General features: G+C 32.2%; 3 protein-coding genes across 7 annotated transcripts; all 3 read right to left on the bottom strand.

Moving 5' to 3' along the window:
• Positions 1-676: 676 nt before the first annotated feature.
• On the bottom strand, positions 677-5,627 carry LOC148628765 (uncharacterized). 3 transcript variants are annotated; one of them, XM_088594018.1, is made up of 3 exons: positions 5,581-5,627; positions 2,877-3,066; positions 677-1,343 (listed from the first exon to the last, which is right to left on the bottom strand). In XM_088594018.1, the coding sequence occupies exons 2-3, from the start codon at positions 3,050-3,052 to the stop codon at positions 1,142-1,144; spliced, it is 378 nt and encodes a 125-aa protein (XP_088450144.1). In that variant the 5' UTR covers positions 3,053-3,066; positions 5,581-5,627; the 3' UTR covers positions 677-1,141. The 3 variants fall into 3 exon arrangements, with proteins under 3 accessions (XP_088450144.1, XP_088450126.1, XP_088450136.1); XM_088594000.1 differs by lacking the exon at positions 5,581-5,627 and adding an exon at positions 4,926-5,016; XM_088594010.1 differs by lacking the exon at positions 5,581-5,627 and adding an exon at positions 4,837-4,913.
• Positions 5,628-23,501: 17,874 nt separating this feature from the next.
• LOC148628764 (uncharacterized) lies at positions 23,502-31,050 on the bottom strand. 2 transcript variants are annotated; one of them, XM_088564738.1, is made up of 3 exons: positions 30,691-31,050; positions 30,056-30,245; positions 23,502-25,824 (listed from the first exon to the last, which is right to left on the bottom strand). In XM_088564738.1, exons 2-3 carry the CDS (start codon positions 30,229-30,231, stop codon positions 25,626-25,628), a joined length of 375 nt encoding a protein of 124 aa, XP_088420864.1. In that variant the 5' UTR covers positions 30,232-30,245; positions 30,691-31,050; the 3' UTR covers positions 23,502-25,625. The 2 variants fall into 2 exon arrangements, with proteins under 2 accessions (XP_088420864.1, XP_088420863.1); XM_088564737.1 differs by lacking the exon at positions 30,691-31,050 and adding an exon at positions 30,464-30,604.
• Positions 31,051-41,195: 10,145 nt separating this feature from the next.
• LOC148628763 (voltage-gated purine nucleotide uniporter SLC17A9-like) lies at positions 41,196-71,185 on the bottom strand. 2 transcript variants are annotated; one of them, XM_088593944.1, is made up of 12 exons: positions 71,064-71,185; positions 68,217-68,343; positions 67,438-67,657; positions 66,697-66,796; positions 62,320-62,393; positions 60,072-60,237; positions 51,944-52,040; positions 49,981-50,068; positions 47,775-47,809; positions 46,267-46,438; positions 45,652-45,681; positions 41,196-44,163 (listed from the first exon to the last, which is right to left on the bottom strand). In XM_088593944.1, exons 1-12 carry the CDS (start codon positions 71,117-71,119, stop codon positions 44,024-44,026), a joined length of 1,305 nt encoding a protein of 434 aa, XP_088450070.1. In that variant the 5' UTR covers positions 71,120-71,185; the 3' UTR covers positions 41,196-44,023. The 2 variants fall into 2 exon arrangements, with proteins under 2 accessions (XP_088450070.1, XP_088450062.1); XM_088593936.1 differs by lacking the exon at positions 66,697-66,796 and adding an exon at positions 64,342-64,441.
• Positions 71,186-72,089: the final 904 nt, after the last annotated feature.

Genomic DNA, 72,089 nt, shown 5'->3' with positions numbered 1-72,089 from the left:
CTAGTAATGACCTTTAACCAGTATTGCAAGGTTACTTCCTGTGGGACGTAAGTCGGCCTCTCAGTGCTTGTTAGGTCATAGGTCAAATTTGTATTAGTTTACAGTTGCGAGGATTTTGTCCACCATAATTTAACAAATTCAAATATATATAATATTTACGAATCATTGTATCCCTTTTTCATTGCATAATAAAAATAAAACTCTTATCGACCTCGGTGATATGAAGTCTCGCAATTTACCCCGTCTTAACACCCACCACACAAACTGGATATATCCCTGACTTTGTTTATATAGTTTATTCGTATCTCAGATTTTAAACTTTCGAGTATTAACAAATTTAAGAAAATCACCTGCCTGCTATAATATTTAGAATCATTTAACATCTTGTCATGAACTCCATCCTACGCCGTGTGATTTGCTTAATCAAATCATGGTCGCTTATAAATCGATTAAGATAATTTAGTAGATTCTGCAAGATTTAATGAAGGGGTGTAACGATGTAATTCTAAATCTTGCTATTTTAAAACTCTTCTTGGTCAACATCTCTTTTATTGTGTAAATCGCTTTTGTTTGTCTTTTGTTTGTTTCATTATTTTTTTTTTTTTTTTTTTTTTTTTTTTTTACAAGTCACTGGGATAAATTTCCATTTTGGAATTATCAAATGAAAAATTCAAGACTAGTTGTATAATTTTATATATTGCAATTATTTAATGATACAGACTAAAACATGCAAAGTGATATAACGGGAATGTTTATAATTAACCAATCGGAATCATTTGGCCTTTTTCGTTACACCTAAGAAAAACCTCGTACTAGGCTGTAGAATCAGTCCGGAATTATTACAAGCAAATTCTTAAATTATAGTTGCACTGGTTGATTTTTTGTTAGCTCTAACAATCTTGAAGGACTTACTGTTCTCTTTTTCAAGTGATATAACTAATATTTTGCGCCATCTGGAGATGAAACTTCTTTGATCTCCGTATCACTACAATTCTTGCAAATAATTCAAACATAATAATTTCTTCTTTCTGCATCCCAGGTTATTTCTACTGTTGCGGAAATGGCCGAGTAGTTCTCATATAACATAATTTGTATATACATGCATATGCACAATGTTAGGGCCGCTCAAAATGTTTTAATATCAACCTAGATATCTAAAAAATATAAGTGCAAATATCATGACAAACATTAAAAGAAACTTGTGAAGAATGTAAAGGAAAAATCTTTCCAAGTCATCCCTGTGGGTCAGACGCCATCTTGGTGCCTCTAAGCATGCAAATATTCCAGTCAGAAATAGCGAAAGCATCATGAAATCTTCCCATCGGCTAATTGACCATACGTGGCTGAAATAAAAAGAAACATGACATTTGTATTTACGACTGATTATCGTTATTCGGTGTCTACAAGTAATATAATGACTAAACCTTTCTTCTTGTAAGATCATACCAGTTAATTTCGTTTATATATTTATATATATGCTTTTGTGGATTATCTTATGTGGGTTACTTGTCTTTTCGCTTTATTGTGTATGCTAGTTCTATATAATATCAAGAGACTCTCCGTGTAGAAGCGGACATACCCTTTATGGTATGGGAGGATCAGAGTAAATTTGAATCCATATTTCTGTTTGTTCCAATTTACTGTTTAACTCATTAATATGCCCGGTATTTTTCTTTATCAAAAGTAGCATCAATTAACTATATAATCAGACAGAAGAGTTACTTCCCTAACTTTTAAGATGTATATTTCTTTTGTTCTTACCATGTCAGTAATCAACAAATCAACCTTCATTTTCTAGAAAACATGACTGATTTATGTTTATTAAAAAATCTGGCATGCGCACTCACGGCCTGGGTCTTCCATGAACACTCTCTTAAACAGAATTGGATATGGGGTATTACCATTCAGTACAAAGAGAATGGATATGGTGAGTGTGTCAAAAAGACAACAACCCCACCGGGATGAAAACTGTCAGCTCAAGGCCACCCATTGGCCTTCGATAAACGACATGGAAACCCTTATACCACCGGGCAGGCTGTAGTTGTCCACAAAACAACACTATACACAGGTATAGCGAAATAATTGATCCTATAGGCTGCAAAACATAAAGTAAACCGGAAGTGCAAACTAAACAACACATACAGAGGCCAGAAATTCCTGACTTGGGTCAGGTGCAAAGAATGTAGTGGGATTTAGGTACTTGGGTATGATCACAACCCCACCCCCTTAGAATCTGGCCACTGTTGAAAAAATATTACACAATAATTGAACATAATTAAAAATCAGTTCAAAAAAATCTGAGTCCCATGTTATAACGGAAATAAGGAAACTGATTATACGTTACACCAATGTACAAACAAAGGACTACAGCAGTTAACTAACATGCCAGCTCCAGACCAGTTTAAACCTACAAAACGTATGCAATATCAATCCCATTTCCTTCCATAAAGGGTTGAGAACCACAGTACATTACAAGTCATACAATTAAGACACAACCTATGTCATATGCACGTCATATCTACTTATGACATATAAATGTTGCATAATTAAAATTGAATATCCTTGAATAGCTTGTAGTAACAGCAACCGACTTCTATATGTATTCGCTCATATTATTGGCCTTTTACTGCAAATGTGTCTCATCCTTTTTACTGTGATTTTTTTTTTCATAATGGAAAATTTGGCATAATAGTACAAACCCTTGAAAGTTAAAATGAAACTGTCATCATATAATTAAATGTAAACAATATCACTAGGGTTACTGAAGTGCATTATAAGGCTTCCTGGCCAGCGAAGGTCGATTCTTCAGTCGGATTTAAAATCTGTTCATCTAAGAACGTTTCTTACCAATAACATTAAACTAAAGATAGACTTACTCAACAATGGACTTGAGAAGAATGGCTAGTACAACGTCACACAAGATTGAGGTGATATGGTACCTATCTCCAATCCGACGACCAAAGGAATTTCGATTAAACCAAATTTCATTTAAAATTTCAGCAAATATAACGGCTATAATCATCGATATACTGAACTGTATTCGTAGTTCCATCTTGTGATCTTACTCTACAAAAAAAGAAGCTTCAAAATTAGTATGAAATCAGTGACAGATCTAGAAATTCAGAAAAAAGGGGGGACTCGTGTGATTTTCATCTTTCACATTAATTGACCAAACATTTCTAGTACAAGATGGGGGTCTTCCTTCCTGGGTTCATCTATATAACATTGGTAGATTGTGTCTTCTAAATCCAACAGTTTAATCACAGGTCTAGGGCAAAATACATATCGTCGCAAGTCTCGGTTTCTAGGTTTCAAATTGGTATCTAAATCAGTCAAAATGCTAAAGCAGTCGTTGTGTACAGAGCTATTCTAATGTCTATTTCATATATGCCCTCGAATCTGGGGTCGGTAACTAGCACCTACGACAGACTTAAATAGATCTTTAATTTATTGCTTTGAACCATTTGTTGAATGATTGACAGCTCTTTTTTTGTATTGTTGTTTTGCTTTGTTTTGTTTTGTTTGTTTTTTATGGTAATCGCACATGATTTCAGAACGACTATTTGCTCTACCCTTAAGCAATCATAATAGTTCCGGTAACATTAGAGAAAGCTAACCTCGCCCATCGGGACCTGTCCAAAATTTTCCCCAAAAAATCTTGTTTGAAATAACGATTTTTTCACAATTTAACTGTGCTTCACCATACACTTAAAATTAAAACTGTATATCCATATATAGATAGTAAAAGGTATAAAGTCGTTAAAATCCTTTTAGTTTATATTTTGTTCTCAATTGAGCTTCGTTGACCCCACCTTAACAGTCTCTTACATAACTCCTTTTATCGAATAAACATGATCCATGTTTACCACCTATGTTTACTCTCGCATACTCACACAAATACTGTTACGGGATAAATATTGTTGAATAACTACATGATTCAGATTTTATTCATTTATCTGTTGTTGCCCGTGCAGGTCCGGGTGTCAAAAGAATAAGCCTGCAGCAGCGCTAAGCTTGTCGTTAAAGGCGACTAAATAGTGCTCAAAACCTAGCCGGGGGCTAGGGCGCTCTGCCCACAGAGCAACTGGGTTTTGTGCCCCAGGTGGTGGAATGGGGTACCCCTGGTATGTTACATGCTGGGGTTGTCAGGCTATAATACGGAAAACCTGACCGCCAACCATAGTTATGCACCGTTTTGGGAAAGATGCCACGTTCCTCGCACGTTTAAGTCCCTGCTGTGGTATTCGATAGGAGTAGGAAGCTTTGCGCTCCGCCACAGGATGCTAAATTACCCGATCCTACCCATCCCTCCCTTTTTCTAGTGACAATCAAAATATTTGACCCTATTGTCCTTGTGTCCCATCCCATTTTTCATTTCATCATCATCATTTCATGTTTATTTTATCATCATTTCATGTTAATCGCCTGAATATAACTGAAATATTGCTGCTCGGGCGCTAAACCCTAACTATCAATCAATCAATCATTTATCTATTGTTTGTACTGAAACTTTATGGATATAGTAGTGTATTAGCGAGTCGCTGAATGCTTCACATAAGGTCGCAAATGGGTTTAAATTCAAGATGTTCATTTGTATACATGTATTTTACATATAGCCTAAATGTATTGTTGTTTGAACTACTTTTATGGTTATAACATTGGAGTGCGAGTAGCGAGTCGCTGAATGCGTTACATAAAGTCGCAAATGGATGTAAATTCAAGACATTTATTTGTATACATGTATTTCACAGAAAGCCTAAATGTATTATTCAGTAAAAGATATTATATTGTACATGTATTATGAGGATGTAAATAGTTGTCTTGTATATTTCATACTTATTCTGCTACTAATGTACATGTAACTTCCGGGAGAACTTCCTTCACAATTATAATGCAGCAATCATTTAGCAATGTAAAATACTTACTTTCACTTTACACGTTGTCCCGTTCCGGCCTCGTGTAATACTGCGAGCATATTAACATTTAACTACACAGCTGTAGCACACTTATAAATATGGGGGTCTAAGGGGGAAATCGATAACACAGAACCAATAAATGAGTTACACTCTTCAATAACCAAGTATGTATACATCTTCATTCAATCATGTATTGTTTTTTTTTCTAATTAGAAACAGAACAAGATATAGTACATTTAGATATCAACATGTATTCTAGCTGCATAAAATAGATAAGAAAAAAGTCATTCAATATGTATCTAGTAGACATTTTTTTAAGTAATACAAAAAAGACAAAAATATATAAATGTTCTACTCTCAATCCCCTTTACTCATTCTTGTACAGTTTGCTTTATTTCCTCGTGTGAAAAGGAAATCACACTATGCCCATGAATAACACAATAAAGTCAGATATATGCACAATGGGTATTAAACATTTAATTTTGTATGCATAATAATTGTTCACATACTCTGAGTTCACATTAAGACATTGATCAGTCAAATATGTTATTAACATTTTGCCGTCATGTCGGTATGAAAAATCTTCTTGTGATAAAATTCGTACCATTCTTAGTTATATACCTGTGGAGAATGATATCATGTATTATCAAATATAATTACTTACTTATAATAAAAAAAAGAAACAAACACATTATACCGTCTACAATCCTGCTACTACATGTACTTATACATGTAAATACAGTGAAATCTGTCCTAACTGAACCCTGAATATTCATAAAACCTGTGTAAACCTGACATATAAAAAGTCCCATCATTTTAGTTTTAATGTATTTTGAACCTTGCCGAATACCTGTCCTAACTAAACCCTGAATATTAATGAAACCTTGTAAACCTGACATATAAAAAGTCCCATCATATTAGTTTTAATGTATTTTGAACCTTGCCGAATACTATCCTAACCGAACCAATTTGAATTCCAAAAGGCGTTGGTTAAGATAGGTTTCACTGCATGTGAATTTTGTTGATATCGCTGCAGTGGAAGATCCATAGGGGATTGGCATCCCCATGTTTAGTGCAAAATTTGTCGAATTGACAAAAACATGGCAGAGAGTTATTAAGGGATCCAAGAGTTCTAGCGGAAATCAAAAGAATGTAACCCAGGGACAAAGGAATCCCTGCTGGCACCTTCCCTTTCAAAGTGTATGGATCCGGCCCTTCGCAATATACCCGATATTCGCCTAATGGAAAAAGAACGGGTATGGTGGAACGTAACAAATGCACTGGTCGGCGTCAATCGGAACTACTCAGCCATTTCGGATACACTAAAAAATAACCTCGGGAGCAGAAAGAAAAAATTCTTCTTGAAAAACTTGCCGGAATTGTAATCATACGCGACTCAAAGTAGTTCTATTCTTCCGATTGACGCTGACCAGTGCATTTGTTACGTTTCACCACACCCGTTCTTTTTTTTCCATTAGCCTAATTTCGGGTTCGTTAATCGAATTTTATTCCTGTTTATTGTCTACATTGTAAATGTCCTCATAAACATTTCAAACATTACGACATTTTTGTACGATTTTGCTTATCTACATTATGGGGAAATAAATTAATCTTTGTATTGAACTATATTTCTTCGAAGTTATGTAATCTATTTTTATCTTGACGTCCAAGTCAAATGTACATGCACACTGGCCGGTGGCGTGATTGAATTATTCAATTCAAAATAGCTTATTATAGGATGTGCTATACAGAATGTGGAAAAAATCACAATGAATGAGCAATACTCAATTACAAATCTGTGAAGCTCTTTCCGGTAAACTCTACTAATTTGCATAAAAGGAGAGGGTTTATCGCACTCGGAACTACTCGGCTATTTCTGCTACCATAAAACAATGTCTTTTGAATGAAGCTTTGAAATAGCGAAAATAACATCTGCGCAGGAGATTGATATTTTAAGAACATGACTCTGTGACTGTTTTTAAGTAGAAAATCTTCAAGGCTCGTAATATGTATTAATTTTAAAAACCTTCGGGGATTGTGATATTGCAGCGAAACTTAGCATATGTGCATGTATTAATAACTTGCAAAATATTGGTGCCTCTTGTCATTCTTTTAATAGTCTTCTATAATTTATTTGAGGCTCCGTTTGAGCTGGTTATAGCGTTATGCTTTTTAATCTGAAGGCTTCATTCATTTCTCTCATTTTCAAAAAAAATATGACACGGGCAATAACGTGGATTTTGTCAAGATGTATATTTCCTCTGAAAAGGCCAAGGATTTAGATGCAAGCACCATCTTTATTGTTGTCTTTAAGCTACCAGAGAGATACAGTTTATAAAAAGATGCTTGTTAGATGCAAAGTGTAATCTACTTTGCTTGATACATATTTTCATCGGGATAAAATACACCAAAACTTACTCTCTAATAAATTTGATAAGGAAATCAGAGAAGACATTACGTGGTAATTAAGTCCAGTAATTTCTGTAACTGAAGATGAAGGACCAAGCACATGGTTTGCAAATATATGTACCATACATAGTTGAGTCCAAACACTGCTGCTATCATAGATTTACTGAAAGGAGTGGCTGCCATTTTTACATGCAGCTTAATCTGAAGAGAGACATTTCTTGTTGATAGCTCTTAGTGAGAAGTGAATTTAAAAACAAATACTTCGTATAAAATGTACGTTGTCTTCTTTTAACTAGATAGTAAAACCCATAGGCTATAAGAGGGATTGTATTAAACATAGCAAATATTGACCTTCCAAGTTAAAATCAACAAACGTGTTCATATATATTTACGGTGGATTTTTTCAATCACTACATCAGATTTCTTGTTACCTTTATAGTTCCTGTGTAATTTTAGATTTTAAACTAAATTACATTTTATTTCAATTTCTAAATTCTTTACTTATCCTAATTAATCACTCCCCCACGATTGCCATTTAAACGTGCGACACTAAATATCTAAATGTAAAAATAGTCACATTTATAATGCTCGGTTGAGTGGCAACAAGTATACTATCGTAAAAAATAAAGATAGTCAACACAGTAAAATTTGTTTTTTTTTACTTAAAATTGTCTACATTTCATTCAGGAAATAACACATTTTTTTAACGCAATTAAGTTATCAGTACATGACCAATCGAGTGAGTTGCGTTTACATGGCAAATTCGGTTGAGGATTTCATCACAGAAGTGGAGATTTTTCCTATTGTACGGAGATTTTGGGTAAAAATGTTCTTATTTCTTTTAGATTTCAGGTCCAATTCACAAATTTCAGGATCATTCGGAAAATTTGTTGAGGAGATTTAAATCATTAAAAGAATGACTAGACTTGGATTGTTCTAGCTAGGTCAGATCTTTCGTCTCCTTGGATAATTTTGGGTAGGGGTTTGAAGATTAAAGACCCTCGTATTTTATAGTTAAGTTAAACCTCCGGAGGTATCAGTATTGATTATCGCATTTTTAATGTCTTTTTATATAAACATTGATAAAATAAAATTTGTACTCGGCCTACATGTATAGTATAACTACTATAAAAGTCTCGTAAAAAGTTAATAAACAACATAAAATAGGCGCTATATTTAAAGAAAGAAATGTAGTCTTGAACCATGTAGTATATGTTCTACTTTCACTTTCGTGTTGATGTCATCAAACATTTTTAAACGAGTGCACATCCCTGAAATGTTGAGATTCGAACAGTGTTTGAGACCTTCAATTTTTTTTTCTAATCATTTCTGTTTTTACTAGCAAGACACAGTCTACATAGTAGGCTAAATTTCCGACGCGGACATATACGTGTGATAAGTGAAAACTGAGAAACTACTGTACACACAGACACCAGGATGTACATACAGTTCTGAAATACATGGAGAAGAAAAAATTATATCCACGCTTCATAAAAACAAAGTGCTGTATTTTGTACAAACGAAACATCTCTGTGGTTTTCGTAGTAGCTACGAGCGTATTTGTATCTAATTTTTTCAGAAAACAATACATGAATCAAAGGCTAACTATTAACTTTAATACAACTTCCATTCGTATTCTGTTTATTTTGAAAATACGAGATATCTTACCACTATTGGTAACGATAGAAACAGCCACATAATGATTGAAACCAATTTGCATTTTGAAAACAAAATGGACGCATCTTTAACAAAGCCACAAATAAAAAGGTCTGTAATTTTCTTTGAATCATTTTGTTGCACAGACGCGTACAAATTTTACTGTATCCGTTTCTAAGTCAGGGTTTAGGGGAGCGAAGGTGGACTCAATACTCTGACTTGGGAGGATGATTTTTCCAGAGTTTCATTTCGTTTTTGCAAATATTATTATCGGTCGAGCTTACACTACCATGTGAACCGGAATTTGATTAATTTTTGCTATGCGTGGCCAAGCGTACATTTGATCTGTTAACTAGTGAGTATAGGTCTCAGTATCGTATTAATTTTCCCATAGACTTCTATAGTGAAGTGCATATTTTTTAGGATTTAAAAAAAAAATATGTAAATTGATTCAATAAAACTTTCACTTATGTAACATTTCTAAGGACATGTGGAAAAAATAATTTCCAGCAAAGAAAATAGGGTGAGTCCAGGAAGATCGGACAGAAAAGTAGTCTTGAACTATAAATAGCCATTTTCCCTACTTTCACTTTCGTTTTGCACTCACCAAACCAACCTTTTCGGTGGAACATTTTTATGATATTATGTTAGATTTTCTTTTAAAAAAAGTTCTTCATCTTACAGTGTGATGTTTGCTCTATTTTATAAGTCATTGTTCATATCTTTAAACATTAGTTTCCAGAGAGACAAAAAGAAAATCCGCTATATTTTTATAGCATCCATGTTTTGACGTACACCCGCTCAGGGATATGCAATACGATACTGGTACCTATATAATGACATCTTTTGGGTAAACTTGATTTGTAACCAAAGATAATGAGTCTGATCCCGGACTCATGAAAGGCAATGACTTTATCTTTTTCTTATGAAACAATTGGTGTTATACAAATCAGCAAAGTTTGTAAATCTCGTGTAAATTATCGCACCATTTTAAGTCTGCGATTTCTGATTTAGTGGGTGGTAGGCTATTTTGAGTAGAATCCTATAGGCTAAAAACCACTAATTCCACTTTCCATAGGCTTCTATGCTAATTTCACAATATTCAATGGCTTCTCTGGACTTTACCTTAACTTTAACCTGCAGAGGACTATATATCAGCATGATTCTACATATGTCAGCTCACAATCCTCAGAATGGCATGTGGGGTTAGCAGACTTGCAGTGCAGTACTGGTCACCGGAAGTGAAGGGTCTATAAATAGCATGGGAAATCCCAGTGTTTTCACAAGATAGGGGTATATTTAAAAATCATTATGGAGATTAGGCTTCACATCACAAGAAGCAAAATGCACCTATAAAATGTACAGAAATGTTTTCCCTTTCAGAAACTGTTTAATTTTTTAAAATAAGATGAGAACTTTTTTCACAGCACTATGAGGAACAGGGGTAATTTCTGCGTAGGACTATTTTTGCGTACGTTCCAAATGCTCATTGGTTGAATTGGTGGTCTGTAACCTATATCTTGCACTTTCATCAAATTCACAATTACAATTACTTATAAGCTATGGTTCTAATTTATGTCTCGTCGCTCCATTTAAACTTTAATTGAAATGAATTACATTGATTTCATGGCTCCCAAAATCTTTAATCTATGCCATGCCTTGTTTAGAAGATTTGGTCATTTTCTATCTTTCTCCTTAATTAACTTACGTCACTGTATAGAGATTTAGATTTTAAAGAAAATCTAGGCTTAATAGATAACTCATCAAATTTTTCAAATTGTTTCAGCATAAATGAGACAAATCACACATAAATATGTTCATGTACGTGTAAAATTATGAATACTTTTAATGGAAAGTACTATATAATGATTAAGGGAGAAGGCGTTTTAAGTTGGATAAGTTGTTCCTGATCCCATATTGTATTGAAAATAAAATATGTTTAAAGTAAACTAATCACACGTTTTGATATAATTAGCGCAAAACCAATTAACAGTACATGTATGAATGCACAACACAATTGTATGTGCTGAAACGTCTTTTTATTCATTACAACAAGAAGTCTCTCGGTTTCGGGTCTTTTCATTAAGACTGCATTGTTTCTTGGGCTCATATGTACTGTTTGCATCGAAACGTTTCAAAAGTTTAGGAACTGTAAATTATCTTTCCTTCGGATAAGACAAAATATTTTTTTTTTAATTTTAGGACACCACTGAATTGAACATTTATTTCTGCTAACCACCTAAACGCTCTGACAAGCGAAAACATAAAAAAAAACTTTTAAGAGAACGATTTGAGTGTAAGTAGGCATCGGTGTTTAAAGTCTGTTATAACTATTTTTGTCCTCAATCCAACTTCTTAAGTGGACCAGTTGTGCTCATCTTGATCTTTTAGTAATATTTATTCAGCTGCTGATCTTGATTTTATAAGGGGTCAATTTATTTTATAAAGGGAGTTTCTGTTTTATTTACCCTCACCTCACCTGAAAGTATTCTCTTCATGCCCACTGTCACATAAAGTCCTGATACACTGTCTCCGCTTGTATCTAGCCTGGCTACCATCCTTGCAAACGCCCGACTACTCCAGCCCAGTTGTGATATTTTCTGCTCAGTAGTCTTCCAAAATGTCGTTTTATTAGTGAATGATAAATCATTGGTGCTATAAGCTACCAATTTTTGCCTAAATTTGCACAAACTTAATAAAATTTTCCAACAAAAGGGACACTCCACCAGGATTAACCCTTGTTTGACGAGCTTCAGATTAACTTTTCTCAATTATGAAGACCCATTCGACCCGACATGTGTGTTGTGTGTTTGTGTGTGTATTGAAACATTTGTTCTTAAATTTTGACACAATAGTAATAGATGGTGTTGTTTTGTGGATATATTGTCGGCGCAAATGTGCCAAAAATAGCCCCCACGCGAACATTTTCATTTTTACAGTGAATTTACCTCTAATAAATCTCGGGATCCGTTCTTGAATAAACATGACCAAAACAACAAGATGATCACAACTGGTCCACTTAAGAAATTAGCAGACTTTGTCTCCTGACAATCAAATGGTTCTTTTCTAAATCTTGTTTTCGCTTTTCAGAACTTCAAGTTCTTCGTTAGATTACAAGCACTATTAATAGTCAATTTAATGGTATTCTAAAATTTAAAAAAGTTTTTCTTTTTCATATCCGAAAGAAAAAATAATTTACATTTCCGAAACTTTTTGATACGTTTCGATGCGAACGTCATTGCACAATTAAGACTAAATGAATAGACCCGAAGCCTTGAGAATTCTTGCTGTAAGGAATATAAAGACAATATTTTAGTCGTGCATTCGTAATTATAACGTGGGGTTTCACTTATGTTTTGACCACTTGATGCGTTAAATCTAATTTCCTTTAAAAAATCTAAATCTAAATCTCTACACCATGGTGTGTAAAAGGAGAAATCAATCAATGTATTAATCTTCTACGCACGTCATGATATAGATTTTTGGAGCAAAGGTATCATTGCTTCTTTACAACCTTAAATTGAGCAATGTAACATAAATTATATACAATGTACATAGCTTATACGTAGCAATTTAGATTTTGATGACAATGGATAAAATTGATAGTTCTCATATTACGCTTCCACCCACTAATTTAGCATCTGAAAAGGTGCGTTAATTATCACGGGATATATAAGTTACTCTGAAGGTATGCAGGGGCGTAGCTGCCTATACGCAAATTCGCAGTTGCGTACTTTCGGAAAAAGTAACAAAAATAAAAACACACATATTAAAGATGAAATAAAGGTTTTATGCAATGACTCACTGATGGCCTTGAGCGACCCCCCCCCCCGCAAGACCCCTCGCCGTAATTTTGCGTACAAATAAAACAGGCCTAGCTACGCCCCTGGTATGAATAACACCGATTATTTCATATTCAAAGTATTAAGTTATTGTCCTTGATGAGTCCGGGATATAAACTAACCTCGGCAGATAATTTGGAGAAAACAAATATACTTTTACAATGTGAAATCTGAACAGGCACTTGAGCAAACCGTCTGTGTAACAAAATCTATCAAAGGAAACTACAAACCTTAGAAATTGCGTATTGTTTAATTGCTAAATTTGACAAGATGTGATACTTTATTTGAACTAAATGTACTAAAATCAAAATAACATTTAACAAAGAAACAAAAACCGAAAAACAAAAAGAAAAAAGAAAACAATATGTTACGCCGTAGGAGTAGTCCCGTTATTAACTGTAACATTATTTTACCTCGCTGTCTTCTATGAGGTGAACGTTTTCTGTTTGAATTGTAATACGTTAAAAATAAGTTTCAGGGAGATTGATAAAACAATAATGCCAAATATTCAATAATTCAAATATCGTGTTGTCGTGGCAACGGTCAGGATCACATGCCTGTAAGTGCCTGCACTTAAATTAAAAAAAAACGGCAAGTGAAAACTAAATGTTGTGGATAATGTAGGATACAATTGTTTACGTGCCAATGACCAACATAATTATAAATATGGTTTAAAAATTATTTGGATCACATTTCATTTTGGATTTTTTATATATACTGTTATTATGACGGGGGTTTTGCTTGTTGGTAGAGTGTTTTATTTTGTTTCCGTGAGAGTGTAAGGCTAAAAACCACTAATTCCACTTTCCATAGGCTTCTATGCTAATTTCACAATATTCAATGGCTTCTCTGGACTTTACCTTAACTTTAACCTGCAGAGGACTATATATCAGCATGATTCTACATATGTCAGCTCACAATCCTCAGAATGGCATGTGGGGTTAGCAGACTTGCAGTGCAGTACTGGTCACCGGAAGTGAAGGGTCTATAAATAGCATGGGAAATCCCAGTGTTTTCACAAGATAGGGGTATACTTAAAAATCATTATGGAGATTAGGCTTCACATCACAAGAAGCAAAATGCACCTATAAAATGTACAGAAATGTTTTTCCTTTCAGAAACCGTTTAAATTTTTTAAATAAGATGAGAACTTTTTTCACAGCACTATGAGGAACAGGGGTAATTTCTGCGTAGGACTATTTTTGCGTACGTTCCAAATGCTCATTGGTTGAATTGGTGGTCTGTAACCTGTAGGGGAATGCTCACGCAGTCACAATATGAACTGGTACCTGTTAATTCTAGACAGCTGTTAATCCTAGGCAACTAAAATAATACGTTAGTGTAGTTGGTACCAGACTTTATTTTTAAATTCATGAATATATGTGAAATTCAATTGTAATTAATTGAAAGAGTTCATATTTAAACATAGCAATTGTTAAATTAAAAATAGCATAATTTATACATATAAGATATAAATTCAATAATATAATATCATAGAATAAATCAAGTATTTAAATTGACAAGTTTTTTTTCCTCAAGATAAAATATCTTAATTCAAAATTAATAACAAAAATAATATTTTACCTAAAATAACAATACGTTAGTGTAGTTGGTACCAGACGCCCAAATCGGGAAACGTCGCCCATTATATAGGGGCTTAATGTTGAACCTGCCGTTCGATTCGTCCAGTAAGACCAACCCACTGTTCATACATAATGAGCAGCATAAAATAAAGAGGCATCCATAAACAATCAGAGTTCAATAAAAGAAAAGTTTCTTTAAATTTCACATATATCTAATCTTCGTTTGAAAAGTAAACATAAACATTTGCCAAAATATAAAACAGTTAACCAATTAATTAGTTTTTAAATTCCGAAACAAGTAATTTTAAATCAACTTTATTAATCAATTCCCTTATGCAAGCCTTAAGTTCAAAGACATTAATAAAACTATGGCACAGTTACGCTTAACTCGGTCACTGACTTATCTAGGTCGTAATTGTCGTCATTCTTCTTCTTTTTTTTTTTTCTTTTTTTTTTTGATTTTATTTTTTTTTTTTTATTTTTTTTTTTTTTTTTTGTTTATCAAAATTGCATCAGACAACTTATCAATTCTGAATGAAGAGTGATTAGACCCATCTCTTAAGTTATCTAAACATATTCCCAATATCAAAAGAAAAAGGAATAAACTTAGATGGAAATATCATTAATGCCATCATTTGAATTCTGAAATAACTTTTATCTGAATCTATTTCGAAAGAATGGCTAGTAGGATTAATCAAATAATGAAATTGCTCGATCTTGTTTTTCTGACCTAGTTAAAAATTATATTTTTTTGTTAAGTACACGAAAGCTAAATTTTGTATCACAACAACACCCCCGTTTTTAGTTAACAATACAATATCCACTGTCAGCATAAAGTAATCAGTTAAAACAAATCCATAATGGATTTAAAGCAATAATGATACACAACTATATATATATATATATAGATATATATATATATATATATATATATATATCTATATATATATATATATATATTTACAATTGTTTTGTATTTTCTTTCAATTTTATACTTGTTCCCCTGCTAACATTCTCTTGTTTAATATTTCGTCTGCCCTTTTTCTTTCATGGCTATTTAGTTTTCTGTACTTTCTTGATTTTACATTTAACTCGGATAGTTAACTTATGATAGGTTAAATTGGTCAGTAATCATATATATATAAAATAGTTGTGTATCATTATTGCTTTAAATCCATTATGGATTTGTTTTAACTGATTACTTTATGCTGACAGTGGATATTTGTATTGATGACTTATTTTTTGCATTAATTAAACAGAATTTAAATGATCGCATTAATGATATCTCCAGCTAAAGGGAATATTTTTGATAACTTAAGAGATACGTTTAATCACTCTTTATTCAGAATTGATAAGTTGCCTGATGCAATTTTGATAAACAAAAAAAAAGGAGAAGAAGAATGACGACAATTGCGACCTAGATAAGTCAGTGACCGAGTTAAGCGTAACTGTGCCATAGTTTTATTAATGTCTTTGAACTTAAGGCTTGCATAAGGGAATTGATTAATAAAGATGATCCAAAATTACTTGTTTCGGAATTTAAAAACTAATTAATTGGGTTAACTGTTTTGTATTTAGGCAAATGTTTATGTTTACTTTTCAAACGAAGATTAGATATATGTGAAATTTAAAGAAACTTTTCTTTTATTGAACTCTGATTGTTTATAGATGCCTCTTTATTTTGTGCTGCTCATTATGTATGAACAGTGGGTTGGTCTTACTGGACGAATCGAACGGCAGGTTCAACATTAAGCCTCTATATAATGGGCGACGTTGGCCGTTTCGAGCGTCTGGTACCAACTACACTAACGTATTGTTATTTTAGATAAAGTATTATTTTTGTTATTAATTTAGTATTAAGATATTTTATTTAAAAAAACTTGTTAGTTTAAATACTTGATTCATTCTATGATATTATATTATTTAATTTATATCTTATATCTATAAATTATGATATTTCTAATTTAATAATTAAATATGAATTCTTTCAACTAATTACTATTGAATTTCAAATATTTATGAATTTAAAATAAAGTCTGGTACCAACTACACTAACGTATTATTATTTTAGTAGCCTAGGATTAACAGCTGCCTAGAATTAACAGGTACCAGTCCATATTGTGACGGCGTGAGCATTCCCCTACACTCTCACGGAAACAAAACAAAACACTCTACCAACCAGCAAAAAAAACCGTCATAATACTGTTCGTTGCTCAATGTTTAGTAAAGTGATTTCTTACTTTCAAAATAAAACCAGTGGTATTTGCCTCTTTGATGTTTAATTTATTATCCTGAGCATACATTGGATTAATTCTACGTATTATTGAAAATATATTTTGATATTTGTACTATTCGAAATTACCAATGCAAAAGGAATAATATCCCAAAAATTCAGTAGAATCAATCTGTTATAAAAATTAACTCTTTGGTTTGAAAAACGAAATGGTTTTTCTTACAGTAAATTCGAGAAGTAGATGCACTAAACATCGCGTGTTATTTCTTAGCTTTAATAATTCATCATGACTTTAGAAATTATTTAAGGAGATAGACCTAAGGTAAGGGACAAACTCTTAAAAGTCATTGGAACGTTTGTATTCAGCATTTTACATCAATCTTATGTAAGCAACTAATTAACTTGGATTCACTTTATTCTGCTTCTAACGAAAGCTTGAGAGGCTTTGGTAAAATTGAATATAATACAAACATATCACTGATTTCATGAGTTATGTCCCTTACCCTAGGTCTACCTCCTTAAGTTAAAGATGAAAAAACATCGATAAGTTCAGTTTCCAATTATGCACGTGAGTTACTTTACAAAAAGGAAACAAATGATTTCTTGAAGATACGTACTCAAAACATTCATGAATAATTAAGTCAAACAGATTGATCATCGTTCAATGAAGAATCTGTCTTCGAATTCTGTATTGTTTAGAATTGTTGATTATTTTGCACACTCGTCGTCTTTATTTTATATTGCAATTTTGAAGTTATTTTATTTCCAATTGAGAATACGTAACAAAGATATTTCATTGTTCTTATTCGGGATACTTTTACTTTTTATATAATTGATATGTTAAAATTTATACTGTCGTTTGCTTCTACCTGTTAGCAACTAGGCGAGTTTAAGGGGACGACAATTTGGTTATGACAGGGGGCTGGCAAATTTTCTTGGGGTCTGAAAATTTATTTTCAACCACATCGAGGTGAGATTATATATATATCCATTTCACTATACTGATAATGCATGAAGAATAGTAAGTAATTTCGAATAATTTCGTACTTTGAAACCTTAACGTCCTCTAAACATACATTTGACAATGTTGTCTTTATTTCTGATTTTGAAATAGCAAGTTGCGTTTATCAATGAAAACAAACAAAAACAAAAAACAAACAAAAAACAAAAACAAACAAAAAAGGGGATGTTTCAAAATTGCGTATCGGGTTTTGAACATTTAAAGAATCTATCACCGCCAAGATTGCAAGACAGAGAAATCACAGGCACTAAAGGAAAATAACTAGGCTCCGTCGAGTTAGAGAACATTGATATCTCACCCAGTTATATGAGATTTTCTAGTCTTGCGTTTGTTGGTGGTGTCGTAATAAGCGCCTTGCTTGCCGAAATTCCATTGTATTTGAAAGACCATTCTTTAGATAAGAAAATGTGTAGCTATAAATGTGAATAACTTTGTCTAAAAGTGAGATGTAAAAACCCATGAATAAGCCTTTGGTATCGCTATATGCTTAATAATCTCGCCAAGAACTCCTTTATACTATCTACAATAAATGAAACAACTTGGGAATGAAAATCATTCTACTAAAAAATTGAAGAATAAAACACATATCATCCTTTCGACCATACACACTCACCTAGTGATGTACAACATTGAACGTTTTAAACAGTGGGGGATCTTGTTACACAATTATTCTATTTTTTAAACGAGGTAGACCTAGGGTAAGCGACATAACTCTTGAAATTAGTGATATGTTTGTTTCATATTTAATTTCGCCAAAAGCTATCAAGTTTTCATTTGAAACAGAATGAAATCAATTCAAGTTACTTTGATGCTTACATGAAATTGATGTAAAATGCTGAATACAAACGTTCCAATGACTTGTTAGAGTTGTATCCCTTAAATTAGGTCTACCTTTTTTTTACCATTTAGGTGATAGTTTGATTTCTACACACAATGGCATGAAATTTACAACAATAGACTACGATAATGACGAGATCAATGACGTTAATTGTACAGTCACATATAGCGGAGGATGGTGGTTCAAAGTTGTTATATGAGAAACCTGAATGGCCTCTATGTTCATTCCCCAAACTGTAGCATTATGGGGTTCATGGAAGAATCTGTGTCCACTGAAAGTCACTTCCATGATGATGAAGAGGAACTAGACACTATTTTCGTTATATTTCATAACAGGAAAATAGGTACAAAATGTTCACTTGATTTACTGTAGCTATTAGATAATCACACCAATGTACATTATGTTGGTCAAAATTCCTATCTAAATGAGGCAGTGAAAACTGAGTTATGAGGTAATTATGAGTAGTAAGTGCATGGGTAGGGTTTGTTTGGGTATGGAAATAATGGGAATAAAGGCTTAGAAAACTTGAGTTGGGGTCGGAATTGATAAAATGCACATTTTTATTTACAGATATTTGCTTCATGTATGAATGTTAAATATTGGAATAAGAATCTTTGTTAGAATCAGGCATATTATGAATTATCTGTTCATACGTGTCAAAATCCCATATAGGTCTCCATAATGAACTCCTGTGTCGTTTCTTGTATACAAACTACACCATTTGTTCACCGTGTCAAAGATGGCCTCTCCTCTCTCGTAGACCCTGGGCATGACATATTATGGGCAACTCGGTGTTGGGAGGACGGGTACCCTAAGGGTGGACTTGGTGCATGCTCCCAGGTTTTGGTGGAGTCTTGGTTGCTTGTTAACTTTTCTATTGTTGGCCTCTGTTGGGCTAACGTAGGTATGATGACTCAAAGCACTGAGATCCTGATCTGATTTCAGTCCAACAGGAAGTAATGTCCTGCGAAATCCTTAGGGATATTTGAATTTAGTGGAGCCCAAATACCCAAATAGTTCCGAATCAAAGAAAAAAACAATTGTACCACACGTTGTAAATAGTTTGGTTTCTTTATAAAAAAAAAACAAACCGTTCGTAGAAGTTTTAAATCAAATGTTTATAATAAGAAATGCAGAAATTCATTTCCACTGAAAAAATACCATATTCGTGTCTGTAAGTCTTTACATTATTCATTTTTTACTTTGGTAGCATTGCTGTTTCAGGAATGAACTGCATGGCGGTTCCGTGAATTGTGTTTTATAGAAGTTTGACGTGTAGAACAACTCGATCCACAGATAAATCGACCAAAGTTTACAAGAACCTATGAAATCGTCCAACAAGTAATTAGTTGCATAATTATCGATAAAGCATGAATAGCGTGTAAGTTCGACGTCCTCTTACATTAACCCTTTCAATGTCAATATTTGTGTTTTGTGTGAGTACTAATTCAGCAATATTTTTCCCTACGTCTCACTCCGAATCATATCAGATTGTGTTTATATTTAACATAATTTGAGTATTACAAATTTCAAAATACCAAAATAACTAAAGCTTCATTCCTTGGATTGCATACGGTAGAACCTTTGGAGTGGATTTTATTTCCTATTTCGATAGCTTTGGTTTTGAGTCATTCTTGTCCACAGTTAATCTTTGGATTAAGATCTTCCTTAATATTTGATCGTAATGTTCTAAAGAGAGGCTACTCCTTGAAACACGTATACAGTATACCTAAATTAGCAATATATATGATTGGTATTTTTGTATTCTATGACACAAATGTATATGTCTAGTTGTAAGATATTCCTTAACTGTACAATCTACTCACAGTTCAAGTAGGTAGTTGATAATTTTATTTCATATTATATTATGTCTATATATGTACATGCTTGCCTTACATTTATGTGTTTTAAAATTCCATGTCTGCTGTATTATTTCTGTCATTTCAATGATCAGAGATGCTCTTTGGTATAATAAAGAATAGAATAGAATATTCTGGCATCCACTTCATCAATTATCTTATTGTTCCTGTATAATTCATATTTCATGTTAGTGATTATTAATTCTTTATCCAACTAGGGTTTCTACTATATAAATAAATGGTGTCAAATAACACAAAGCTTTATTCCTCCACTGCGCACTATCGTCTCCTGTTACCTTTTCAGTTATGAACAACGTCAAGAACAGGAAACATTTAACTAGTTTTAAGGTGCCCTTGCCGACCGCCGGACTCAAAAGATTGCTGAAAAAAAACTATTTTGCATAAATCCTTTCGCAAATTTATTTAGAAATTGTGGTTGCAGGATAAAAACAATACATGAACATTGCAGAAAATAACAATTTATTTATTTGCACTCGCTTCGAATCAGTCAGATACGCTCGGGGAATCCTAATGCTCGTCAAATAAATTTGATAACTGGTCAATGTACATGTATGGTATATCTACTATGTGAGTCGTGAGAAAACGAATTATATACACGGGAGATTTTACTTTTCTTTCTTTGTAATTGTAATTTTAAATATTTCATGTTCTTAGTTGTGCGTGTCTATTTTCTATGCCTAGTATTTATCTTAAGAGTTTACTCTCTTGAATTTCGCTCAAATTCCAATTTTGGTTCCCTTGATTTCTTTTTAAATAAACAAAATGTACATGGGCCGAGAATCCCCCTCCCCCAACCCACTCATCAACCAAAATTTGATTTTCAGCTACCCTCGTACCTCTCATTTACAAATCATTTTGTGTGTTTTTACTACTTTTTGTGCTATGTTGAAGCAAAATCTATATTTTTATTATTGTTTGAACTTCCGCTTTCTACAAAATGAAGTACATTGGTATTCATAGATATCAACATGTAGCCTACGGTCTCAGCTTTACAATGGTACAACGAAAGATGCGATAACACTAAGGGTTTTTGGAGTAAAATGAAAAAAATATACACCTGCCCCATTGAAAAATCGTTTAAATTGTCATATTGTTTTAATATCAAAACCCCTTGAGTATATATGCTTCAGTAAAATATGGCTAATTAGGTACTTTCTGATTAGTATAACAGGAGTTCTTTTGTTGACTTGTGGCAATTTTCGTAGTCAAATTTTATCAAAAAATGCCCCAAAAAAATGGGATTTTCAATTTTCCTGTAAAAAGTCACATATATAATATCCAAAATACATCATCAAAAAAGATTTGGAGTAAAGACTTGGGAGAAACTATATACAACTTGTATGGTACCTATTCTCGACTACAACTCATCGGTATGGGATATAAAGACTTCAGCAGCTAGAGCGCTATCCAAAACAAAATAGTTAGATATTTTCTTGGAGTCCTTATGTTCGCACTAAGAACAGTAATAAATGGTGATGTCGGTTGGCTACTGGCAAAAGAACGCCGATGGTGTAACATTCCTTCGACTGTGGAATTAACTGATTAACATGGACAATGATCGTGTCTGCAAACGCGTTTTGGATTGGGATTTTGACTGGTGTGCGAGCAATTGTTCAGTGATGTGAAATTAATAATGTCTTATGCGGGACTAAGCAATCGCTTCAAAAATAAAACTGTTTGTCCGTTATCCTAAGAGATACGCTTCAAGAAAAATACAAAGTTGGAAAAATGAACTGTTAAAATTCCCATAGCTTCCAATTTCGAAGATACTCATTATATCTGATTAATTAAGGCGCTTAGATTTTCTTTTGGGGGTTAACATTACTATAAAATCGTAAAAATGGTAATTTCCAGAATTTCACAATATCTTCTTTATCACCCGTTATTGTCATTATTTCCAAAATACCGTAGTTTTAAAAAGCTTATATGTGATACAGTACATTTAAATAGCATCTAAGCTTTCAAGTGAGCCCAAGTAATAAATATTTGAAGTTTTCCAAATCAAATTAGGTGAAAAAATGGTCAATCGAATCGTCCTGAAATGCATGAAGTGACAGCCATAGGACATTGCACAATAAATAATAAACCAATCAATAAAGGTGTTATCCGGTTTCACCCTAAAAATTCTAAAACAAAAATCCAACTGTTGCGTTTAGAGTGACTCTACAAACCAATTGCTTATACGGGACAATAAATAAGCTTGATTAAGGTGAGGTAACATTAGGAAATATACCACAAGTGGGAGACTTAAACTATATCTGTCAAAATAAACAAGACCAAAATGTAATTTTATAAGAAAATCCAACAAAAACGGGTGTCAAATTAGTAATCAAAACAGTGACTAGATATAAATGCTAAATTTATACGTGGAAATAACACGAAATGTTACAACATTTGTTAGACATACAAGCCAAGTCAAAATGGTTTTCATTCTTTTTAACAAAATATTTTTTTAACGAAATTATATAATTTTACCAAATCCTACAAAATGCCTTTGATTTCGACTCGAAATCTTTATACGTTTTATATTATATAACATTCTACATAACAAAATATGAATTAGGAAGAATTATAGAAGATAATCACATATGTTAAAGAAAAAATTAAGCACAAACATATTGAAAGGCATATTGAAGGATTTCCAATCAATTGTTTGGGGAGATTGAGATATGCATGAACCACTATCATAAGCTTCTGCCTGGTTTTAAGACAGAGCTGTACTTACTATGACAACATTTGTTTTAATAATTGCGCATTCAAATCGGAAGGTACTGAATCATTCTCCTCATCAGAGTGATGTTTATGAGAACGAGGCGTGTTAAGAGTAACAAAACCTTGATGTGTGACTAAATATAAGCGTTGAATGGATGCATTAGACGCTGAAGTTTGTACCTATTAAACATGAAGGGTCGTCACTGAAGGAACCTTCGCAATGTTGCTGACTTGGTACAAGTATTTCCAAAAGGAAACTTGGCTTAAACCAGGTTTTATTAAGCTAAACCTCCCTCTTCTAAAATGGTTCAATTTTCGGTATATTTAAAAAAAACGGGTAGCATGAAATCGCCACCTATCAAAATATGAAAAATCAGTAATCAAAACAGTGTAAAAGATATGACCAATAAATAAGTAAAAATAAATATCAATTTTAATTGAAGTAGGAATATGTACAGTATTCATTGTAACTCTGTTATAGTGAACGGTGAGAAATAACCAAAAAACTAGAGGCTCAAGAGAGCCTGAATCGCTCACCTAGTTAACCATTTGCTTATTTGAAAAACTTGAGGAATGAGACAGTTAAAATCATCTAAATTGTCAAATGCAAGAAATGCTTTTCATAGCATTTTCATGGCCTGAATCACAATTTTGCTAAAGGCAACAATTTTTGATTTTTTTTTCAAAATCCTGTCTTATGACCCTTAAGTTCTATTTTAGTATAGGCAGCCATATCTATTCACGGATTAAAAATCACAACAGTCATTTTGAGCACAATACACTAAAGAACTATTGTGCTTATTTTCATTCAATGATCTTAAATAGTTTTAAAGAAGATTTTCGAAGTTGTACATGTGAAAAAAAAACAACAACAAAAAACTGTTTCAGGGGTCGTAACTCTTACATTAGTCAATGAATAATTTTGAAAATTTCGGCATATGTCCTTCTCATGATGCTGAACAATTTTATTCATGCAAGAAATTTGCTAAAGACAACTGTTTTTGAGTTATTGCAAAAAACTGCCATCTGACCCCTATGTTCTATTTTTAGTAACGGCTGCCATTCTTTTTCATGAATCAACAATCCCAACATTCATTTTGTGTGGGATACCCTAAGAAACATAAATGCCAACTTTCATTGAATTCTGTGCAATGGATTTTGAGCAGAAGATTTTCAAAGTTGCACATGCGAAAAATGCAAAAAAACTGTTTCAGGGGCCGTAACTCCTACATCAGTTAAGCAATCGTTTTGAAAATTTTGGCATATGTCCATCTCTGATGCTGAATAATATTACCTATGCCAGAAATTTGCTAAAGGCAACGGTTTTTGAGTTATTTGCAAAAAACTGCAATCTGACCCCCTATGTTCTATCATTAGTAACAGCGGCCATGTTTTTTCATGGATCAAATTTCCCAACGGTCATTTTGTGCAGAACACCCTAAGGAACAATCATGCCAAGTTTAAACCCTGTCAGTCCAGTAGTTTCAGAGGAGAAGATTTTTAAAATATATCCACGACGACGACGGACGCCAAGTGATGGCATAGGCTGACTTAGCCTTCGGCCAGATGAGCTAAAAAATACAATTAGAATAACATGATACAGACACATCTTGAACAGATTGTATTGTGAAGTCATGGTCATAGTACTATGTAATAAGGGTACAAAGACAAGGTGAGTACTGGCACTATTACATAATCATCACCCGAGATAATTTCTTAGTAGAGTGTGGCGCATTTAGAATATTTACAAATAACAAACAATGATACATTAAAAAGAAAAAAGAAATTCGCTGAGCTCAGCATGATACGACCGCGATGGTCAAAAACCCAATAAAAAGTAGTAAAACAGCTTATTCTTCACTTTTCTGTAGTGAAAAGTGAATAGTGAACTGTACTAGTACCTCCGTCTGGTATCGATTGCATGACAAATAGCAAAAAAAAACAGATATTGAACAAAACATGTTTTCTCAGATGCATGTGTGTTTTTTTAACACTGAAGGAGACTACATTGTGCTCATCACAAACGCAACAAAGTCAGAAATATGACCAAGGGGTATTTTATGTAATAATGTTATGTAATAATTTGCTGTCATGTAGGTAAAAATAACCTTCTTAATATAGTAAAAATCAACGTAATGTTAAATACCTTTAATAAACTGCAACTATATTATATATGGATCATGATATGATGTATTATTATATATAATTACTTTTTTCTAATGAAGAACTATGCTTTATACAACACTGATACTACTTTAACATGTAATAGAGTGAACCCCGTCCAATCCGAACCCTGAACAATATTAAAACCTGTATAAGCAAGACATTTTTTTGAAGTCCCATCATTCTAAGTAAAATGTATTTTGAAACTGTACTTGTACTGGTAAATCGAACATCTGTCTAAACTGGTTCTCGTTTGTAATGTATCAGTCAGCCGGGAACCAGCTTACTGTCTAACCCGAATCAATTCAAAAAAGGGGTTCGGTTCAGAGAGGTTTCACTGTATGTGGATTTCGTGAATTTCGCTGTATACAACTAGTCGTATTTCTTACATATATCCATTACAATGAGAGCTACAAAACTCATAAGAAATTTATGTAGCACTTCGAAAGCAAAGAAACCGCCAGATAAAAGTCCTGAAACGTTGTACGGCGCGGTAAATACGCCATATATCAAAGCAACCCATAAGCTTAGTTTCATAGCTTCTTTCCGAGTCCTTGCAGGCCATTTTGTACTGAAAAAGAAAAAAATAAATACAACGAAATATACAATGTTTTTAGGACTAGAAAGTGTCCTCTTAGTAATGCATTTTCTCTAAGTATTAGAAATATAATTCGTTAAGCCGTAAAAGGAAATCCGATTATGCATAGTCAGCTCGTTTCATAAAACAACCAAAAAAAAACTATACTACTGAGGTTTTCTCATTTCTTTAAGGGGACGACCATTAGATTCTTATGGGGGGAGCTGGCAGATTTTGAAAATATATAATCTATCTCTGATTATGGTGGAAATAAATAATCTGACATGATCATACCAGAAAAAAAAAATACTCTGACTTTACAAATTGTTAGAAAATAAATATAATAAATGAATATTAAAAACAAATTTGTTTACCTCGGCAAAACCTTTCAAAAAAATTGCAATGTGTAGTTGAATATAGCAATTATAGACTTCATTCATATACACAGATATGCGAATTTGTCCCCTAAAAAGTCCCTCACAACATTTCCTGCTAAATTTGAGACATATTTCAGATCAAGGAATGCCACGTGTTGGATAGAGTAGAGACTTTGCCTTGTATTATAGAGAATGAACTTCATTTAATAATGTCTTTACTAATAAACATAAAAAAGTTTTGTTTTGATATAGTCAAGAACGCGAACCACATATTCAGGTAACCCGGATATGCACATTTAAATTTTCGTAGAAAAAAATAGACTCATTTATGAGTATGGAAAACAAATAATCTAGCCAAGGTTATGATAAAATAAATAATCTGGCTTGCACCAGGGTGGAAATAAAATTTCTGACCTGAAAAAAATTGCCAGGCTCCCCTTAAGGATGTAATGGTCGTCCCCTAAATAATCAGTTATTTTAGTAAATTTTGATGGTCACTACATGAACATATGACTAAATATTTTGCAAACCACTCAATTTACTATGTTCTATGAAATGAAAACCTACGCATGTCCAATGCATGCAGTACTTAATCGTGTGACATTTGCATTGTATGGACATGTGTTCAGCCACGTTTCACATGCACATGTATGCTAACTATGAACAGCCAGAATAGAATGTGACATTTAATTTTGAAAGTTTACCGACACAGGTGATGGAACCGGGAAGTTTAAACAGTTTGTTTGTTGGTTGGGGTTTAACGTCCGAGCAGCAATATTTCAGCCATATTCAGACGATGTAAAAGAGACCTATGGCAAGCCAAAGTGGACAAAAATTAGCATTTTCTAATACTACAAATGATTTTTTGATATTACAAAATCATTTTCTAATATTACAAAACACTTTTTTAATAATAAAAAAATCATTTTTTAATATTAAAAATTCAATTGAATTTCTAATATTAAAAAGCTATTTTTGAATATAAGAAATTGATTTTCTAATATTAGAAAATGGATTTGTGATATTCAATGACGATTTTTTAATATTATAAAATCATTTTGTAATATTAAAAAATGTGACTGATTTCCTAATATAACAAATTCATTTTCTAATATTACAAATTCAATTTGTAATATTACAAAATTTGTGATATTTTATAATATCACTAAATCATAAATTTATATTATTAGAAAATGAATTTGTAATATTGGAAAATAAGTGTTTTCTAATATTAAAAATTGATTTTTTAATATTACAAATTCATTTTCTAATATTACAAATTAGATTTCTAATATTACAAATTAGATTTCTAATATCACAAAACACTTTCTCAATATTAAAAATTCAATTGAATTTCTAACATTAAAAAAACGATTTTTTAATATAAGAAATTCACTTTCTAATTTTAGATAATGGATTTGTCGTATTCATGCAGTTGCGATTTTTTAATATTAAAAAATCATTTTGTAATATGAATAAATGTGACTGATTTTGCAATATTGCAAAGGGATTTTTTAATATTACAAATTTATATTCTAATATTAGAAATTTATTTTCCAATATTACAAATTTATTTTCTAATATTACAAATTTATTTTCTAATAATACAAATTCTATTTGTAATATTATAAAATGTGTGATATTTTATAATATTACTATATCAGGAATTTATAATATTAGAAAATGAATTTTTAATATTACAAAATGAATTTCTAATATTAAAAAAAACGATTTGTAATATTAAAAATTCATTTTCTAATGTTACAAAATATTGATTTTTGTCCAATTTGGCTTGCCATAGAGACCATTATTGTCGGGGTCTTTCATAGCTAGCTTAAAGGTGTGTTTAGACTTATTGAAGAACGTGTATTGACCTCTCAAGGTATTTACGTTTTGGATTCAACTGATGCTATTGACCATTACCGTATTTCGGGTTCGTTATCCTATTTGTATTGCCATTCACAGTCTACGTGTCCTCGTAGACATTTTAAACATATAATATTTTTTTAAAAACTTCTCATCTGTCTGGTGATCTCCTGAAGACAGTCGGTCCTATCTTGCGAAAAAGTGGGAGAACATACATTAACATGCATCAAATCGGCATTCCCGAATTGAGATTTCATTAGGTTGGTTATACAATGTATATATTTTTTAAATTTCTTCCGTAGAACTGTAACAGCTTTTTTATTTACTATGTATCACTACGCTAGCTTATATGCTCTTCTGTATAGGTTGTAAAAATCACAGCGCATGTGAGTCCGATGTACTCTACCCATTTGTGAAAAAGGTTGGGGTATAGAGAGTGGCCGTAGTGTAAAGCGTAAAGTGAAATAGCGAATATACCCTCTTGTGCAAGAGATTGATATTTTTATAAACTTGACTATGTGATCTTTAAAAGAAGAAATAACTGTTTGAAGTTTTATCTTAAATACCGTGTACCTTAGCATAAATGCATACACCATATATTTAGATTAAAATAAAACTTTTTTGCATATGTATTATAAGTGTTTGATTAAAGTCCATATCGTCTACCCTATATCGTCTACCCTATATCGCATACCGTGTATCACAACCCTTTACAGACCATACTTAAAGTATGGTTAAAAACTATGATATAATGAACATGACATTTCAAAATCTGTATCGCATGCTGGGTTTATTCCTCGAATGCCAACATCCTTTGATCTACCGGCAATTAACCTGTAAAATTTTGTTGGCCTTCAAGGAATAGGTGTCAGTGGTTATCACAACAAAGGTGCATGCTTATCAAAACATTCATATTAATTAACAGATAGGTAAATTACAGGTGACTTATTTCAGTTCATATTTCAGATAGTTATTCCAGTTGTTATAATCTGTTTTTTTTTTTATTTGTTTGTTTTTTTGCTGTTTCTACTCATGCATTTCTTCATAAAATCATACATGTACATGTACAGCACAATAGACTTTTGAATTATTTTTGTAGTCCAATAACTTGAAGATATTTCAATCGATCATTCAAGTTATGTAGGAATACTAGTACTGGAATAGTTACTAAGTATGAAGTTTTTGTTCAGTTTAATAACACAACGTAGAAGATCCGTTTTTGCTGTAAGTGGTTTAAGGACTATACTCTTATTACTATAAATTGATATCACATGAGGCATAAAATGTAGAAAATAAATGTATTCATATTAATTAGTTAAAACGTTAGAATGATAAAGAATGAAATAAATCATTAATATAAAGTTCCGAGTTTGGAATAATGTTTATTGAATTTCTGAATTTCTTTAATATTTTGGTATATGATTAATACATTTATTTAAATAAAAGTAAAAAAAATGTTAAAATTTTATTATATTTTTACAAATTTTAATAATTTAATTTTATTATATTCTTACACCGCATGCTGTACCAACCTTCGACCTATATCACCCCGCGGGCCGGTGACACTTGGGGTGATATAGGAGTCTGGCGGTTGATAAAGCATGCGATACAGATTTTGACATGTAATATTCAGAATACTATCACATTTGTAATATCGGCAAATATGGGTGCCTCTGATAACTCTTTGAATAGTCTTTTATAACTTGTACTTTAGGATTGGGTTAAATTATTATTTATTTTTCATAATTTCATGCGTCTCTACCATTTTCATAAAAAAAATTGGGCAGGGAAAATAAAATGAATTTTCTCAAGATACAAAATCTGAAAGTGCCTCGGCCTGAGATTCATGCACCCACCTTATTAAGCGAAAGTGACGCGGTTTCAAAGAGACTGATAAGATTCTAAAACTATACGCAATTACTCTGTTTTGTTTGACATATATTTGATGGACAACAGGGGAAAATACACCAAAAAAAACTTACTCTTTAACGAATTTGATAAGGACGACAGAGAAGGCATCACATGCTATTGAAGTCCAGTAATATCTGTAACTAAAGATGAAGAACCACGGCACATAGCTTGCAAATACTACATAGTTGAGTCCAAGCACTGCTGCGATAGCGACTAACATAGATTTACTGAAAGGAATGGCTGCCATTGTGAGCTAAAAATCTGAAAAAAAATGACAGAAAAATATTTCTCGTTAACATTTCTTTGCGAGAATTCGCAAATATTTACGCTTTGTACTTAAACAACAGAATACACATCTATAAAGTTAAAGAACTGTACGCAAATTCTGACATAAATTGACCTCTAGGAAATGTAAATAAACAAATTTACGTGTTCATACACACAGCGGCATTTTAGAAGCACTATTGAATTTTTCATACTTTTGTAATTCCTGCACAAAATCTAGGTTTATGACTGAAAATTATGTAGCTTTATGTCCACAATCTGTGCCTCTCACCAATCGTTGCTAATTAAAAGATAGCACACTAGTAATATCTAGATGTGGCAAATTCTCGGTTGAGTGGCAGTAGACATATTTACAAAAAATAGTGTGGCAAATATTTATGTCGATCGTTAAATGAACTATTTAAATTGACTACGTACATACCTCAATTGTCAATTCAGTATTCGGTTAATCGGTTTTCTATCGATCCAATATTCTATATCTGGTCAAGTTATTTTATCCTTCGGTCAGTTATGAGAATACACTAATAGTGAGGGGTCAGCAGTCGGGACTGTGTATTATTAACAACGGGTCATGAATCATTAAACTATGTACATCTTGTCAACATGAATAAGGTTTGTTTATATCGTTTGTGATGGTTGTTGTACAGCCGTTAAAATATTGACATAGCAGCGGGATTTTGGAATCTGAGGACGTTCAAAATTTGACCATATCGTTCGTAAGCTAAATGTAGAATATGTTTTCTACTTAAAAGGACGTTTGCTGATCATATTCAGCCATTTCTGTCAGATTTTCGGACTTCTCTGTTTCATTCTATTTTTTATATTATTCTGTTTTCCATTTCATAGCATTAATATTTTTTTGCTCAGTGACCCCCATAATTTCGTCAAACACATACACCTTAAAATGTTATTTGGGAATTATTTTTATGAAACACTTGTCATTTCATCAGCGTCTTTAATAGATATAACCTAGTAAGACAAAGCCTATGGAAAATCTAGAGAAATCCTTTCCCGCCAATATTTATCTTAAAACGCTTATATCTCAAAAACAAGCAACCTGACCCATCTATTTGTTCTTATATTGTTCTGGCATCGGCTGTTTTAATCTTAGCCTTCGCTTACGTACCATATCTTTGTTCGGGGTAATAATGTTGTAACTTTATTGATGCTACATTGTAAAGTTCGTCATTTATTGTTTAAAATAGAACTACTTAAGGCTGAAATAAATAAAATTCCCTGCTCCCATCAAGAAAAAACTAGAATTGTGGTAGGTAGGAAAATTATTCTGTTTTGTTTAAATGTACGAATGAGTTACTTGGTGGTATGGGCTTCATAGTACTTGAGTCAAAAATTGATATTAAATGGCATTAAATAACAATAAAGGCACAAAAATACATGTAGTTAAGGTAGAGGGAAAGACATGTTATTTTATTATTATTTGTTTTGTTTGCCTAATTGTTGTACTGTTCAGCCATTACGTGTACATGCATGAATAAGAAAATCTAATTCAAATTGGATTGGCACATAAACTATGCATTTAAAGACAAGTATATTGACCTAAGGCTATATTTAGCTCTCATAATCATGGGGTGTCTTCCTCGAATGCCAACATTTTATATGTTATCTATTCCTTGAATGCCAACAAAAATATTTCAATAGATGTTTATATTATAACAATAGGTGTTTTTATAACAATTAAAATGTTTTATAAGTATTTAACTGTGGAGATTAATATACCTTTTTATATGGAAAACAGCAGATTTTTTAAAATATGTAAGAATATAATAAACTTGAATTATTGAAATTTGTAAAAATATAATAAAATTAACATTTTTTAAACTTTTATTTAAGAAGTGTATAAATTATCTACAGAGATATTAAAGAAATTTAACATTATTCCGAACTCTGAACTTATTTCATTCTAACATTTTAACTAATTAATATGAATACATTTATTTTCTATATTTTATGCCTCATGTGATATCAATTTATAGTAATAAGAGTAAAGTCCTTAAACCACTTACTGCAAAAACGGATTTTCTACATTGTGTTCTTAAACTGAACAAAAACTTCATACTTAGTAACTATTCCAGTACTAGTATTCCTACATAACTTGAAATATCTTCAAGTTATTGGACTACAAAAATAATTCAAAAGTCTATTGTGCTATACATGTACATGTATGATTTTGTGAAAAAATGCTTGAGTAGAAACAGCAAGAAAACAAAACAAAACAAAACAAAACAGATTTTAACAACTGGAATAACTATCTGAAATATGAACTGAAATAAGTCACCTGTAATTTACCTATCTGTTAATTAGTATTAATGTTTTGATAAGCATGCACCTTTGTTGTGATAACCACTGACACCTCTTCCTTGAACACCAACACAATTTTACAGGTAAATTGCCAAGACAAGACAAGTCATTTATTCTCATAAACCAAATATAACAATGGTATAGAGAAAAAAGAAAGGAAAAGGAGAGTGAGAAAAAGGGAGAAAAGTTTATAAAAAGGCAGACAAAGGTTACAAACACACATATACATACACTATTTACAATACATCAGATTATTTAGAGTTCAGCCAAGAGAACAAATTTCTATATTAATTTTACGGATAAATTTACAAACTTTTTCAAAACAATTTTATTTTCTGATTCCAAAAGGTTTTTGAGTTTTAGCGTATTTGGTCTTTGATATATATTTTGGCTAATATATTTCTTCCTATATTCATTGAAAAAATTACACTCCAGTAGATAGTGATATTCATCCCCAATTGAACCGTTATTACATTTAATACATGTTCTGTTTTCTCTTGCAATGTTATTCCATCTGCCGGTTTCAATTGGTAATTTGTGATTTAGTGTTCTAAATTTACAGAGTGTAAATATATCCTTGTCATCCAATATATTTAAGTAAGGCTCTATCTTTAAATTTTGTTTGAACAATCTGTAATTTAGAGATTTCGGTGAATGTTCTACTAAAGAAGACCATTCTTGAATAAATTGGTCACGAAGTCTAGTTTTGATCATATCTGTCAGAAGTTTTGTATCAGTCGGATTTTGGTATAACCAAACATTTGCATAACCTGTAGTTTCAAAAATTGATTTAACATATATCATCCAGCTAAAATTAATGTTTTCTTCTTCTGATAATTTAAATAAAAGTTTATAACAGATACTTGTAAGCTTAATGTCTTTTGCATTTAATAATCTAGACCAGAAAGATATCATTCTGCACTTTATATCAATTTCAAGAGGATATAAGCCAAGTTCCCCATAAACCATAAATGTAGGGGTAGACATATTTAGTTTAAGTAATATTTTGTAAAAACGCAGTTGAATTTTTTCCAGGATATTTGTACATTTACTAAAACCCCATACCTCAGATCCATACAAAAGTATCGGTTTAACCATTTTATTGAAAAGCTCGATATGGCATTCTATTGATAAATTGTGCTTTCTACCTCTTTTTAATAATGCGTACATCGATTTTGTCGCTTTATCTACTTGTTTTTTAATCGCTTTATTAAAGTTTCCGGTTCTATTAAAAAGTATACCCAGGTAATTAAACTCAGTCACTATTTCTACTTCTGACCCGTTTAGTGTAAAATGTAGGTTTTGCAAATGTCTACCTTTTGAGAAAATCATTACTTTTGTTTTTTTCTACATTCACTTTTAGTTGCCAGTTATTACAGTAATCATTGAACTTGTTCAACATATTTTGTAGATGATCGGCTGACTCCGCCATCAACACTGTATCATCAACGTAGAGTAAAACGAATAATTTCAATAATATATCTAATTCCCTTTCTAGAGTATCTGTAATGCTAGCCAAACCGGTAATATTCTCGTTTTCAAAGAAATCTTGTAAATCATTTACAAATATAGAAAAAAGAAAAGGGGAAAGATTTTCCCCTTGTCTGACCCCCATTTCACACTCGAAATAATCTGATTTACAATGGTTATATGATACACATGATTTGAGATTTTGATACAAGTTAAAAATAACATTATACATTTTCCCATTGATATTACATTGTAACATTTTATACCAAAGTGCATCTCTCCAAACTTTATCAAACGCTTTTTCAAAGTCAACGAAGGCACAAAATAGTTTTTTCTTTTTTTGTTTAAGGATTTAGAAAAAGGAATATAGAGTAAATATGCTATCGGTTGTAGAGTAGGACTTACGGAAACCAAATTGATTTTCTTGTATTAGATTTATTTCATCTGCGTAATTGCACAATCTTCTGATCTGCCCTCAATATAAGTTTACATAATAGCTTGAATATAACACAAGAACATGCAACACTTGAACAAATATATCTCATGTACATTTATTCCATAAGTAACTGTAACATTAAGCAAAACAAAACGGCACATGTAGTTCTGACTCGACAGTACAAATCTTTTTAGCAATTGACTTACTATGAGCAATTCGGTAGGTGTTTCTAGAAAAGGAAAGGACGCTTACACTACCGGTGCACCTGGTCCATGCTCCAAGCTTTTAGTGGAGTCCGAGTTGCCCATTTATTTGTGTTTCTTTTTTCGTGTTATTTTGGTTATTGCGTGCTCTTAGTTATGTGTGTCTGTTTTTCCTGTCTATAATCATTATCATTGGACTGTATTCTTTTGATTTATATCCTCTCGAAATTTCTCTTTAATTTACAATTTGTAGATAGGTGGTATATAGGTTCATTTCACATTTTCAGCTGGATGATTTTCTCTTCACAAATTATCGGTCAAGTTTACAATGATCAGAGTGTTAAACGCCTCCATGAGTTGACCAGAGATTGTTAATTTCTGCCATCTGCCGCACAGCAGTTGATTGATCAAAGGCTATTAGATTAGATATTATTGATAATTGTAAAATGATGGCACACTTTTGGAAAACCCATTTTGGGACGTATGGTAACACACTTTCTAAAAATGTTTCATTACAAAACAAGTACTATCTTTAAAAAAAAGATACTCGACGCAGTAAAATTTTGTTTCTTTCACTTCTAAGTTTTTACATTCCTTTCAAGTAAACAACACATGACACGTCATTTCAAATTTAATTTCTATACAGTTTTTTCGTACGCCACTATTTTATCAGTATTTGGCCAATCGGGAAACAGAATTGCGATCAGGTGACTTGCGTTTCCATGGAAGAGTGGCCTTAAGGTCAAAGGGTAAAAAGCGAAACTATACCGACTGCGTCGGAAAAACAAAATGAAAATTAAAAACAAAAAGACAGAAAAAAAAACACTATAATTACGGCATGGTACATGCATGTAGCCAATTCGATAAAAATGATATAGACGACACGACAGTCATCTGTTTTCCATTAAACATAAACATATATTTGTATTGAACGCATAATTGTGTTCAATACCTAACGAACTAGTCTGCAAAATTTGAGTTCATATTTGAAAAGTAAAAAAATAAAGACTTAGGCAATATAACCATCTGATTGTATGGAGGTACATGAGGACAAAAGATTCATCCGATATTTTTTTTTTTTTTTTTTGTAGTAAAGTATGACTGATACCATTTTGCTTATCGAAACGAACAATGACCTAGTATTTGTGATAGCATAGCTAGTGCTTTATAGTAAATATATCGGCAACAAAATACCGAAGCGTCGGCAGCGGGATGATTCAAATACATTAAAATACAACAACGTGACCTAAGCATGAAAACATGAGACGATTTACATACACAATGTAGCGAATTGAATGAATAAGATTACACTTGGGTAAAAAAATGAAGATACTCAGTGAAACATGACGTGAAACAAAAACAAAAAACAAAAACAAAAAACTAAAGCGGTAGCGATATGAACTCTCACAAAACACCGGGACTGACACCAGGTGCTTAGCACGTCCTGCTCCGCCAGCAGCAGTTGCCATACTGCAAGTGAATATAATCCGGTCATAATCTAGCAACGGTAATGCAGAAGTGACATGTATCAAACACTATTCACGCTAGTGCGAAATCATTCATTTCAAATAAGTATCATGATGTAAGGTTAGTAAATAACATGTAAATTTTGGAAGGATATCAGGTTTACATTATAATTATACGCCATTATCATTTTTTTAAACAGCCGGACTTTGATCTTGAACTAGTAACCTATACCTTTGTATGACAAAGTGCAGTTTACCCGACATCTGTTTCGTGACAATTGGAGTGTATCTATATGAACAAAACATTAATGTCCTTAGAAACATTTTTGTACCTACATTTAGCTCATATTTAGTCAAATAATTTCAGGCAATCGGAACTCTACTCGGTCATTTCTGCTACACTAATATAGTACGTGGGGTGAGATAACCTCCAGTACACCCACCCCACTCATCAACCAAAATATGATTTTCAGGAATCTATTTGTCGCCAAGAAAAATAAATTGAAGCATTTTTGTGTTTTATTTCATCATTTTTTATTTATTTATTTATTTATTTATTATTTATTTTGCTTCTTTTTATATCTCGCGTTGAGGCAAAAATTTTTTTTTCAGTTTTTTTTATTGTACGAATTTTTTTCTAAGAATCGAAGTAAACTGACATATGTATGTATCATCATGTAGGCCAATGTCTCGGCTTTACAATGGTACCATGAAAGTAGCGGTAACACTTAGGGTTTGGGGGTAAAATGAAAAAAAAATTACCCCTAACCCGCCGAAAAATCGCTTAAATTGACATATTTTTCAATGTCAAAGCCTTCAGTAAAAAAATAGCTTATTTGGTATTTTGGTATTTCTGTTTAATATTATCACAATTTATACCTCTGGGATTCTTTTGGTGAACTTTGGCGATTTTCTCAGTCATAATTTACCCAAAAAAGCAAAAAATTGGATTTTCGATTTTTCGGTCAAAAGTCAAATAAATTCGACTCTACAAATTATTGCTCAACTAAAACGTCTCAAACTCGATAGATAATTTAATTTTTTTACATAATTAAATCACTAAAAACTAATTTTCAAGAGAGAATTTCAACAAATGTTAAAAATATTACACCTACCCCTAGAAAACTGGTCTCAGTATCAAATTGAATTATCACTCACAGCATACTGACACCGTAAAAAGCTCATATTTTGGGCATTTATAATTAAGATAATGATGCTCCCAACATATCTGATTAATTTAGGATCTTAGATTTTCTACTTTTTATGATTGGGGTTAAAATTTACAAATTATAGCCTATATATTTACACATGGTAATTGACTCGACATCAATTGAATCATCCTTGAAATTATCAAAGTAAATATTGATTAACACTTGACTGATAAGCAGGAAGGGATCCAATTAGCTCGGACATGATGGTACGAGAACACAATTAATTCCCCTTGGTTTTCGTTATATAGTTCCAACTTTGGTAGTAGGTACCTTCCACATTTTTTCATATTTTTACTGGAAACTTGTCGGCTAAAGTTTTGCCTCTAATTGGTAGAAAATAGGTTAAAATTACATGGGATTTTTTTTTCATTAATCAATTCTGACTAAAAGTTGTGATTTGGTTCAGTGGAAGGTTTTAATTTAGGACTTTTAACTCAGCTCATTTGTCTTGTTTACCCCATCTCCGAGTTATATGTATTAATTTCAGAAAATGATGGTAAAATTTTCTACAATTTATATATAAAATCCTGTTTGCACATATCTTTAGGCCAGAGAAGTTTTATTCAGTTTACGCTGGTGGAATTTTTTTTAATCTGCTCAAATGTGTGTATTGAAATGCACTTGAAAATTAATTGTGGTCTCGTGCCTGATAATGTCTTCCGATACATGTCAAATTTTCTGATCAGCATCCTGGTTTGATAGGTAGATACTGATAAACACCATGCATATATATGAATGGGCTACATAAATGCATTACATATATATGAACGGGTGTCTGTTTTTCATTGTCAGAATATATGAATGGGGTGGGTATCAATTTTAGGGGCCGCACACCTGTACCCTTTTACCAGTTAAGTTAACCCCCACCCCCGTGTAAAAAGACAGCAAAACGTCAAAAATGGCAATACTCCAATTTGAATAAACAAATTTTCACAGTTTTTATCACGTATAAATTTTAACTTCAGTTGCTGAACTCATTTATCGATGACAGAATTTGTCTAAATAATGATTGTTTTTAGAAAAACAACAGCGGACGTTAAGAGAGATGATAGCTTATCTGCCCCTGAACTACCAATCGAGTTTTGAGTGATCGGGCGCATGTGCGTGCCAGTATCAACTGTACCAATGTAACCATAATACTTAATGATGGGCGACGTAATTACAGTCGGATAAAAAATGGGTTACTTTTTAGACGTCTACTTTCACCTAAGAGGCGATATTTTCGTGGACAACAAGTAAGGTTGTCGAGAAATTTTCTGTAAGAATCTGTATCAGTTCAGAACTTTTCTTTCTAGTATCACTTTGCTAATCCTGATATGTTAAGGCTTATGTCTTACACCCACTCGTTGCTCAAGATTTCAATAGTAGAAAAAAATTCAATAACTCGGACAGAGAGTGCAACATGAGAATACAAAACAACGAATTGAAAAACATATTTTGCTCTTTGTCCTATTATTCATTCAGATCGAGTTAATAACAGAAATAAAATTAGTCATAAGGCCCCATTAAAAAAAAACAAGACAATGCAAACTATGAAAGCTTTTCACACGTAACATTAATATTATTGGAATAATCATTATCAAGTTTAAGCAAACATTTGTTAAATTTGAATATTTCTTTTGTTTCATTGGTTAATAAGTACGTAGAACAATTTCGTTTCATAATGGTCTTAAAGGAAATACTGACAACAAAATGTGTTGCCATTGGCGGATCTATGCATTCCAAAAAAGATGCCCCAATGATTTTCATTTTATCAAAACATAATCAAGGAACGTTTTCGACCGAAGGGAGAGCTCCCCTCCTTGGATCCGCCTTAATTCTTATATCCTATTGCAAGAGAAGTAAGTGTGGTCGAAGTCCATTAAGTAAATTCAGACGTATAAAAAAGGGCATCGTTTCAGATATAAGTTTATGTAAAACTTAGTTGCACAAGTAAGTCTCGTTAGTTTGTTAAGGATTTACGTGTATGTAAGTCTGACCAGTGTTTGTGAAATGATACCTAGGGTTACTTTTGGAACGCCTGCTTTAAGCTAATAGGCGATGTCTACGTGGGCAACAATCAAGGTTGTTGAGACATTTCTTATAAGAATCTAAATCTGTTAAGAAATCACTTTCCATCTGCACCACGAAACTGAATTGTTCAACATGTCATAGTTTTCCTTTCCTCTTTCGTCTACCCCGGACTTGACATTTTTTTAGCAACTCGGCGGGTGTTTCTAGAAAAGTAGGGGACGCTTACCCTACCGGTGCACCTGATCCATGCTCCCATTTTTAGTGGAGTCCCAGTTGCTCATTTAGTTTTGTTACTTTGTATGTATTATTTTAGTTACTTATGTTTTTGTTGTGTTTGTCTATTTTCCATGTCTGGTCTTCGTCCCTCCCTGGATTACATTCTTTTGATTTCCGCTAGAATCTTGCAATTGGTTCCCGTGATTACTCTCTCTAATCTAGATTTATTTAGATGATAAATTAACAATTATTTCTTGCACTCAATAGTTGCTCTATGTCATATTATTCAGAGTTACTAACAGAAAAAATGGTCATCAGACCCCAATTTAAAGAAAGGCCAATTCAAACTATAAAGGCTATAATCAGGTTATACTTATATGTACAACAGTAAAACTGGTAGTATTATTATCAAGTTAAAGCAAACATTTGTCACACTTTGAATTTCATTTTAAAAGTTGATTTTGCCTACAGTTCTGAAAACATATAAAAATATAGCTTGCATATAAAAGAAAAGTTTATTCAAAATTGTAAGTAATTGAAATCTATATATTTTAAAATAAAACATAGTCGAAGTTGTCAAAATAGAAATTTGAATCTCACAATATGACCAGTCTAACTAAAATTAGCCCCTCCGATTTTAATTTGTTTCGCCGCAAGGTCTAATTTTAATTAGACTGACAATATGACATACTGTCATGATATTCCAGAGGCGGTTACATATTGATTTTTTAAGTAGCTGTCCATGTAAAAATCAGGCAGATCCTATAAAATGGTTGGCACATGGTAAATTTTATCCCACTGAATTTTTGTTCCGATTTAATGTTTATATCATATGTATGCAAAATTGTAAAAAGATTTTTTAAAACGACAATGGATGGTTCGGAAAACGATTTCTCAAACAAAGCAACCAAATTTTGCACAGATCCGTGGATTTTTTAATTACTTTTGTTGTTGGGACCTTTCAAAGCTAACAATGTACTTCAAGGTGTGTTAACACTTGTTGAAGACCTTTTTGTGATCCCTGAAAGTATTTACTATTTCGTAGTTAGGTTATATAATGGTGCATTTGATACCTTTCACCTTTTTTATGGCAGATATTTCATGCATTTGAAGATGAGGACAATTGACCAATCGAACAGACCTTGCTTTGTACTAGATTAATACAATGAGCTAGATCTCCTTATATTTAAATACCGCATGCTTGGTGGAGAAGCAGTGACTTTGAAATATTCTCCGGTGTGACTCGGCCAGGGATTCAATCGAGAACTTTCCATATTGATGTAGAGCATATTACCTGGAGACAACAGGGGTGATTCAGGTTTAAAAAAAATTTTCTAGGGACATTACAGATTGAAAGAATGATGGAATGACATGCATCTCAGCATGGACGCTAGGGTGATAATAATGGGAAGAAGTCAAAACAAGAAATTGTTTACCACAAATAATCAAGTAATAACCATTTGAGGACTAATGACTTAATAAGCTCATAATAAGAAATGTGTCTACTAAATTTCATGATGCAGTGACCTCATTTTCATAGAAAAGTATTTTACTCATAGGCGTGACAAACTAAAAAAAATATAAAATGTAAATCCCATTAATATATTTATTGGATATTAGCAGGTTTATCAAGAACAATAAAACAGAACACATCATAGATTCATTATGACAAAATATATTAAGGTAAATCAATAAGTTTCATGATAATATTTTTAGTATATATTACATGCTTCAATAAGATTGTCATGAGTTTTGCGTAAACCGTGAAATTTTCACAGCAATCTTAATTTTGTTATTTTCATGATAAGATCTGTAATGCAAAAATTAAACTAATTCTAATATTTTCCTTGAAAATTTAAGGAATGACCCTAAATTTAAGAAAGCAGATTAATCACAGATACTGCGAAAAAAAAGACACCACAAAAATTTCCCGGTTTATGGATCAATTTAAGTCACAGTAAAGTTGGATATTTCACAACAGTGAAATCAAAAGTGTTCATTTCAAAGCCAAAAAATACTGAACATAAATAATGCATAGATAAGAAAGGGAAAAAAAATAAATAAGCAATGCCTCTTTACTATACAATTCAGGTATCTGGCAATATTCAACATGGGCAATGGATTAAAATGAAAGGATAAAATGTACCTGTAAAATATATTACAATCTTAATATTCATAACAGCATAAAGCACATGTATTAAAGTGCACACTAAGCTTAACGAAACACAAGTTTTACACTTTCTTTAATAAAAGGCAATATGAAACAAGAACATCATTACACCTGTAGTCCTTTTCACAAAAAAAAATCTTAAGTGTAAAGTTATGACGTCATAACAGATCAAAGTACAGTGATATAACTTACAACTAATTCTACACAAAAGATTTTTTGTGAAATCATATGAAGTCTACAAAGAAAAATACTGGCCTCCTATGAATCAATGTTTGGATATTTTTTCAATTGTTTATTCAAGATAGATTACTGTGAAAGTACATTAATCCGTGGATACCAATTTTCGTGGATCAGGTGGATCAGGAAAGAAATTTAAGTTAGTGGATTTTTGAATTCGTGGATTTGAAGTTTTCAGTATACACATCAATGGCAATCTCCTATTCTTTGGGAACCAAAGTTCATGGTTTAGACAACCCATAAAAACCATGAAAACTGGTACCCAAGGAACAATAATACTTTTACAGTATATCTCCTAAGGTAGTCAAATAGTGAAAGTAACAGATGACAAATCGTTCCTTAAATGCAGCAAAGAATTAAGTAGCAGTCTTTGTAAGAATCATGCAAATTCTTTAACATATGATACACCCCAAAAAAGGCTGCACATTTTTGTTTTTGTTATTAAGTTCCTTTATGGGTCTATATTCATTCATTCCAAAATATGCAGGCTATCACATTTTGCATAATTCTTAGCTGGAGAGCTACCATGAAAAAAGAATTTTATTCCATGAATGAATTAATTACTTTTAAGAACAGGCCCAGAATGAGGCCATTAATTGATGTGGTACTGATGACTCAGCACTTGGCAGTGGAAAACCATGGTATAGAATACATTTTCAAATTAATATCACAATGTGTCCATGTGTAACATTAAAGGGTTAATCCATGAATACTGGGGAATATTATCCATCATAGAATGTATATTGCATTCCTAAACTCGTGCAATAGAAAATTCTACTCAAAATAATATTTCCCAGAATTCATGCAAAAACTCTTTTATTGCATGGCAATATAATTAAGTCTTGTACAAAATGAATTTTGTTACAGATAACATCACAAATTATAACTATAAATGTACTAGTGCAATATGGCAATTTTTTTACACGCTGATGTTGCATTGGTTTCTATGGGGAAATTATACTGCAATACAAAATCCCAATGTGCAACATCAATACAGAAAAAAAACATCAGTTTTTCATGCCTGACAGGTTGAGATGATAATTATGTTCTGTTGTGACACTGAAAGCTGGTGTTATTTTGTTTATTGGCAATGTCACAACTAGTTGGATGTGATGTCATTGGAAATTGTGTTCAAGTATCACAGCAGAAGCCAGAGTAAAATAAAAAAAAAAAAAAAAAAAATAGATAAAGTGATGCCCCCGCATTTAACCTTCATACAGCTATATCATAACTCATAATTGTAAAAAGCACTTTGTCAGATGTGTTATTGTGTCTGTGAGACACAAATGATGCCCCCGCATGTGGTTTTTAGTAAAACTCAGCATAGCTGAACGAAACTTAAACTCAATCTGTAACTAGTCATGGCAGACTCACATACCAAAAACCAGTCAAATATCTTCAAGCATTTACAAAAAAAAAGCGAAAAACTATTATTTCAATACAATTTTTAAAGCGCAGGGCCCATTATTTTGGTAAAACTCAGCGTAGCGGAATGAAACTTTAACTCGATCTGTAACTAATCATGAAAGACTCGCATACAAAAAATCAGTTCAATATCTTCAAGGATTTCCAAAAAAAAGTGCGGAAAACTTATGGGATGGACAGAATTACGGACGGATGGACAGGGGTAAAACAATATGCCCCCCAACTTGTCTTTGCAGGGGCATAAAAACATTAGACAGCAAGAACACTGGAAAATGATATAAAGTTGCCAATAAATCCAAATCTTGGGCTAAAATATTTAACAAGCAAAAATTATCTAACTAAATGAAAGTTCATTCTTAATCAGCATTTTGCCTGGATAAATTACTGAAACAATTTCAAAACCAGTTTGTGATAAAACTCACAAAAACAAAACAACATGACTTCGTCAGTTAAAATCACACATCACAATCTGCAAGGACGGACATATTAACTCTAGTCACAGATGTCACATGGTCCTAAGTAAAACACTGCTATAATTTTGACTTTTAAAAATACTGAACACATTATACTCTTAATTTGTTCAACTCGTCATATGAGTCTTTTCCCAGTGCCAAATGCCAAATACACAATGCATCCAAATATGCACACTCCAGCAGTTTGATTAAAAACAGCAGCCCAACTTTTTGTAGCTTCTAAAATGTGACCAGCCATGTAAACTCCAACAAATCCTGCAATTAAATTTAGTACAAGTCTGTGTAAGAACCTGGCAAAAAGGGAAAATTAAAAAACATATATATAATTCAAGTTTGTTTTTGCCTGAAAAACATAGTCTCCCTCGTCCCGCAAACTGGATCCACTTGCAGAGTCAATCCCGGCCACAGAACAGCTTCATAACATTCTGTTGAGAGGTTGCAGAGATTTGCGCTAACCGTTTCAATAGTTACAGAGATTTTGAACTGACATAACTCCTACAAAAATTAAGGTATCAAAATTCCTGGTAATATACACAACAACATATGAAGTTCTTGGTACAAACCAAGTTTCGGAAAATTTGGTACAGCAGTTTCAGAGGAGTTGCGCTAACACTTTGTAACGGACACATGGACAGACTGACAGACAGATGGAGAAGCCAAAAAAAAAATAAGCCTCCCCACCAAAGTGGGAGGAGACATAAAAACCCAACAATCTGACAATATACTTTTACTCAAGGAAGTCTTCTCTATTTGAAATGACCCCTATTCATTCTCAAAATCGCTGGACACTTTGAGGTTTTTTCCAATTAAAATTTTGGAAAATTAAGGTTTTGAAAGAATTATCTGTCCCTAAAATGTTCATCTGCAGTTCATTTCAATGAATATCAAAACAATAAGGAAGTCTTTGTCCTCATTCCTTGATTCTAATGGTACACATAATAAAATTAAACTGTTGAAGTGGTGGGCTATTTTGTGTACTGTTTCATCCACTGACTGATTCTTTCAGTAACTGACATTTGATAACTTCATTTGAAAATTGTTTATTTCTTCCATATATACGTGTATGATCTCTACATGTCATTTATTGTAGTTATATTATTTTTTTTGTTATTTTAACGTTTCATTTTTAGGGTCACTGTGGTAAAAATACTGAAATATTTCACACAAGAGTTTGAACAAGTATAAGCCCTATTCATTTATGATGAAATTTTGAACAGGAATATATAATATGCTCCACATGGTGCAGCTTGATACAACCACAGAGGTAGAATCATAAACAATTGGGGAGACACCATTCAAACATGATATAGGTTGAACTTTGATTTGGATGAGACATTTGACACAGCATTATAATTTGACCAGAATCAAAGTGGTCCCTTTTTAGGTCTTAATACTTAAATGGTTCCAGTCATAAATCCCAACCTATCTTTTGGGGTATGGCATTTCGTGGTCTAATTTCAAAGATATCTATTCTCTTGCACTCAAGTCAACATACAAACATCAGAAAAAATGATTGTTTTTGGCCCCTATTTCCTAACTGGTGCAAGTTACAACCCTAAAAATTAATCCAGGCCTTCCTTTGATTTATATATGGTGTTTTGTCCTTTTTGTTTTGTTTTTCTGTCTACTCTTAGTCCCTGGATCAACAATTTCCTGTTCCTAGTTAAAATCCTGGTCACTTTACTTTTACATGTCAAGGAAACTATGGGTATAATACTTTCCAAAAATTAAATTACAACTGACCTGGAACAGCACCCGCCATATTCATTATACCTGAAAAAAAATATCACAACTCAATTTTACAACAATATTGAAAACCTACACATGTTTGAAACTATAACTGTTAAACAATACAAGGACATTGCAAAAGTATTTAGGAATTTCATCTCAAATATTATTCTTAATTACACTAGCTGCAAATGCAACATGAAATTAAAACGTGGCTGGGCATACCCCCACTCATAAAATAAGTTAACATCAGACAGCACTCAAAGTCACTTACAATGTATGCTCCATCTATATAAAACCATTCAAGAAATTTGAATCCATCTATTGGCATCTATAGGGAGATGAGATAATGTTTGGATAAAAGGACTGAATGATGCACAGACAAGATGATTTCAATAAACAACCCATTCGTTGAGTGGGGACATAATATAGATACTGAAAGCTATTTTTGTATGCCCTTTTACTGCATAGCAAAGAAAAGACTTTCACTTCAATACCTTTATGAAGTAGAAACATCCTTTTAAAATTTGAAGTTTTATTTGCAATCAAGCAAAATGAGATTTCATTGTACACAAATTTTAGTTTGAACTCAAGTTTGAATACTTACATCCATGTAAAATTTGAACTTACCAAACACAGAACCAGCATGTTTAGGTGCTATATCCTGTGGGTTGACAAGAATACCACTATTGTGAAAGCCGCAGCAGGCCACAGCTAGAGCCATACAGAACAAGGAACCACTAAATGATGTCATGTATGATATAGATATTAACCCAAAAGCTGTACCACCCAATGCTATTGTCTAAAATAAAATATACATATATATTAGTTCCTGAAATTATTGACAGAACGAAACATCTTTATTAATAGTTTTTCTAAGATTCTGGCAAAATTAGTCAATATGAATCACATATGTAAAACATTTAGAATACATAAACTGGTAATGACAAATTTGAATTATAAAAGGTTTGCTCATTTCATATGCCCAATGTTTTCCCAATGTTTTATTAAGTTCTAAACAGCTTTCCAGAAAATGGAATACTAACATTTATGTAAGTGATATGTAACATTTCAGGCAGTGTGATCCACCTTTGTTTTACCTTTAGAATGTCACTTCAATTTTTTTTGGGTCAATCCTTAAATGGTTTCAGTCAAAACCTTTAAAATCAATCCCAAACAAATATGGAACCTTTTGATATAATTTCAAAGCAATCCATTCCTTTTCATTCAAGTTAATGTCCAGAAATCATCCCCTTTGTGGCTCCTTATTCTTACTTGGCTAAAATCACAACTCCATAAATCAATCCCAGTCTTCCTTTTGTGATATGACACCTTGTAGTAAAAGTTAGATGAGATCCATTCACTTTTCATCAAGTTATTATACAGACAAAAGGAAAATGCTTGTTTCAGGCCATTTTTTGGCTACAAAATCCAACAAAGTTCAAGCCTTAATTCCCAAAATCAATCTCAGTTTTCTTTGAATGGTATGGCACCTTGTAATACAATTTCAAAAAGATTCATTCACTAAATGTCAAGTTCTTGTCCAGATATAAGGAGGATGCATGTTTCTGGCCCCTTTGTTACTCCCTAATTTCTGAAAACTTCAAGTCTTTACCCCCAAAAAATTAACCCATGTCTGACAATTGTGGTATAGAACTTTGTGAAATAATATCTTTGACATTCATATGCTTCAAAGGAAATTTATAGTTATATTCTATGAAATGCTTGTTAAAGGTCTCTTTTTCTAAAACTGTTCAGCCATAACCACTATAACCCTCAAAATCAATACCATCCTTCCTTTTGTGGTTTGGAACCTTGTTACGAAATTTTTATAAAGTTCAACAATGAAAATATAATACCTAGATACTACACTTCCATGGTTCCACCATCTAATAATCAAGTTATCAAATGAAAACCAAGAGTCCATGGACGATGACAACATGGATGACAGGGCCACACCCATATACAGTCACAAAATTTTTTGGGGTGGTATAATAATGGTAGCATTTCCCATCTTGAAAAAAAAATAATATTGTTTAAAATCTTGCACTTCACATCAGACAAGTTCCTTTCAGTCCTAAGTTCATTTTGGACAGATTGATAGATATTCTTTTAATTGACAATATTCTATTGCTCACCTCAATAAATTTTCTAACAAATGTCACTGAATAACCTAAAAAACAAAAACAGTAAATCATATTCAAATATCAGTTACGTGACTCTGACAAAGGTCTGTGGACATGAGTTACAAAATTAACAACGATTACTTGAAATAACTGGTCGCATTTCTCATGATCTAGAAATGCCAAATCATCAATGGCAAAAACGATGATCTATTTTAGTTTTAATACGGCAAATCTTGTAGGATGGAATTAACGAGAGCTAAAGTTGAACCTCATTTCTGATTCACTGAAATGCCAACATATTATCACTTTATTTGTTTATGGAATAGTGGTTAGGGTTCTTTAGATTGATAAATGACAAAATGTGTATCAAAACTCAGGACCATAGGCAATTTATAGGGTGTTTTTTTTTTTTGGTATAGAACCCTCCCCTTTTCCCATTTTATTGGAAGATCCTGTATTCTTTATGTACTATTAGGTCACAAATTGATCAATATTACCCGAGTCCCCCTATTTCTTGAACCCCTTTTTTAAAAATATTTGAGGATACTCATATGAATTCAAAAAAAAAATTTACACAGTTTCTACATTATGCTACAAATTTATCCACTTAAAATACTTTATGTTAAAATGTTTAAACACAAGAGTTCAATGGCACCTGTTTATTTTGCATCGAACCATATAATATGCCTCACCTCCTGTAATGAGTCCCATAACTCTAAATTAGAAAAATTTGAACTCATAGAAAAAAGTGAGCTAATGTCTATGAAAAAAAACATTTTCTTCATAAATTTACTAAAGCTCACAAGTAATTTACAGTTGTGGTACAAAATGTGTAGTCATTGATTTACTGAAAGGATATCATAATATCTCAGACAAAGATAAGCTCACAAAAACGGATTACTGTCAACCTAATAAGTTTATGTGTACTAATTTTCAGTTTTTTTTCACGGTGGGCAGATATGCACAAAAGATAGAACCCATAATTTGTTTTTAATTCTACAAACTTTTTTTAGAAACAGCAAAAGTTGATAACTGCCAATTTGTTTTAAAAAAATTATTAACACCAAAAATTAATAAATTTATGGTAATCAGTTTGATTCTAGATTTTATGAGTTTATAAGAACAATAATGTATTTGAAAACCCTTTAACTTTTAATTAAGTTAAAATATAACCATTATATTATCAAACATATACCAGTACTAGGATTTTATTGTTGTAAAGCGGATAATTTTTGCAGGGTGCTTAATTTTAGCGGTCTGTCTAAAAATGCCAAAATAAATTCGGCTATATTTTTACCCTTAGCTTAGGTACTTTGTGCACCACTAAGCATCCACTAAAATAAGAAACACCAATACTTTTTGTATACCTTTTTGCCTAAAGATCTCCAAACTTTACATCTGCCAAAATAATTGTCACCCGCCCCAATGCAGAGCGGGGACATAGAAATGCTGGTGTTATGACATGCTTCCGACGGTCCGAAGCTTGTGGACGCAACTCCTCAGAAACGGCTGAACGGAATTTGACCGGGGACATAGAAATGCTGGTGTCTGTCCATGCGTCCGAAGCTTGTGGACGCAACTCCTCAGAAACAGCTGAACGGAATTTCACCGGGGACATAGAAATGCTGGTGTCTGTCCGTGCATCCGTCCGAAGCTTGTTGATGCAACTCCTCAGAAAGGACTGAACGGAATTTTACCAAATTTTGTTGGATTCTTTGTCACCATATGTCAATCTCCCTACTTCATCGCTATTTTGATTTGACAATTTTTATGGGAGTTATGGGACTTTGTTTATTTTTCACATTATTCGCAATAGGAATACCTTGTGGATGCAACTCCTCAAAAACCACTGAATGGAATTTGACCAAATTGTGTAGGATTGTTTGTTACCATATGTAGTTGACCATACTTAACTGCTATTTTGATTCGACAATTTTTATGAGAGTTATGGGACTTTGCTCATTTTTCACATTCTTTTTTTGCAGATTTTTTGTTGTTGTATGAAGAATTCTTAACCTAACTTAATTTGATTCATTAAGATACATTAACCTTGAATTGCCACATGGACTTATGAAAGCACATAAGTTTTGAATCTGCTATTTATACAAGTGTCAAACATTTGTAATTCAACTCTTTCTACGGCGGCGGGGGACATATGGCTACGCATAGCATTCTTGTGCCATATGGTAACTGTTGATGTTGTCAAATATCAACTTACCTTTTTCTAACAAATAATCTGCTAACCAACCACTAAAAACAGAGCTAAACATAGAGACAATCCAAGGAACAACATTAAATACCCAGCCCTGAAAAATATCAAGTTTTAAAATCAACAAAGAAAAATACGGAATCTAATGGGACATTAAATGATACCCCTTCATGTTGTTAATACTAAATAATAAACAACTGTGCAAAATTTCAAAACAATTCATTGATTCTTTCTTGATCAATCATCTGGAAACATGCATCAGTAAAAAAGGGGGAGGGTAAAGAGAGATAAATGACATTACTTGAAAAGTATTTTTTTGATTTAGCTGAAAATTAATTTTAACCTGTATTTTATAGTACTAAACAACTGTGCAGAGTTTCAAATCAACTGATCTGTTCTAAATTTATCATCTGGAAACTGCTGAAAGACAGACTGACAGACGGAAGGACAGGCAACCTCAAAATTTTTCTTAGGGTATCACATAATACCTAACCACTATGTTAAGCAAGTATAAAAATGATTTCTACACTTAGAACACTAACTTATCAATGTAATATTGAAGTGCAATATTGAAGAATTTTTTTAAAACTATAAATAAAAGTAAGAAAAGGTGATTAATTGGAAACAAAGCTACTTAACAATGGACAGCAATTGTGGCATCACAGAGAAAATTGCAAAATGCATGTATGTTTAGGAACAATATAGAAATATTTGTTTTTGTGCATATTGAAATACATATATTTATTTCCAAAATCATACAAAAACAAAACTAATCATTTTTAAAGTCATATGGAAAACATATAATTACTATATCAGCTTTTAAACTTTTTTTTTCATTAATTAATCCATTACCTCAACATATATTTTTCCTATTTGTTTCAATGAGGTCCTAAACATATGAAAAACAGATGTTTTAAGGTGCTTTCTAAAACCTATGACAAAGAGATGTTTTCAGGTGTTTTCCCAAACATATGGCAACAAATGTTGTCATTTATTCTATGCTTTATCAATGTGCTTCAGCATGTGTATAGACAATAAGCATCTCACAAAATGATACATAAAATCATCAAGCACTACCACAGAGAAACTATTATCAAACAAAATGCACTGTATTTATAAACTGACTATAATCATAGACCTTGTAAAAAACTGTAACAGTACATCTACAATTTATTTGAGCTGGTAAATTTTTTTCGTCTTTTGAAGCTTTGAAGTCAGCTATTTCTGTAAAATGTTATCTCTTAACAAAATAATGTCTGGTTTGATGTCAATAACAGAATGGCGTGACATGTGATATTCAGTCAAGACATTCAAAACTCATGTTACTCTATTAAGAGGCTGTCCCTACAAAATCAGGCAGGTCTTATGATATGACTGGCACAGGGTAAATTTTATTCCACTGATTTTTTTGTTCCAATGTAATGTATACATCAAATGTATATCAAATAGCATAAAGTTGGTTTTACATCAACAATGGATGGCTCAGAAAATGATTTTTAAGTTTCCTACCAAAACAACCAAATTTCGCCCAAATTAAAGAGTTATCTTCCTTTCTTCAATGTGAATTTCAATGATTCCAATGTAATTTAATTGTATTTAATCTTTGAAGTTAATCAAAAACTACCATTCGATTCCATTCCATTACATTGTGACCTAATAATGCATAGAGAAATGGTGTATTTGTGATGTGAAATGGATGGAAGTTTCTTGAAAACAAAATTTGTCATTTGCCACCCACTACCTGGTTTTTGTATGGAATCCCTCTTAGTTGGCAATGTCACAGTTAATTCCATATTATGACATTGTTTGACATTGCCAATATTTTTTAGTATAAAAAACCACAAACAGAATGAGAAAGAAATCATCAGAAAGTAAAAGCAATGAAAAAAGGCTCCCATTGCCAATTGACTGTAGGCAAAACATGCAAACATGATTGTTATTAAAAAAAAAAAACATTTGAAAAAAAAATTACCTTGGCATCTGGGAAATTTTCATGAAAATATGTTGGTAACCATGACAACAGGATATAAAATGCATTATTTTCACAGAAATGACCAACCATTAGAGACCTGTAAAGAAAGTAAGTACAAACATTACCACGCATCATTTTAAGGTCAACAAAAATAAATGATGCAAAGTGAAGTACATGTGCAGTATGTGCACTAATACTGTATATATAGACAATATCAGTGCACTAGTGACTTGACTTAAAACTGATATTCAGATGAGGTTTAGAAGCACAGGAAAATGCAAGGCTATGCCAAACATTTCCACCAGTTTGAGTCAAATTCTTATATCCAAGTTTTTGTCAAGATGTCATAACATCAGGACAGAAAAGTTAAATTCAGTCAGTGACCATATATCACTTGTAAATATAGGGTCAATGCATTTTGACTGCTCAAATAGAACAGTTGCAGTATAAATTAAAACTTATGTGTAACTTCTTTTTGAAAATTATGTTCAATGAATAATAAAGAGATGTTATTCTTTTTTAGTTACTGAAACCAAGAAGAGAATTTGATTTGTATGATATTTTTAATTGTATGAAATTTTACACCCTGGTCCCCCCCTTTTTTTTAAGCACTGTACTATTATTTACACCCTGCTGTGGTTTTTCTATACCTTTTATGATGTAATAACCAACTTGCAATAGTTGAACTCCCACTGTATAGAATCTAACAATCCCTGCTTTGTACAAATTTGTTGTAAATCAGGTTGAAACATTGTGGTGTGAAAAGGTGCAGGAGCAGACCCAAAAATTTCAACTCGGTTGTAATAACATTAAAATTGTTCAAAACATAGTAAAATATATAATTATTAGGAAAATGAATGTTTTTTTGTTTTGTTTTTTTGCCTCACATTTTATTCTGTCCTTAAACATATACACAAAGGTTGTATTTTAGACAGCACCCTTATTTTGTATACATGCACTGCTGGGAGGATACATCTTAGTCATAAATATACCTATGTAAATTGTGATGCAAATGATGTTATATTTGACAAATTAAGAAAATGCCGTATTTTGAATGAACCAAAGAAAACTTAACAATAAAAAAAAATCATGCAATCAAAGCATTTCAAGGTCTCAGTGCTTGCGGACTAAGTTTCATAATGAAAGATTCCTTACATAGAAGTTTATAAAATACCAATCAAAAATCAGTTACCAAGACTAGGAGGACAAAAAGACTGGAAATCTGTTTGCCATACAACTATCCAGATTGGTTGTCAAAGACATAAAAATATTACATCACATGAAATCATAATCAACTTTGATTCAGTACACAGTTAAGTTGATTTTGGACACATAAAATGTAGCACCAAAAATTACATAAATACTATAATGAATTAATGAATAACAAGAATGCTACCCACGTCGCCGTAGAAAGAGTTGAATTACAAATGTTTGACACTTGTATAAATAGCAGATTCAAAACTTAAGTGCTTTCATAAGTCCATGTGGCAAAACAAGGTTAATGTATCTTAATGAATCAAATTAAGTTAGGTTAAGAATTCTTCAAACAACAACAAAAAATCCGCAAAAAAAAGAACGTGAAAAATGAATAAAGTCCCATAACTCCCATAAAAATTGTCGAATCAAAATAACGGTTAAGTATGGTCAACTACATATGGTGACAAACAATCCTACAAAATTTGGTCAAATTCCTTTCAGCGGTTTCTGAGAAGTTGCGTCCACAAGCTTCGGACGCACGAACGGACACCAGGATTTCTATGTCCCCGCTCCGTGTTGCGGTGGGGGACAAAAATGAGAAGTTTATAAGCCCATACATAGCGTTAACTATCTGGTAATAAATTTACACCTTTCAAAGTACGTGTATGTCACAGTTTGAAGAACGGTTTTAAAGTACTATATAGCAGGTTATTTAAGCAGGTGCAAAATTTTGAAATTTTGAAGTGATTGGTTCTGGGCTTAAATCACCTACTTTTTAGGAATAGAGGTAACAAGTACTGTCTTTAAAACAGATAGCTGACACATTTTCTCACTTTGTTAATACCCAAATCTGATTCATATCTTATTTTGTGACATGTGTGATCACTGTACTATGTTTTGTATTTCTATTATTTTATTGCTTCAACAAGTTAACTATTTCCAATTATTAAGTATATGCAAGATAAGTAATTGAAAATATTCCAAACACCAATGCCCCCAATCAAACCTTAAATTATACGATTGTTATCACATTTGTCCAATGAAATGCGAGGTTGTAAACTACATCGGTTAGGTTGCCATGGTAAAGCATCATCGATGTCACATGATGTCCAAGCCAACTCAATACCGACTGCGTCAGGAAAAAAAAGTATACATGTATAAATTGCTATAAAATTTTTTAGTTGGGTTCCATACAACCAAGTTAGACTAGGATTGATTTTAGGGATGGTTAGATTGCCAGACTTGAATGAAATATTTTTTTAATATTTTATGTTTACTGGTGTTGATACATGTATTTATTCGGATCATGGCATAAAATATCTCAATTCATCTAAGCTTGAAGAAATTGCAATTTTTTCAAGAAACTTAATGATAGCTTGCACTGCATAATACATTCAGGAACAGGACTATATGAATTTGAGACTTCAAATCTTGGTTTTGAGAGCTGTAGATTTATCTTAAATTATGTTGTTAAATAATTTTATATAAAAGTTATAGAACATTTTTTTACTAAGTTTGATTTAAGCTTGAGTGTTCAATACATACAAAAATGCATTTAGTAATGGTTCAGCCCCAAAATTTAATGTACCAGTATTATTAAAATTATGAATGAAAACATTTCATTAAGGAATGTCCTAGATATTGACTTTAGCTGAACCTTAAGGAGGAGTTTGGCTTATGAGGTTTAACATGTAAAACCCTAAATTTGGATAATCTCCCTTTTGACATCATCCAATAGTATGCACATCTACATATAATACCAAACCTTCCTACAGAAGGAGTTGCATTTAAAAGGTTTTAACATGATCAACCCTTAATTTCAATAATCTCCCTAACACAGACAGACACACAGACAGAGGAAGTGATTCCCATATACCACCCCAAACTTTGTTTGTGGGTGTTTTAATAATTACTAACTGCATTAAAAACATAATTGTTCATCTTTCAAGGGCAATAACTCTAATCAGGAGTCAACCTAATAAGGGCATTACTACTTCCTGCTAAAAAAAGGAAGGTTGCCATTTATTTTTCTCTATCTCTCATTTGTTTTATGATGTAACTTGAAATGCCTGTGTTCTATTGATACACATGATGGCCATGTTAATTTCCTAATCAATATAATCAACACAATTTTTAAAGTAGAAACCAGAATAATGCTGTTGATCATATTTGCTTACACTCTTTGGACCGATTTAAGTTTATCAGGAGAAATTTTTTTTTAATGTTAACAAGAATGGTAACTACAAATGTCAATGAAAACAAAGTGATAGCATAAGCTCAGATCGACCTTTGGTCCACATGAGCCAAAAAGCTTTGACCAGGAACTTTATACGAGCCATTTTCTGTCTGATTATCATATTGAATGGTATTCAAATTACAGTAAATTAGTTTCTTAAAAGAGTAATCAAGGGAACCAAGGTTATAGCGGTAATCAAAAGAATGTAATCCATGGACAAAGACCAGACATGGAAAACAAACATTCACAACAAAGAACATAAAGTAACTAAAATCATACATACAATTAACAAAAGTAAATGAGCAACTCGGACTCCACTAAAAACTGGGAGCATGGACCAGGTGCACCGGTAGGGTAAGCGTCCTCTGCTTTTCTAGAAACACCCGCCAAGTTGCTCATAAAAAGTCAAGTCCTGGGTAGACAAACGAGGAAAGGAAAACTATGACCCGTTGAATACATCAGTTTTCATGGTGCTGATGGATACACCATAACGATCCACGAGTTCATGATGACGACCATAAAACTTCTGTAGTGATGACTTCAATCTTGTAGCAACATAACCCTGTTCCAGAAGCCTATTTGTTAGAGTTCTAGCACGATACAAAAAGTCTGCGTAGTTTCGGCAAGCTCAGGCATAACGTATGAGTTGTGATATGAACACTCCATACGCAGGAGCCGAATGGATGTTGCCACAGCTGAAAGGAAAGTTAACAATTCTGAATGAAAAGTCATCACGTTTGTCGTAAAGTTTGGTCAATAGTTTTCCTTTACCATCAATTTCTAAGTGTAGGTCAAGATATGAGGCTGACTTCACAGTGTCTGTATTATCCTTTATCTCAAGTTCTTTTGGGTAGATGCGATGTATCAAATCCCCGAAATTAGGATTGTTTAAAGATAATACGTCATCTATATAGCGGAAACTGAGATTGAAGGATCTAGCCAAACGATATTCTTTCTTTCTGATCAGATCAGCTATAAAGTCAGCCTCATAAGAATGAAGGAATAGGTCAGCAAATAAAGGAGCACAATTTGTTCCCATTGGAATGCCGACCGTTTGTTGAAAAACACGTCCACCACACTGGACAAATATGTTGTCGATTAAAAATTCCAGCATTTTGTACACATCTTCCTCTCTATATTTGGAATTATTTCTTACAAAGTATGAGGAATCTCTACCAAGAACTATATATTTGTATCTAGGTGTACCCTCTTTTTTGGAAAAACAACGATGTATAATGTTTTTAAGTCGGGATTTTAACTGAGTATGGGGAATAGAAGTATACAGTGTTGAAAAATCATAGGTTTTAATGCTATTATATTCAGATAATAGTCTTGAACTGATTGTCTCCAAAAGATCTTTCGAATTTTCAGGATCCATATTGAATTAATACCACTACGGGAGTAACAAGTGTTGTGGTAGGAATGCAGACCCTCTTTGACAGTTGTGAGTATAGAAGTTAAAAGTTTTGAAAGAGGTTTGGTGGTACATTTTGCAGATCCAGCTATGAAACGTTGTTTGTATGGATTCTTGTGAAGTTTAGGAATCCAGTACATAGACGGTAAATCACAATCATCGTCCTTGGTAGAGAGACCAAAAGACGTTAGCACAGATTTATGGTTTTCCATAATCTCTTCTTTGGAGAGAGTGGTAGCAGTGAAAATTTATTCTTTTCCAGGAGGCCTGCCTACGAGGTTGTTTAAGAGTAATCAAGGGAACCAAGGTTATAGCGGTAATCAAAAGAATGTAATCCAGTGACTAAGACCAGATATAGAAAACAGACATACACAACTAAGAACATAAAGTAACTTAAATCATACATACAAAGTAACAAAAGCAAATGAGCAACTAGGACTCCACTAAAAACTGGGAGCATGGACCAGGTGTACCGGTAGGGTAAGAGTCCTCTACTTTTCTAGAAAAACCCGCCGAGTTGCTCATAAAAAGTCAAGTCCTGGGTAGATGAAAGAGGACAGGAAAACTATGACACATTGAACAAATCAGTTTTCATGGCGCAGACTTAACAATCTAGTCAAAATTGCTGTAAATCAGTTCCTCAACATTATTCCTTTCTGTGAGGCATACCAACAAGGTTGTTAAACGACTTTGTCAAAACTACTGTAAATTAGTTTCATGAATTTATTACTAAATGCACTAGATCTTCACTTTGGCTATCAATTCATTATTAACATGTAATCCTTTATTCATCACTTTTGACTAAGTAAACAAGTTATAATGAATAACACTTCTGTTTAACTTAACCTTTACAATTACAGTAGATTCCTGTTTATTACAGAGCCTGTTTCTGTGAGAAAATAATGCAATCAAATGAAATTATCTTTTAAAGGAAATACACAGTATATCGATTTTTTAAATGTTTAAGTGGGATACATATTCTTTCTTTATGTCCAAATTAGATTCCTGCATTAGTGGTTGGTCAATGAGTGTCATCCTGGTTTTTTTGTCTATCTCCTTCTCTAAAACTGGGCATAGTATAAACAGCATTAAATAGAAAGCGGACATGTCTGAGAAAACACATAACAACTTAAATAAGAAACAAAATGATTTAACGATATTTTTTGTGATAAAAAAAAAATACTGGTCCCAAGGGCCTGTGATTTAATACTGGAATAAGGGAAGTATGCAGATATCAACAATACACCAATAATAAACTCAATGCTTTTGTTTAAGAAACAAAACTAACACAAAAAAAATACACTTTTTTTTGTTGAGCTTTATAAGCCTCAGGAATCCATATTTTTTCAGTCACCAGAATATCGACTTTTATCCTTGCAGCCTAATTATCTTTTTAGTTTAAATCAATAACATATATCATCAAAGTGAACTGGAGGTTTTTGATTCTAATAAAAACTGTAACATGATGTTACAGCACTTTGCTGGTAGCAAGATAACAAAGTACTGAGGTCGATAGCACAGCGCTCAAACTTGATAGTGCTGTAAAGGGCAGTGCTTTAAGGGCCTGGGAAGAACACTGATGTAAATAAATCTGTACATACATTTGTGTTTCCCATATTATTTAGAACTATTTTTTTTTTCAAAATTGTAAAAACTGAATGTCAATCTTTACAACCAATTTCTGAAGTATCAAGTGTAATCAATAGTTAAACAGTATCCAACTTCACTCACATTTACAAGTATTGTTTCAGTTCGGCTTTTTCCCAAATTTTTAGACCTGTCCAAAAGTTAATTTGCATTTACCTTCAAAAACTATTTTAATTAAGTATTTATCCTACACTGTAATTTTACTCAAATAAAATCAATTTTAGCTTATGAACATAAGATTTAGCAACAAAACTTGACACTTTTGGAATTTTCCTGCCAATTTTACTTGATTAAGATCACTCCTCTTCACTTCCTGTTTATTAACAATAAAATATCAATGATGGTATTACAATTAAATGGATCATTCCTAACATATTTATTATTTCTTGAGACATCACTGCGAGAACTGTATTCAATAAATGCTATTTGATAACTAAACATTTTCAAGGCCAAAAAGGGGTCCCTCAAATAATCATCTGATTTTGATTTACTTTGCAGAAATAATAAAATATCATTGAGCTGAACACTTGCTAGAAAGAAATTCACTGGTTATAAAAGGTATATTGAATGATATAAAAGTAAAAGGGATTACATTTGGACTACATTTTTGTGTAGGGTATTTCCAGACAAAAACGGTGACATAAGGTATTTTGATCCAAAAGGATCAAAAACCCCAAAATGGAGTACAAAACTATGTTCCTGATAACAAATAAATAAACAACCTACCGAAAGAGATGATATCAGGTCCACAGAAATATTTTTTCAATGGCTAATTGTATATAACACATTTTAAACAATGGTTTGATATTCCTGGTGTCATCTTAGAGCTTGACAAATATTTGTGACAATAAGCTGGGACCACAAACAATTTTTTTTTTAATTTTGAAGATTCCATTAAAAATTCTGGTATGGTTTGCCATACCAATCAAAAGGAGCAAGACAGATTATAAACCCTACCAACAATGCCAATGCCAATGCTTTCAGACTACAATGATTTGACATTTTAGTGGTGAAAAGGTAAAAAAATTGTTAGTGTATACTGTGTTCAGCCTAATGATTTGTTTGATGTAAGTTAGGTTTTGGCTTTAAGAGGGTGTTCAAGCAAAAACCAGGCAGTGGGCGGCACATGACGAACTTAGTTTAGAAATAAATTTGTCCATTTCATATCACAAATTCATCCTTTTATAAAGTTGAATGTTGGTTTTTGATTAACAGCAATGGTTAAAGAGGAATAAATTTCATAGAAAGCAATGAAAAAGGAAAATATCTCTTTAATTTTATGCAAAATTTAGTTGCTTTGGTAGGGAACTTCAATATCATTTTCTGAGCCATCAATTGTTGATTTTAAACAAACTTTATACTATTAAGCATACAAATTTTATAAACATTACATTGGAACAAATAATTCAGTGGAATAAAATTTACAATGTGCCACACACACCAAAGGAAATGCCTGATTTCTGCATGGACAGTCTCTTAATACAAAGGTTCAGAAAGCAATAAATCTCTGATATAAAAGGAAATTAGACACAAAAGGTTTATGCATGTCTTCAGTAAATTTCATGGTATGGGATAATAACAATACTATTTTAAAGTAGAATAGGAAATCCTACATAGATTTTAGATACACTTACCAAAAGGCTGGCTTTACAAACAGTGTTAACCACGGCACTTTTTCTCTTTCTATTTTTATATGTTTTTCTTCTACATTGTCCGCTAATATAAACGGTAAGTATTTTTTCCGATGTTTTGCTATTAAAAAATATCTAAGTCCCAGCATCCATAAAACACTACAAACACCTGAAAAATGTATAAAAAAAGAATTGTTAATAACAACACTAACTATCTATGTTACTGTCCAACTAAGAATAATGCATGGAATGACAGGCTAGGTATAACCCTACACAAGTAAGGCATACTTTTCAATGGGAAAGTCCCACAAAACAGAAGTTTCATATCAAACAGAACTAAAATACTTATAATGTATGATGCCTCTTCTATATAAAGCCACATAGCAAATTTGAAATCAATCAATCAATCTATTAGAAATGACATCATTGTGACAAAATTTAAATGGACAGACAAATCATCCCCAGGGTAGGAAACTCACTCAAATTCTAGCCAGTCCTGAATACAATTTTTTCAATATATTTACTACATGGCTAAATAAATTTTTGCTACAATTAGCCAGTCCTGCCAAAAAAATAGCCAGTCTCAGGCTGGCAGGCAAGCTACTATTTCTAACTCTGTCATTCCCACAAGTTTTCTAAAGTTATGCTGATGAAAAATTAACAAACTAAATTACAGATTAACAGGAAAGTAACAAGGGGAAAACACAGTAAAACTAATCATAGAAGTTACAAACAAAATTGCATATTCCCATTGACATTTTTTTGATAAAAATATTTGAAAGATACACAAATGTACACCAATAAAATATAATGCCCCTGTTTAGTGTTCAAAGTCCCATAACTCAAGAGCAAAATAATATAAATTAAAGCATCCTTTTATCAAATGTATATTTGAAAAATAATAAATTCCTTTAAAGTATTGTCCAGTTAGCAATATAAACAGTCAACTATAATATTTAAAGTGACATTTGTAAAAAGATTAAATGAAGGGATTAAATCATTAACACTAGTTTCAGGCCTACTATTTTGCCAAAGTTTCAACTAACTATTTAAAATTTTCTATTTGCCCATTTTTAAGCCAAATTATATATTAACACTAATATACGAAAATACAAGCTGTTGTGTCATAATTTAGTCACAAGGAGGGCACAAAACTGTGCTTGTATACAGTTTTCAGAGAATTTTCACAAAAATGAGAGGATAAAGGGTAGGTTTCAATCCAAAAATATAGAGCGCAAGTTATGAACAACAAAATCATCCATCAGGAGTTTTGGTGGTACAGAAGGCTGTTTTTGTATAAATAACCAGGAGTTCAACAAATGCACTCTATATTTTCTAAATAAATACATGTTTGTCTCATGAAATAAACTACTGTAAACCAAGAAATTTTTGCCTGATATAAATTTTCGCGGTTTTCGCGAGCCTGTGAAAATTGCGAAAGTTTATATCCATGAACAAGTCGGGGAAATTGGATTGATCAGGTTGGGTGTTTTTTGTACAATTTTTCCATCAAATTTTCCGGTTGATCAAATACAGTTATCTTTCTTTGATTTTAATTTTTGTCTTAATACCTGAAAAAATACATAAGATAGGTATATAAAATATTTCTTTTTAATTCACAATAAAATAATGTTTTGTAGCATTAAAATCATTCATCCATAAATATTGATAGGCAGTTGACAAGACAAAGTCAGTAACTATGCAATAAATGGTGGTTTCCTGTCATATAGGAGGGATATCCATAGGAAAACATGACAAGACAATGAAAGATAACTCATTTTTATTTATATTTTATTTTACAAGATAGTCATAGATCCGTGATTATTAATTTTCAGTGATGTCAATATTGCGAAAATTAGTATCCACGAATCAGTCCATTGACTAAAATTCACGAAAGTTTACTAACGCAAATATTAGTTGGTTTACAGTATTTTAAAACATATCGGCGTAATTTTTTAATTTTGCGTTATTTTCATCTACATTTGTAGAGCAATACATGCATTACCTGCAATGAAAATTTGATTTTAATGATGGCACATATTCAACAAGTAAATTATGCAATTTTCGAACTTTTTGAAACACTTTAGTTTTTGGGGCTGATTTTGACATTTTCTGAACATACTCCTTTGGTTACACTGGTTTTAATTGAATGTAAAAATAAAATGCTGCATTGTAACATCCAACTATTACATTCTTTATCAAAAGACATAAAAATGTCTAGTCATATTGTTACCAGAAATACACCACCTACCTATAAAATAAAATACACTTTGCCAGCCATATCTCTCCATAAGCAGTGATCCTATACTTCCACTAAGTAGTGTTCTGAAAAAAAAAATAAAGAAAACTTCCACTGACATGCTGTTATCCAAGGGTATTTCTTTTCTTTTTTTTTTTAATAAGCATGAAGAAAAAGTTTATGCATCACAATCTCTTCTAAAACTTTGTCACTTTCTTATACACACTGTTTGTCAAAGTAAAGCCTAGTGAATTAAAACATAAAGTCATAAGTTTGATTTCTTTAATTTGAAAGAAAAAGTAATCGTCCTTTTTATCTTTTTCGTAATATATTAAGCATGTTACATATTGCATAATGTCAATTTTTATCCATCTAATATAACATATACTAGCTGTAATAAGTCAATGAAATATCATTACATTCTTCACATAACTTTTGTCTTCATTGTTGATTCATGGTACACTATCAACGAATAATTCATTGTATGAAAAGTTTATTTTTAAATTTGACAATAAAATTGGGAACACATTGAGTCAAGAGTTAAGAGGGTGTCCAAACAAAAACCAGGCAGACCCTATGATATGATTGGCATATGGTAAATTATATCCCACTGATTTTTTTTTGCTTTAATGTAATGTTTAAATTATATGTTTGTCAAATAGTAAACAGACATTTTTCAAATCGTCAATGGAAATGATATTGAAGTTCCCTAAGAAAACAACCAAATTTTGCACAAAATGAAAGAGTTATCTCCCTTTTCAATAAATTTCAAAGCCTTTTATGTAATCAATTTCTCTTTAACTATTGAAGTAAATCGAAAACCAACATTCAACTATAAGAAAGGATGCTTTTGCAATATGAAATGGATGAAAATTTTTGGAAAAACAAAATTTGTCATGTGCCACCCACTGCCTGGTTTCTGCATGGACACCCTCTTAATGACCACAGAAAGTAAAAGAACCAGACTCTAGGTGTAAAATGTCTCTAAGACTGACCAAGCATGCTAAAAGAAAAAAAGAAAAAATACAGGAACTATTCTAACATGTCTAAGGTGGCAGAAGTCCATAAGCATCTTAGCTAAAGAAATGTAATTAGAAAATAAACTAAAGAAAATCATCAGGCATACATGATCATTTTCGCACAAAATAAGTGCAAAAGTAAATATCCCTATGGTAACCAGTCCTTTGTTATTCCATATCAATTATCAACAAAAAATTTTGTTTTGACTTCTCATGTTTGTAAAATGTGAATAATTATTTTTCATAGAAAATATCAATAAAACCAAATTTCTACACCTGAAATATGATCAAAAGGTAAAAAACTATGAGCCACTATTTCAGTAATAAGTGTCAGTATCTGTAAGAATCAGGCAGTTGGTGAAAAACAGTATAAAAAAACACCATTTTGATAGTATAATTTGACTATTTTCACAATCAGAATCAAGGAAACCTGACAATATTTTCCATATCATGCTGGACCATTGAGTTATGATTTCATTGAAATGAACTGAAAATGAACATTTCAAAGGAAGATAACTCTGTCAAAAACCTCATTTTTCTAACAGTCTATTGAAAAATTTCTGAACAAAGCCAGTGATGTAGAAATCAAATAATAGTGTTTTTAAATAGAGAACGTATCCTTGAGTGATATTACATTGTCAAATCGGTGGGGTTTTGACATGCATGTTGCTAATTTTTCCAATTTTGCCTGATTCTTACAAACACTTACACTTACAGCTTATGCTCAGCTTAAAATATAGGTAATTAGTCTTTTACTTTTCCTCATGAAAAAAACAAGACGAATTTTAAACTTTTCTTATGTTAGTTGTACTAAAATTGTAGCCATCACCTCCAGCTAAAAGGAAAATGCATAAAACATTTTTAAAAAAGTCAAAATACATTATACACATTAAAAGAAATTCTTTATATCTGGTAAGTCTAAATTGTACCTTTATCCCATTTCAATCAACACATTTTAGCCTAATATTGTCACAAGGCTGAAAAGCTTCAATTAAAATTGAACTACATATATTACCCTAGATGGGATCCAGAACAGATAAAGCTGTAAGTTAATGATCGATCTTGCTCAGAAACTTTTCTTGAAATGATGGAACTTACACTGGGATAATGGAAACCTGTGAAGTTAGAAGGAAACTAGCATAAACACAGCTAAAGATTGACATGTTATTAATAATTGTACATGGGAGCTTACACACTCGGCAAACATGTACATGTATATTGATTAATATGTAAACTTGATTTTCAGATACTTCACAAGCTATTAAGCAAATATGCAGCTTGGGATAAATATACATCAATATTAATATCAAAATGATCTCCCCTGTGTGTTAAAGAGTTGTCTTTCCTTTACAACAGGCATCTAAGCATCTACATGAGTAAGAGCAAACACATTTTCATTTTTACTACTTTATCAACATCTACATACAGCTGCAAGTACAGTTAGCTGTAATCTCGAAGTTTTGCACCTGAGTTTTTGCACTTAAGAACTTCTGCGTCTAAGAACCAGGCAAAATGTGTATTAGGTGTGGCATATGAAGGGAAAAACACAGAGATTTTGTTGCATAAACAAGTATTTATATCTGATAACCTCCAGAAATAACCATCAAAGTGTTTGTAAAATTTGCCTTTTAAGATATTAATTGGTCAAATTTAGTTGAAATGCACTATTGAAAAATGGTGGGTTAAAGAGTTGGGAACAAATTTCCCGCACTCTTTCTTTATATACTCAGTCAAAAAATATCTACGCTATAAATGCTTCAAAATTAATTCAAACAGCTTTTCAGTTGTTTTCTAGATGTATTGAATATAATTGAGGCAAAAAAAGGAAATTGAGAATTATGATGTGCCACCCAATGCCTGATTCTTACACAGAATGGTACTTAAAAACTAAAAATGATGTACCCTTGCTTACTCATTGTGAAAATTATACCTGCTTAAAGAGAGACAATTCTTGCAAATATGATGTGATAAAATTTGGTAAAAATTTGTGTTTTATATGATACATGTAAATGAACATGTATAAAACTAACATGACAATTTCTATAAGAGGGAATTTGGTTTTAAAAAATGGCAAATTCAATGAAATGCACTCATACTACAGTTTTCACATTTTGAAAAAAAAATGTAAAGGAGAAATAATAAATGTTTTTATACAATGTAACACCACTATTCAATTTTCTGTAACTCCAAAAGCTCAGAAACTTACCGCTACAGAGTTTTCTATCATACTTGAATATTTGCGAATATGCAGTAACATTACACTTGCCTATGGTATTGAGAAAATTTCAGAATATACCAGAAGGCCTTCAGCAATAATTGTTCTGTTTTGAAATTAGAAAAAAATACTCATCTAGAAAAGTATATGAAAATAAAATTTCTTAAAACATATTTGATTAAATTTGAATAAGAACACATGACTTATTTATGGGTGACCCTCTTTTACAGTATCACGTGAAATTTTATTCATACCTAAGATTTGGACTGAATTTGCCATATTTTTTTCACCAAATCCAGAAACATGTTGAGTAGGAGAGCAGCTGTACATTATCTACAGGTATACATACTTAAGTATCAGTCTTTATAAAAATCAGGCAGATAGTGATTCATTCAGGTCAAAAACCCACCAAATTCACTTATATTTCTATTTCAGAAACAGTTATAGACCACAAAACCAGTCTTTGACATTCAGTTGTTGCTCTTTGGAAATAAAAATAATGTAGATTGTGAATGGAATTGTCACTTTGTAAGAGTTATCCTTCTTGATTAAGTTTGATTTTGTAGATTCTCGTAGAAAATGAATGTATGGATTTCTTAAATATACAGATCTAATTACAGAAAAGACTAATGAAAGATAAAAATACAGTAAATGAAGACCAAAAAATCATGGTTTGCTTAGTGGTTTTTCTACAATAAAATGATCATAGACATTGCCTGTATTTTATATGAACTAGTACTCAAAAGCTCATCCCACACTAAAAGGAGAACCCATCATTGGCATAAATAAACTGAAACTTAACAAACAGCTATAGATTTCATATTGACTTCCAAGATGAAGATGACACAAATAAAGAACTTTCAAAGCAGTTTTAACTAAAAAAGGTCCATACATCCTAGTTTGACATGAAGGAATCTAAACTTTGGATGCAAAATAATTGAAAAACTCCATAAAACAGAGTTTTTGTAAGTTACATTTGTAGATAAGAGGGTCACCAAGGATTAAATTTCAACACATGACAAATCAAAAGTATTAATCAATCATTATTTTATACAGCTTCTTCTGGATGCCATATAACAACTCCTTTTGCTGTAAAACCTAATTTGAAGCCCTCAAATTAATACCAAAGATACAGCCTAGCAACCCAATTTATACCCAAAATACTGTCCAGCTGCTATAATTGGTGTATATAAAGACTTGTGCTCAGTCTCAATAAACTGTCCAATGAGACTTGTTACTGAAGGCATGTAAAATCCTGTTTATACAAAAAAAAAATATTATCATCAGTCTCATTGTCAGTGTTCAAAGGTCAGTTCCAGTGTTAGGAAATTTAAAGATTACACTAGCTTCTTCGTGTACTTTAACACTTTCAAGCAGGAGTAAAAAGGTATTTTTAAAGTTTAAACTTGTACACAGATTGTAAATATGTATGTTTTTCTCATTTAATATTTACTGTATACTTATTTTCATATTTTGTGTTGTCAATTCTTATTAAGCAGCTACATGTATTCAATTTTGTGATTACTTTGTATTTCACAATAAAGGCACTTAAATTCTTTTCACATTTTTTTCCTTCCTCCCAAAAATAAACATTTTAAAGTAATATAAGACATGTTATGCACTTATTATATGTATAATCAATAGAAATACTCTAAAAATCTATGAAAATTGCTACATTTTAACAATAATTCAGAAAAAATAGTTTGTTGTTCACATATTTTCTTTTTAGTTGTTGGTTTTTTTCACACACATAATCTTAGTACCAAATGCATGTACATGTAATACACTCATTTATGTACATGTACATGTATTATGATACACACACACTACAGCACTGCAAATAACAAGTGTGACAGGGGAAAGCACTCTTGTAGAACAATTCAACAAGTTATCTACCTTGGAACATCCCAAGGAAAACTCTTGATAGCACCAATATATGAAGTGTGACATATTTATCTGTTGACAAGTAGGCAAACTGTGGGGTCCAGAATGTCAATAGGGACCAGAAACATGCTGCTATAGGGACTACAACATCTCCTCCAACTCTGTCACTCAAGTAACCTCCTAAAAACTGGGTCATAGTATATCCCCAAAAGAAGCTACCAAGAATGGAACCCTGAAAAACACAGAATATATACATGTACATGAATGTAACTAACACAGTCTTTCCGAAGGTTCATCGGACCATCAGATATCAGCGGTAAAAGTGTGATAGGACCAGTAAAAAAATCTGGAACACCAGACTGGAAGTCCGGAAAATTTCCTATATTAGTCATTCTTGATTCAGGTCAAAATGGATGGTAAAACTTGGTTTGGTCCTGAAAATAGTATGTCACCACAGGACCGAATGTCCTGAAAAAAAAAACTGAACCTTTGGAAAGACTGCTAACAGAAACGTGTCTAATTTATTAATAGAACAATGATATGTACTCAAACGAACCATACGTATTTGTAGCAGGATCTCAGAATGACTCCGATTTAATTAATAACACAATGTACAAGTAATCAAATAACATTGACTACCTCTTCATTCTATCTGATTCAATGATTAACATTGAATGTGCCATTATGATATATGGGGAACTTAGTCATTTATCAATGTTTTGCAAACTGTGTAGAATTACAGTTATGTTTGTCTCATTATAATTATAGCTACATGTAATTCCAAAACTTACAGATTGAGTTTTGTCCCAATCAAATTCTTTGGCCATGACTGCAACACAGAGTGGAGTAACTGTTCTGCATGAGTACAGAGCTGTACATCCAAGAAACAGACCAAATGCCCACTTCTTCCTGTCTGACCTAAATGAATTAACATACATATATAATGGAAATCATCTACAAAAACATAAAATGTCATCTTATATACATGTACAGTACATGTATTGTACAGTGCAATGATCAGGATTCAAATTCTGAGAAATAAGTCATTTTTTCTAATTTAAAGAATTTCAGTACTTCTTACATCTAAGAATCAGGCAAAATGTGTATAAGGTGTGGCATAAGAAGTAAAAATACATAGAGATTTTACTGCATTATCCAAGTATTTATATCTCATAACCTCCATAAATAACTATCAAAGTGTTTGTAAAATTTGCTTTTTTAAGATATTGATAGACCAAATTTAATTGAAATGTGCCACGGAAAAATGGCAGGAAAATTTTCCCACACTTTTCCTTTTATCAACAGTCAAAAAATATCTACATGGATGTCACAATGATGCTTCAGGACAAATTAAAATAGCTTTTCAGTTGTTTTCTAGATGTATTGAATATATTTGAGGCAACAAAGACCAAACTGAGGTATATAAAGTGCCACCCATTGCTTGATTCTTACAAAAAATGACACTTCAGGTGGTAGACCTTGGGTAAGGGACATGACTCTTGAAATCAGTAATATGTTTGTATCATATCCACTTTCACTAAAGCCTATCAAGTGTTCATTTGATACAGAATATAATCAATCCAAGATACTTTGATGCTTACAAGAGATTGATGTTGAATACTTTACACAAACATTGAAAATGATTTTTAAGAGTTACATGTATGTCCCTTACGCTAGGTCTACCTCCTTAAATGAGCCATACATGTACTAAAACCTAAAGTTCCTTTTTTAGCTACATGTTGAATGAGACTGTAACACATTCATATTTTTGAGTAACATTGTACTTATTTTTTGTAGATTCTGTTAATTAAATGAACATATCTGCATGTGTTAATTTTTGCTGTAATAATAATTAGTAATTACTAAATTACTGCACTATTTACTAAATTACTTATACTTATCTAATCAATTTTTGAGTACTACAATGTATGCTCATTTAAGCACCACAGAATGAGTACACTGCAAAATTTAATAAGTAATGACCTCCTCCTATATCAATCATTGAAAGTAATACAATGTAAGAACATGTACATGTATAGATATAACTTCCTGGAATGGTGTAGTAGAAGATCTCATAATCTGTTAAGGGATTCAGTGTCTAAAGAGACTTTCCAGTCAGAGAATGGTTTCAAACATTATGTACATTGAACCTCTAAAGGGATTAAGTCATAAAAAATAATATGTCTAAGGTTACATTCTACACAATAATAGGGTCAGTTGGTCAACATTTTTATTTTATTTAATTTTTTTTGGGGCACAGATTTAACCTTTACTACAACTAAATCATTAGTCTTGGAGTAAAACTTTGCAGCCTCCTTCCCTGTGGTACTGTTCCTATACATCCATGTTTATTACAAGACTATCAGGAACCATCCTAATAAAAGACATGCTGTCCATGACATTTACAGAATTTAAACAAGGTCGACATGGCCTTTGACATGCTAACATTTTGTGTATGACTTTTATAGGTAGAACGGTACTATTTCTCTCTATTTTAGGTAGGCCTAATGTGTACTCTACTAAAGTAAATACTTCTGGGCACTGTGATTGGACAAACTGTGCTGATATCCAAAATGTTTGATTACCTCCAGACTCAACACAATTATACTTTTTTAAAACAAAAATGCATTATATTTTTTTAAGACCCTTCTGTATATTGTATATTTCCAACTTATAAAACTTATTACGCATGACCCATGCGAGATTTGGTCGTATGCAAATGAGATTCCGTCATGCACAAACACCGCCTACTTTGTGTATCTAAATAAGTGTGTGTACTGGAACAACATATTATGAAAACACCTGGTTGGATCCAATTCTTACATCCACATAAAGAAAAATGAATCCCGAATCAAACTACAGGTATGTATCACCTAAACAATTTCAACCTGAAAGTCGTTAGAAGTGTGTGAAGGGTGATACTCCGCAGTACCACTGCATCTCCAACTTTTTGTATGGCACATCATTCTGACCCCAACCTGACATCAATATCCAAATAAAAAAGAGGAGGGTTGCAGGGTCAGAGGAAATTCAGACGTTCTGACCCCAACCCGACATATCATTATCCAAATAAAAAAGAGGAGAGTTGCAGGATCAGAGGAAAATCAGGTGAACAACATAAACAGACCAAACATAAACTCAGTATACATGTAGTTTCAAACTAGCATATGGCCATTCTGGGTAAATTACAATGCCTAATAGAACTGATTGATGAATGCCTTCAGTCACAGGACTCAGAATTAGCAATGCCAAATGTTCTTAAATACTAATCTCAATGCATGCGGTCATAAGAGTACCAGGACAAAATTACTTTCAGTTGTTACAAGTACCCTGTGTGGATTAGAGCACCTAATAATTATTTGTGGCATAGGTCCAGACATACATGTAAGCTGAGGAATGAGGACGTTATTATTGGAACATGCAAAAAATTTTAAAAAGGTATTGAAATGTAATATTTCCATTGGACTAGTGCATCCTTTCGATCATCACAAACAAAATATATCTTCATTAATCGATAGATGCTTGAACTGATAAAACATAGAGACACGACTTGACACTGACAGTTGATTGACAGAAATTATGAAACTATGAAGAATGGTTAGCTTCATTGTGAAACTAATGATTCGGGTATACGCTACCTGGACCAAAATTTTCCTTCAATCGGTCTCCCATCGTTTTTCTTTTCCATGAGCATTGTTTTATTCTGTAGTCACGTCATCATTAATTGTTTTCCAATAGGGGTAGTATATAGTATAGGGGAGAGAAACTCATTACAAACGGTGTGAAAGATTTTTGGGTATTTAGTTATACCATTTCTTAACCGACCTTCTTATTTCAGTTCACTCTGACTTAAGTACTTTATCATGGTAGTATAGACAAAATTCGCCATTCTAACAGCCCGTAACGGATACTAATTATAAATATAGATTTCATGCTACTTTACATGAATTAGGATTTTAATCAATACATAAATATGACAAATGTTTCTACATGATGATATTCTCATATATTAAAAGGTGTTATTTTGGAATATAATAGAACATATTTTATTGTCAATTTGACGCCCATTACTGAACAGAATTCAAAACATATATCAAAGCAAACAGAAAACATTAAATATGGCATTTTGTTTTAAAACAATATAATTGAATAGTTAAATATGTTTTAAGCACACTTATCCCGCTATATAAGTCTTATACATTATGTAGAATTAACTACTTGGTGTCTTCAAATAGGATATTTAGCCTCTTATCATATTTTCTTGATAGTGTATTCGTCATCATGGTGCATCAACCAAACCTATATTTCATGCCGAGCCGTTCAAATATTTGATTGTTTTTTATTAACTTCGCAAAGTGGTTTTATTCTTTCAGTTGTTACAGTCTGGTATTGAATTAAGAGTTGGATGTTTATATGCGTATACTAAATGAATGGACTGTATTTGGATGCAGGGTCTCTCCTATGCCCCTGCATCACAATACATTTCATTCATTTATGTTGCGCATATAAAAATCCATTTAATTTTGATTCAGTTTTTTTTTTTAATTTAATAATTTGATCATGTAACTTTTACACTAATTTTGCAACTGGTTTTCCCCAATAAAACATGGACTTTATATTCCTAATGGTAAGTATTATATAGTCTATAATAAAGCTATATCCAA

The sequence above is a fragment of the Perna viridis genome, chromosome 1, assembly GCF_037379345.1.
Source record: "Perna viridis isolate PV_CMFRI_1.1 ecotype Kerala chromosome 1, ASM3737934v1, whole genome shotgun sequence".
Taxonomy (NCBI): Eukaryota; Metazoa; Mollusca; class Bivalvia; order Mytilida; family Mytilidae; genus Perna; species Perna viridis.
This window is presented reverse-complemented; position numbering and strand designations above follow the sequence as displayed.

Bases quoted from the DNA above. Each gene is read 5' to 3' on its own strand.
- LOC148628764 (XM_088564738.1), bottom strand. From the start codon at position 30,231: ATGGCAGCCATTCCTTTCAGTAAATCTATGTTAGTCGCTATCGCAGCA. The intron at 25,825-30,055 runs GTAAGTTTTTTT...TTTCTTTTTCAG, and splicing joins CTTATCAAATTCGTTAAAGA to TACAAAATGGCCTGCAAGGA.
- LOC148628765 (XM_088594018.1), bottom strand. From the start codon at position 3,052: ATGGAACTACGAATACAGTTCAGTATATCGATGATTATAGCCGTTATA. The intron at 1,344-2,876 runs GTAAGTCTATCT...TTTTTATTTCAG, and splicing joins CTTCTCAAGTCCATTGTTGA to CCACGTATGGTCAATTAGCC.
- LOC148628763 (XM_088593944.1), bottom strand. From the start codon at position 71,119: ATGCTCATGGAAAAGAAAAACGATGGGAGACCGATTGAAGGAAAATTT. The intron at 67,658-68,216 runs GTAAGTTTTGGA...TGTGTTTTTCAG, and splicing joins ATTGGGACAAAACTCAATCT to GGTTCCATTCTTGGTAGCTT. The intron at 60,238-62,319 runs GTAGGTGGTGTA...TACATTTTTCAG, and splicing joins AAGTGTATTTTATTTTATAG to GTGTTTGTAGTGTTTTATGG.